The following is a 72,089-nucleotide window of genomic DNA, read 5'->3' as shown; positions in this document are numbered from 1 at the left end:
CCAGCTATCACTACCCACTGGACATGGCATAGCCTATGAGGGGTGAGGAGTTGTGATGGTCGCAGCAGAGCAGCACTTCCTTGGCCTGCCATCACTGGTTTCGTTTAAGTGTGGTGTTCCAGGTACACAGCCACATCTGATTCTCAGCCATAGCCGAAGTAATGTGCCACTTCCACTGGTAGTTCAGTACACACCCAGCAGTGGGGAACATTGCGGACAGCAGCAAACACATGAGGACATGACACTGTTCCCTGTTGTCAGCATGGGTGATAGGATAGAGCAGACAAAGGGACCATTAGGGGCAAATCTCATCCTTCCTGGAGGACACAGGCCACATGCCCATCTTGAGATAGAATAGTGGCTGGGAGAGGAGCTGTCCCTGGCCTGTGGTAGCAGACAGTTTCTCTAATGGTAGCAGGCCAGGGGGTCTCCACCGGCACCACAGTATAGAGAGAAAAAGGCAAGAGGCTAAGGACAAACTTCTCCATTAACAGTGAACCCTCTGCCGTCATTGGGAGTGACAGTTGCAAGGCCATGGGCCAAATGCAAATTTAGGGTTCTACCTGCAACCCATTGCATAAGCCCTGTCTCCACGGCTCCACCAGGGCCACCCACAGTTCTTGTGTTACCTGTATAGTCCAGGGCCACGACCAGGTGGCCTGTTGACCTGCTTCCAGAGGTTCTGGGACTAGCAAGAGCAAAGCTCCCTGGTAGGCCCAGGGCACAAGCTGTTTAGCAGCAGTGCTCGGGCACACTTTGATGGCTCGCGGCAAGCCTGCTACAACCCTGTCAAGGGGAGACAACCCCGTTCACCAGGGCTGCTCATTCAGAAGGCGCATAGCCTATGGGAGGTTAGTGTACCAATGGTGCTATCCCCGGCCCAAGGCACACAGTTTGTCCTTCAACAAGACGTTTAACTGCTCTACCATTCCAGCTGCCTGTGAGTGATAGGGAACATATAACTGCCATTGCACATCATTGGTGCGGGCCCAGGTCTACACCTACTGTCCAGTAAAATGAGTGCCTCTGTCACTATAGAGATTAATAAAGGCCAGCCATAAGTCGCTGCAAGGTCACAGTATTGCGCTGATCAGCAGTTGCCACTGGCCATGCAAACTCTAGACCAGTAGCTGTGTCCACACCTGTGAACACGTAGTGGTGTCCCTGGTCTGTGGGCAAAGGCCCTATGTAGTTCACTTACCATTCCTGGAGAGGCTTAGCCCTGCGGGGCACCACTCCCGGAGTACTCTTTACCCACCATGTCTCAGTGCTGCTCAGCACACCAGGGGCATTGTGACACTGCAACTTGTGCTTGTGCCCAGGTCAGTGATAGCCCCCATCATTCCGCTATCTGTTCCATGGTACAGGCCCCTATATGCCCCAGTTTTCAGTGGAGCCTGGGGCCAATGTCCACCGGAACTGGTGGTACATGGACAGAGTGGAATTGTGCCAGCGCTGCATCATTGCTTGGGGCCTGTAACAGCCGGGAACATGGTATATAGTGGCCCCCTGCTCAAGACCCCGCTTCCACAGGTCTTCCCACAACCCCCGGCCTGATAGGAGATGGTGGCCTATCAACCACTCCTGGGTAGCCCATCGGGGCCTCACAGAGTTAGACCTTGATACACAGCCCAACTGTCAGTCCCGACATGCATTGCTGCAGTTTCATTTATGAGGACCAACCATGTAGCGCAAAGCTCTGCCCCATTGGCTGGATTGGCCAGCACCAGTCTTATACTAGAAGGTTTCTGTGGATGGCTGTAACGCCACAGCAGCCCACGTCAGGTGCTGCCCATGGCATGAGCTGTCTGTGTACCATGTGTCCTCAGGGATGGGAGCCTGACCCTCTACATAGGGACTCGGTATGTTCCCCGTCTCAGCAGATTCCACCAGGATCTCTGCTTGAAACTGCACTGGTCTCAATAGGGAGTGCAGTTGACCTGACATGGGGCTCACAGAGAACTGTGACTGCTGCTCCAGGTACGCCCCCTACTTGGTCTATGTAGCTGTCTGTGCAATTTCCATACGGGGAGACTTCACTCAAGACCGTTGCCACCCCTCCACGGGGTATGTCGACTGCATGGTTACAGGGTTAGGGCCAGTGATGGCCTCACTGGCCAGAAGGGCTGCATATATGGCAGCCAGTTGCTTCTCTGTCAGAGAATACTGCGCTTCTGTGCCTTTCCATAACTGGAACCAGAAGCCTGTCGGCACCTTCCAGGAACCGTGCTTCTGCAAGCCCCATCCAAACCCTGCATCATCCACTTGCACTGTAAGCAGGAATGGGAGGGCTGGATCTAGAGTTTTGGTTTCTGCTACAGCTTGCTTTGTAGCCTTAGAGGGCTCTTCTGTCTTGGGGGTCCAATTCCACTGGGCACCCTATTGCACCAGATGGAGCAGGGGTTGCATCAAGGAGGCTAAATGAGCAATGAACACTCTCCAAAACCCCAGCAGTCCCAAATAGTTTTGGAGCTGCTTCACAGTTTCGGGTTGGGAAAATGCCTGTATCTTATTAATCGCCGCCTCTGGCATTACTTTTGTCTTACCCGAGCAGACAACTCCCAAGAATTTGACAGAGAACCCAGGTCCCTGGATCTTGTCCTCATTGACTGCCCACCCCCAGTTGGTGAGAGTTTCTCTCGTCACTGCTTCTAGTTCTGTAAGAGAATCAGAGGTTAGCATTATGTCATCAATATAATGATACAAGTGCACTGTGAGTGGTTATTTTGAACCAGGAGAACATGGCACAAGGTAGGGCTGTGCAGGTAGCCCTGGGTAAGGTCGAAGAATGTCCACTGTTGCCATTCCCAGGTAAAGGCAAACTATTCTTGACTTTCTGGGGCTATAGCAATAGAGAAAAAGGCGTTTGTCAGGTCTACCACATAATGGTATTGTACAAGTTCATGTGACGACTGGTCCATGATGTCCTTGATGTTTAGTATGGTGGCCTGCAGAGGTGGCATAACCTTATTCAGGTCCCGATAGTCAACCATCATGCTCCAGGAGCTGTCAGGCTTCTTCACTGGCCACACGAGGGAGTTGTACAAGCTACAAGTAGGATGAATAACACCAGCTTCATCCAGCTTCAGAATGGTGCATCCTATTTCCTCATGGCCGCCTGGCAGGCAATACTGTTTTTTGTTCACTACCCGTGTAGCACCAACAGGGCATGGTGTGGATGTCCCTGGATAATAGTTTTCACCACCCAGATATGAAGGCAACATTCCCCAGCAGTGGTATTTACAGTCACGCCTCACAAAACAGCAATTGCCAAAATGTACTCCTGTATGGGGCATATGTACACGTGGTACGTCTGAGGAGGCAATCTTCCAGTATCCAGTGTTACGGGGACCTGCCACACATAAACGATTCTACCTCCTTCTATGGTTGCAGTGAGCCCGAGCAACTCGTCTGGATTCCCATAAAGCAGGGCGCTGTCAGCAACTGTGTCCACTAATACCCTCTGCACATTGCAGGGGGACCAATGTATAGTCGGTTCCACACGTGGCCTCAGGTCAACCGGCTTCCCCTCCAACTGGGTTTCCCAGCCGAATCCCTAATCAGGGAGATAATCGGCCAGCTGCACCTCACGGGTTGTGGCTTTCCCGGGAATAAGAGTGAATTGCTGGTCAGGGTGCAGCTGAATCTACAGTGTCAGCAGCCCTTCATTAGGTTGCCGCTCAATCTTTTCTGCAGCGGCCCCTGCTGCGAGGAGATCAAACCACATTTGCCTTCAGCTCACTTTCACAGCTAATGGGCTGGGTGCTGCGCCACCCCACTTTTCAGCCACGGCTCCATCCGAGCATTGGCCAGTTTGGGAATGCAGTGGGGGTTGCAGCCCGCACTGGGGTAGAACGCTCTTTGCAGTTCACTTCCACATCCCCCAACCTAGCTGTGGCAGATGTTACCTCATGGATCCGCCTATCCACGTAAGGGGCCAGCAGTGCTGCCATGGTGCCAAAAGTACTGGCCAGGCCAGAGATCAAGATCAAGTTCTTCATATGGGTTGTAAATTTCTTCTCATCAGGGCTAGTGTACTGAGCATGAAACATCATCTGTCGTATGCCCATTTCCTGAATTATCTGGACCAGATCTAAGTACGTGGTTCTTCTGCTCACTGTCTCTGGCAGCTCCCCACGGTAGGCTCACATTGTGCAGCGGACATGAGCCAGTTAATGAGGGAGTGATTACCTGCACCCTGTGCCGTATGACCCACATTTTTAAGGCTCTGAGGGATGGTATCACTGTTATGGGGACCAGCTGAGCCATCTCTTCCAGAGATCATTCAGTCCCTTTGGCCCCATCATCCCACAGCTGCAGCAGCCACCCCGGAACTGTCTCCCCGGCTCTCTGCCGTACCTGTTTCCTCAGGTCCTGGAGTTCATTGGGGGTGTACTGGATCAAATTAGTATGCTTTTGAGGCTGGGGCAGGGCGCTGCAAGATCACTCCCCTCCCAGCCAATGGCTGTTCCACTTCAACCTGCTGCCGTATCACCGGCCGCACCTGCTGTGGTATCACCGGTGGGCTCCCAGACCAGGACGATGGCAGCAACCCATCAGGGTCCTGCAGCATGCATTCTGCTGCTGCCAGCCACCTTTCCAGCGCTTCTTCCTGATGTTGCAATTGTTGCACCCACTGAGCCTGGTCCTGAACCTCCCGGCTGGCCTGCCTCAGCACTGCCGGAAACATCCAGGCCACCCGACCAGCTGCCTCCCGGTGAGTGGTCAGGACATTCGGCTCCAGCATCTCCAGAGCTTTCCGGACGTGGCTTCACTCCATCCCAGTCCTCGGGGTGTTCACATAGCAAGATACACAGCCGCAGGATACACTGGGAGGCGGGGCAGGGTGGGGCGCATATGTCCTCTACCCGGGTAACCTCTACCTGGGGACCATCCAGAGTGCTGGTGGCTGTATTCGCCTCATCCTACTGGTTATGCTATGTGTCAGTGCCGAGTTGATCAAGAAGGGAAAGTTTCGGTGGTGAGACACCCAGTTGAAAGAATGCAGGAGGAGCTGACATGAGAATGAAATGGCAGGCACCAGCTTTATTGCCAGGAGCACGCATTTCTGCGCTAGGGGACCACATGGGCTTTATATATGTCAGAGAACAATGGTGGTATTCTGCCACACATGCATGATACAATAAGCTGAATCATACATATATTAGGTGCAGGCACCCTACTATATTAATGTAACATTCTAAATCCAGAGTCTTATCCCTTGCCGCCAGCCTGGATCACAGCCAGACCTGGGGCCCACAGGGTCCTTCATTATGTAATTGAGTTGCTGTCTCTCCAACCCTGGATTTCTCGTTAGGTGAGTAGAATAAACTCTGATATGTTTAAGCCACTGCAATAGTTTCCTGTATTTCTGAAAAAGAAGGGCCTGCCTAGAAATGGAGTTGTAAGATGCAGACCATCATATTTAAAATTATCTTAATGGAGGAAGTAGGAAAGAATATCAAATGATTCCAGGCAAGAAAATTAGAGATCTTTACAAGGTTATGAAATGTGAGATCAAAGAGATACCTACTTATCTCAGAACAGTACATATAGGATCTAAGGAGAAATTCTACTCTATCCCTGCTGGGATTTGGGACATCCAGGTTAGACTAGAAGTCTCTACAATGTTTTTATAGCTTAAAATTTACCTTTTTTTTTTTTATCTCAGATGTTTCCTTTTCTTTATTAAATTTTTTATTTTGAGATAATTACGTATTCACATACAGTTGTAAGAAATAATACATAGAGGTCATGTGTACCCTTCAGTTTTCTCCAGTGGCAACATCTTGCAAAGCTGTGGTATGAGAATCTGACAAGGATAATCACATTCATACTGTCCATCCATCTTATTCAGGTTTCCTAGTTTTACATATGCAAATTTGTGTGTACATGTGTGTATCTCATGCAGTCTTTTCCACATGTGTATTCATGTATCCACCACAAGAGTGAAGACACAGTTTCATTACCACAAAGATCCCCCATGTTTCCCTTTTAAAATCACAACCTCTCTCTCCTGTGCCATTAACCTCATCTCATGGTTACCACTAATTTTTTCTTCGTAATTTCGTCACTTCAAGAATGTTATACAGTATGTTACCTTCTGGGATTGGCTTTTTTCAGTCAGCATAAATTTCTGGAAATTCTTCAAGGTTGTTTTTATCAATAGTTCATTCCTATTCATTGCTGAGATCCTAATATTGAACCAACCTTGCATGCATGGAATAAATTCTGCTTGGTCATGAGGTCTAGGCATACCTCGTTAAATTGCAACTTGCTTTATAGCACTTGGCACATATTGTGTTTTTTACAAATTGAAGGTAAAACTCTCTACCAGCCAAAAGATTATGACTCACCGAAGATTCAGATGATGGTTAACAATTTTTAGCCAATACATTACATTGTAACTAAGGTATGTACATTTTTTTTAGATGCTATTGCATACTTATTAGACTACAGTTTGGTATAAACATAACTTTTATATGCACTGGAAAACCAAAATATTTGTGTGACTCACTTTATTGTGATGTTCACTTTATTGCGGTGGTCTGGAACGAAACCCACAATATCTCTAAGGTGGAGTTTGTATAATTTTTAAAAATCATGGTTAGATTTAATCTGATAACATTTTAAAAAATATTTTTGCATCTACATGAGAGATATTGGACTACAGTTTTACAATTTTGCACCCTCTGCTTTGGTATCAGAGTAGTATTGGCTTCATAAAACAAATTAGAAAATTTTCCCTCTTTTATTTTTCTGGTAGATTGTAAAATTGGTATTAATCCTTCCTCAAATGTTTGGTAGAATACTTCAGTGAAACCTAGATAATTCTTTTTTGGAAAGAAATTATGAATTCAGTTTCTTTAATGGTTATGCAACTATTCAGATAATCTTTTTTTTCTAGAGTTTTGGAATGTGGGTTTTGAGTAATGGGTCCATTTCTTCTAAAATACAGAATTTATGAGTGTAGTAAAATAGTCCACAGTACTCCCTTAGTACCCTTTTAATGGCTGCAGGATCTGTGGTGATGATCGGTTTCATTCCTGACGCTGACGATTTGTATCTTTTCTTAATTACAATAGGTTAATTATTTTATTTTACTTTTTGAAAAACTAACTTTTTGTTTCATTGATTTATGTATTTTTTTTTGTATGAGACATTGATTTCTGCATTAATCTCATTATTTTCATCCATCTGCTTCTTTGGGTTTATTTTGCCCCATTTAAGTTTCTTGAGGTATGAATTTAGGCTACTGGTTTGAAACATTTCTTTATGTATAATATGAGCATTTAGTGCTATAAATATCCCTCTCATCATGGCTTTAGTTGCTTCCCATAAGTTTGATATGTTGTATTTTCATTTTCATTCGGTGCTACGTATTTTTTAATTATTTCCTTTGAAACGACTTCCTGTTTGACTCGTGATCTAGTACTGTGTTGCTAAATTTCAGTCTTTTGAGGTTCTCTGGTTGTCTCTGTTATTTATGTTGTTTGATTCCATTGTGGTTAAGGACTATACTCTTTATGATTGCACTTCTTCTAAATTTATTGAGGCATGTTTTATGGCCTGGGATATGGACTGTCTTGGTGAGTGTGTATATATATCATGGGTGCCTGAAAAATAAACATATGTTCTGCTGTTTTTAGGTGGAGTGATCTTTATATATTAGATCCTGGTGTTTGACTATCGTGTTCAGGTCTACTAAATCCTTGTTGATTTTTGTTCAAGTAAAATAGATGGGGCAGTAACAATAATCGTCAATAATAACAATGAATTTTCTCAACTTCTCTTTCAGCTCGGACAGTTTTTGCTTCATGCATTTTGTTATTTGCTTTGTACACATTTAAGATTGTCGTATCCTCCTGGTGGATTGATTCCTGTATTATTTTGTAATGTCTCCTTTTTTCTTTAGTAAATTTCTTTGCCCTGAAGTCTACCTGATATTAATATAGAAACTCCTACTTTTAAAAATTAACCATTGCATGGTATATCTTCTTCTACCCATTTACTTTCAATCTACTTATGCCACTTAATTTGATACACAGAATGTTGTTGGGTTCTGTTTTTTTATCCATCCTCACAATTCTGTCTTTTGATCGGTGTAATTAGAACTTTTAAATTAATTACTGATGTTACTTTCTTATTTACATTTCTATCCTCTAGGTCTTATTTTTCTGTTTCTTCTTTTCTGTGCATTATTTGATGTTTAAGAGTTCATTTGGATTGATTCTTAGTGCTTTTTTATTGTATCTCTTTGTATATTTTCTTAACATTTGCTCTAGTTATTACAGTATACATATGTGCTTTATCATAGTCTATCAATATGTTACCATTTAGAAGTATGAAAATATTACTTTCATTTAGGGCCCTTTACCTTTCACACTTTTAAATATCATTGTTTAGAGCAGGTGTCCTCAACCCCTGTCTATGGCCTGTTAGGAACTAGGTGACACAGCAGAAGGTGAGTGGCAGGAGAGCAAGCGAAGCTTAATCTGTATTCACAGGTCCCCAGTGCTACCATCACCATGTCAGCTCCACCTCAGCTCATCAGGCATTACATTCTCATAGGAGTGCTGGTCTCTCATGACTAAAAGGTTGGGGACCACTGTTTTAGAGTATCAGATGGTATAATTTTGCTTCAGTCATCTCATGCGTTTTTAAAAACTTGTGGGTAGCATAAGTATATTGTATGTACTCATAGTTGTTCTCTTTTAATTTCTTCTTCCCCATGCCCCAATATTTCTTTCTTTCTTTTTTTTTTTTACCATTTTCTTCCATTTGAAGAATTTTTTTAGCCATCGTTGGTCTGCTAGCAACAAATTCTTAGTTCTCTTTCATTTGAGAACACGTTCATTGCACCCTCATTCCTGAAGGGGTAGTTTTGCTAGATAAACAATCTGAAGCTGACAGTTTTTTTTCTTTTAGCACTTGAAGCAAAATGTTCTACTTTCTGTAATCTCCATGATTTCATTTGAGATATCTGCTGTAATTTGAATTGTTTCTTCCCCCCATGGGTAAATAATGAGTCATTTCTCTCTGGCTGCTTTTAAGATTTTTCTTTGTCTTTAGTCTTCATAATTTTAGTTAAGATGTCTTAGTGTGGATTAATTAGCATTTAGTTTATTTGGTATTCCCTTGGCTTCTTGAAATGCACCTGTATGTCTTTTGCCAAATATGAGAAGTTTTCAGCCATTATTTCTTCAAATATTTTTCAGTCCCACTGCCTATCTGGGACTCTGATGATACAACGGTTAGCTCTTTTGTTCTAGATCCAGAGATTCCCTTCTCCTATACCCATGCCACTATTTACTCTGTGTTGTTTGCTAAGTTCTGTTGATCTGTCCTCAAATTCTCAGGTTACATTTTCTGTCATAGCAACTCTATCACCAAGCTTATCCAATAAGTTTTTAAATCTTTTCTACTTTTTAGTTCTATAATTTACACTTGATTTTTTTTTTGGTATAACTTCTGCTTTTTAAAAAAAAGATTTTGTACTTTTTCATTTGTTTCGAGATAACTTATAATTGCTTTAAGCATTTAATGATGGCTGCTTTAGTATCTCTGTCAGATAATTCCAATGTCATTGTCATCTCAGTGTTGGTGTCAGTCGATTCTTTTCTAGATTAAGTTGTTTTTTCCTGGTTCTTGGTATGATAATTAATCTTCTATTGTATCTTGAACATTAACTGTTAAGAAACTCTGGGTCCTATGTAAATCTTTCATTTTAGCAAGAAATCACTCTGTTTTTAGGTTTAGCACCCAGATCTAGTCCTACTTCTGTGGGCTATTTGTTCTAATGACCATTTAATTTTCAGAGCTCTTGCAATGCTAGTTGGGTCTGCTTAGCTTATTTCGTAATGCTGTTGCTCATACTTTCCCCTGCTCTTGCTGGGGAGTGCATTAGGAATATCCCCCAAATAGGCTTTTTGTTTGTTTGTTTGTTTGTTTCTAGGTAGGGAAATAGATGCTCTAGCCTAAAAGGGAGGAAAAACTTCACAAGTTGAACCACTGATATGTCAGGATCCACCTTCCCAGTACCTGCTGACCACCTGATATCTGTCAGTAGGGGACAGAAATCTTCCTGGGCTGGGCATTTTAGGGGGTGATGCCATTTCTGGTACCACTGGGCTGCCAGGTGTCTTGCATCTAGGTGGAGAGTCTTGGGTCTGTGGGGATAAAAAGCACTTCCCAGGACAGGTATTTCTGTGTCAGGATCCTCCTGGCTGGTGCCACCTACCTGCCAGCTGTCTCTAAGTGAGAAGAGTGTCAATCCTGTAAGAAAAGAGAGCAATTCTCTTCACCACTTACTGTTAGCAGGAGTCCTAATCAGTCCCACCTGCTGCTGCTGCTGGGCTCACCTGAAGTTGTCAGCAGGACTTAAGCTATCTCCAGGGAGGAATGCACCTATCTGGGCTATCATTTGCTAGTTTGGGAACCAAGAAACACCACACCACTTTCTTTTTTGGGGTAGTGGGGGATGTAAGAAGCACTGCCCTGTGTTTCTCTTCTAGTGTCAAAGTCTACTCTCTCTCCAGGATGTAGAGCTTAATTCTCGACAATAGGAGTGTGGGCTAGACTAATCAATTAGTTATAACAAGTAGGGTCTGTAAAGTGAAAAATGATTAAGCTTATGGTGGAGAAGCTGGGCAGACATCACCTTTATGAAGTGATCAAGGTTACCATCACCAGGAATAAGCCCTGTTGGCATCATGTACCCCTGGATGAGATACAATTAGGACATTTCACTTCTGTGGTATTCTTCCAAAATGTCCATAAATCAAATCCAGTAATAGAAAACATCAGACAATCTCACATTGAGGGGCATTCAATAAAATACCTGACCAGATCTCTTCAAGTGTCATGGTCGTGAAAGACAAAGAAAGACTGAGAAACTGTCAGATTGGAAGAGTCTAAAGAGATATGGCTAAATGCAATGTGGGGTCCTAGGTTGGATTCTCGATCAGAAAAGAAATAGTGGAAAATCTGAATGCAGTGTACAGTTCCTAATAGTGTGGTCACAATGTTAATATTAACTTTAGTAAGTGTACTATGATTATGGCAGATGCTACTATTAGGAGAGAAAAGTGAAGTTACCAGTCTGGCTCCCAACAACATAGATATTTGCTCAATCCTATAATGCATACAAAATAGTTTCAGAATTGCTTCACCATACTGCTACTGCTACGAGAAACAAACCTACTAAAAGCTTAGGATTTGTTTGTAATTCTAACACATATAAAAATAAAATGCCCAAGACCGATGATATATAGTCAAATATTGTTATTTTCCCTTTTTAAATTAAATTTATTGAGGTGACCTTGGTTAACAAAATTATATAGGTTTCAAGAATACAATTTAGTAACACATGTAGGTATATTGCATTGTGTGTTCACCGCCCAGAGTTAAATTTTCTTGCATCACCATGTATTTGACTCCCTTTATTCAAATGGTGTTTCTTTTATTTCTTTGTAATATATATGTTTAAAATCATGGGGGATTTTTTTCTACAACTTTGTCTGAGATTACTCAAAGATAGTTTCTATTGACTGCTTTTTTTCCTAAGGATGAGTCACACTGTTTTTTTACATATAGTGTAATTTTTTAATTTAAAAGTTGGTATGTTAGACAACATATTATAAGGACTCTGGATTCTGATTTTTACTCCTAAGAGTTGTTGTTGTTGCTGCTGTTTTCATTTATTTGTTATGTAAACTTGTCTGGACTAATTCTGGTGCATTTTTATCCCTTACAATGTGAGGCACTGATGTCTGTGCTCACATTTTTAAAAAAATTCCTGGCTCCTCCAATTCACCTCTGCTTCAGCATATCTTAGTTTTCAGCCAAAGATTGGTCAGAGGTTCTGTCCAAACACCTTGAGCCAGTAAGGTTCCTACTCTTTGCTGATAGATCTATGTGTAGTTTGGGAAATATATTCAAAGTTCAGCCAGTTTTCAAATGCCCTTAAACTTTATTTCTGTTGGGCCCTCTCATGTCTCCTCTATATGTGTGGACTGTCTCAGGGTCATCCAGACATGTATGAATAACTTGAATCCTCTCAGTCTCCCCTACACCTGTGTGCAGCCTTCCAGTAACCTGGGGTGTATGGAGAGCTTATTAAGGTTCTCTGTGTCTCTCATTTTCAAGATCTCCTTGTTAAATTTCTGGCTCGTCTGCTTGTGTCTTGCTTTCCCCAGCCAGGACTGCAACCCCAGGGTAGCTGAGTCACTGGTGTTTCCCATTAGTTTGCTACCTATATTGGTACTTTTCCTGACAACATTTTTGGGTATAGGTTTTTTGCACTGTGCTCCAAATAAAGTCTCTAGCAGTGAATATTTTTGGTTTTCAGGGCTTGTCCCACCCTTGTAGAACTATCAAACTGACCCAGCCGGGGTTAGGGAATGGGAACAATCCTAGTAATAAGGCCACAAACAACCATTGTTCAGTAGTTTTTCATGAATATACATTTCTAAGTTTGTTGTAAATTTTGTCAATTTTGGGGGTCCTGAAATGGTTATTTTTTGACAAATTTGTCCCACTTTATTGTTCTTTTTTGGGGGGCAGGGGAAGGGAAGGTTTTACTGAGCTTCTAGTTCCCCCATGTGGGAAGCCCCATCTTCATAAGAATATTAATTCTTAACAATATAAAAGATATTCTTTGGGGGAAAACAGTGTTTTAATTTAAATTATCATCCTAGCAGTGAGCTCTGGAAAGATGCTCAGGATGGCACTGTGTTGGCTCTATGCCTTTTCTGCTTAACTGAGTGGTCTTTTACTGCAAATGCCAGTTTATCTTACATGGACCTGCTGGAATCAGCCAGTCTGTTCTCTCATCAACAAAGTAAATGAATCCTTTCCCCCTCAACATTTTGTTGCTTTTGTAAAGTGTTATTAGTAATACTTGTCCAGCATTTTACTAGTCACAAAGAGATTCCACAGTATTTCTCTCATTTCCCCCTTTTTACACTTAACACCATAACACTAGAAGGCACATTATTAGCATTGCCCCTGTTTTAGATTTCAGAGAAATTATTAAGAGCGGAGGCTTTGGAACCAGTGTTTTCCAGTGTCCAATGAATGATGTGACAAACTCATGAATGGCTAAGAGATCTATTCAATGTGCAAAAATAGCCTAATGGATTTTAATGTAATGATATTAGAATTTACTGATAGGGATTCAGATTCCACATTACAACTAATCTTTAAGAAACTACCAGTTGTTGAATTTTGGTGTGGCATCGAAGCAGAATATCCCTAGTTATCTAAAAGGACCATTAAAACATACCCCCCGTTCCAACTATGTATTGAGATGAGGCTGGATTTTCTTCATATACTTCAACCAAAAATGTGTATCACCACAGACTGAATGAAGAAACAGATATGAGAATCTACTTGTCTACTATTAAGTCAGACATTAAAGAGATTTGCAAAAATGTTAAACGATGTCACTGTTTTCCCCATTTTTTGTTTTTAAAAATACTTTTTAATGTTATTTATCTTAACATGTAATAGGCTTATTATTGTTACTTAAAGTAAAATAAGTATTTAAATTTTTTCTGTTTTAATTTGTAATACGGTAAGTATTTAACAGAAATTCCTGAGTGTCTTCAATCATTTTTAAGAGTCTAAAGGAGTCCTGAAACCAAAACATTTAGGAACATGCTCTGGAAGAGTACACTATACATCTGTAACTTATCATTGTCTACCTTTAAAATATTCTACATTGTGGGCAATGTACAGTGTACTTCCAATTACCACCTTCCCACACTCTGTGCTCTTGTTGTCACGTATCTTACTTCTTTATATGCTAAACCCCCACCACCATTATGTTGTTATTTTTCCTTTAAACAGTTGAGCTCATAGAAGTGTACTGCTCAGAGCTGCCTTTAGGAAAAAACTTGCTGTTCAGCTTTGAGAAGTGCAGTTACTTGAGATCCTCCAGTTACAGTGCCTTCAGGATTGGCTTCGGCTTTAGAACTGAGGTCATGATTTCTCAGACAGTCCCCAGCTAGTTTAGAATAAGCATGGCAGGCTTGCTAGGCTGTGACCATTTCAGCAAGTGCAGGGGTCCTCTAATGGGCCTCTAATGGGCTTTTTTTTTGCTGTAGAGTTCCCTATTAGGCTGGCTAAAATTTCAACAGATCTCCCTTCCAAATCCTGCTTCCTCCCTCATTTCTTTCTCAGCTGTTCAGTTTACACTGATTTGAGGGCTTCCTCTTCCAAATCGTGACCTCTCTTTATCTTTCACAGACATCACCCGTTGAAGGACACTTTGGTTGTTTCCATATCTTGGCCACTGTGAATAATGCTGCTATGGACATCGGGGTGCATATGTCTTTGCGGATAAATGTTTTCAGGTTTTTTGGGTAAAAACCTAGAGGAAGGATTGCTGGATCATATGATAATTTTATTCTTAGTTTTTTGAGGAACTTCCATACTGTTTTCCATAGCGGCTATAACACTTTACATTCCCACCAGCAGTTTCTGAAGGTTCCTTTTTCCCCACCTCTCCAGCACTTGTTATTCCTTGTCTTGTTGATGATAGCCATTCTAACAGGTGTGAGGTGGTATCTTGTGGTTTTAATTTGCAGTTCCCTATTAGCTAGTGAAGTTGTGCATCTTTTCATATGTCTGTTGGCCACTTGTATGTCTTGGAAGAAGTATCTGTTTAGTTCCTCTGCCTATTTTTTAAATGAGTTATTTGATTTTTTGTTGTTATTGACTTGTATGAGTTCTTTATATATTTTCGATATTAGTCTCTTATGGGAGGTGTTGCTTCCAAATATCTCCTTCCCTTCAGTAGCTTGCCTCTTTATTTCGTTGATTGTTTCTTTTGCTGTGCAGAAACTATTTAGTTTGATAATGTCCCATTTATTTTTGCTTTTACTTTCTTTGCCTTGAGGTCAGATTTATAAAATCCAAGGTCCATGTGTTTAGCACCTATGTTTTTCTATGCAGTTTATTGTTTTCGGTCTTAAATTTAGGTCTTTGATCTGTTTTGAGTTAATTTTGGTGTTTGGTGACACGTAGCAGCCTAGTTTCATTCTTTTGCATGTGGCTTTCCAATTTTCCCAGCTCCATTTATTGGGGGAGCTTTTTCTTTTTCTCTCCATTTTATGCTTTTGGTTCCTTTGCCAAAAATTATTTGCCCATATATACTGGGGTTAATTTTTCAATCCCTCAATTCTGTTCCATTGGTCTGTGTGTCTATTATTCTACTAATACCATGCAATTTTGATTATTATCACTTTATAGTATAATTTGAAGTCAGGCACTATGATATCTCCAGCCTTTTTTTTTCTTCTCAGAATTGCTTTGGCTATTTGGGGTCTTTTGTGATTGTATACAAATCTGATGATTTTTAATTCTATTTCTTTGAAAAATGCTGTTGAGATTTTGATATGGGGATTGTATTAAATCTGTGTATTGCTTTGGATATTATGGCCATTTTAACTATATTGATTCTACCAATCCATGAACATGGAATATCTTTACATTTTTTTAGTGTCTTTTTCAATTTCTTTTAATAATGTCTTATAGTTTTCAATGTCTAGGTACTTCATAAGCTTTGTTAAGTTTATTTCTAAGTATTTATTGTTTTGTTGCAATTACAAAAAGAATTGTTTTGTTTTTCATTTCTTCCTCTGAAATTTCATTATTAATGTATAAGAACGTAATGGATTTTCATGCATTAATTTTGTATCCTGCAACTTTACTGTATTTATTTATGGTTTGCAATAGTTAATAGTTTTTTGGTGGAGTCTTTAGGGTTGTCTATATAATAATATCATCTGCAAAAAAGTGACAATTTGACTTCATTCTCAATTTGGATGCCTTTTATCTCTTTCTCTTGCCTGATTGCTCTAGCTGGGACTTCCAATACTATATAAATAAGAATGGTGAGAGCAGACAACCTTGTCTTGTTCCTGATCTTAGAGGGAAAGCTTTTAGTTTTTTACCATTAAGTGTGATATTAGCTGAGCATTTGTCATATATGGCCTTTATTATGTTGAAGTACTTCCCTTCTATATCTATTTTATTAAAATTAAGTGTTTTAATCATAAATAGATGCAGTATCCTGTCAAATACTTTTTCTACGTCTGTCTATTGATATGATCACATGATTTATATCCTTTAGTTTGTTTATTTGGTGTATCATATTGATCGATTTTCATATTTGTACCATCCTTGTGCCTGTGGAATGAACCCCATTTGATCATGATGTATAATTTTTTTAATGTATTATTGTATTTGATTTGCTAGTTTTGTTTAGGATTTTTGCATCTGTATTCATCAGAGATGTTGCTCTGTAGTTTTCTTTTTTTGTGTCTTATCCTTACCAGGTTTTGGTATCAGGTAATGCTGGCCTCATAAAATGACTTTTCTTCAATATTTTTGGAAGAGTTTGAGAAAAGTAGATATTAAATCATCTTTGAATATTTGGTGGAATTCACTAGTGAAGCGTTCTTGTCTTGGACTTTTAGTTTTTTGGAGGTTTTTGATGATTGCTTCAATTTCCTTACTGTTGATCAGTCTATTTAGATTTTCCAGTTCTTCATGATTCAGTCTGGGAAGGCTGTATATTTCTAAGAACTTATCCATTTCTTATAGGTTATCGAATGTGGTGGCATATAGTCTTTCATAGTATCCTTCTACAATACTTTGTATTTCTGTGGCATCTGTCGTAACTTCTCTTTAATTTCTGATTTATTTGTGTCTTTTCTCTTTCTTCCTTAGGGAGTCTAGCCAGAGTTTTGTCAATTTTATTGATCTTTTCAAAGAACCAGTTCTTTGTTGCATTAATTTTTTTCTATTGTATTTTTGTTCTTATTTAACTCTGCTCTAATTTTTATTATTCTCTTCCTTCTGCTGACTTTGGGCTTTATTTTTTTCTGGTTCTTTGAATTGCAATGTTAGGTCATATATTTGGGATTTTTCTTGTTTCTTGAGATAGGCCCATAATGATATAAACATTCTTCTTATTACCACTTTGCTGTATACTCAAAATTTTGATATGTTGTATTTTCATTCTCTTTTGCTTCTGTATATCTCTCGATCTCTCCTTCTATTTCTTCTTTGACCCAGTCTTTCTTTAGTAGCATGTTGTTTAATCTCCACATATTTGTGGCATTTCTTGCTTTCTTTTAACAGTTGATCTCCAGTTCCAATGCATAGTGGTCAGATGATATGCTTAGTAGGATTTCAACCTCCTTAAATTTTTTGAGGCTAGTTTTGTGTCCCAGCATATGGTCTATCCTTGAGAATGTTCTATGTGCACTAGAAAAGAATGTATAAACTGGTGTTTGGATGAAAAGTTTTATAAAGGATGATTATGTCCAATTGGTCTAACATGGCATTTAAGATTGATATTTCCTTATTGATTTTCTGTTTGGACGATCTAGCCATACTTGTCAATGGGGTATTAGGTCTCCTACTATAATTATATTTTTGTCAGTTTCTCCCTTTAGTTCTGTTAGAAGTTGCTTTGTATATTCTGGTGCTCCCTGATTGAGAGTATACATATTGATAAGTGTTATGTTTTCTTGATGTATTGTCCCCTTTATCATTATGAAGTGTCCTTCTTTGTCTCTTGTTACCTTTCTTATCTTGACGTCTCTATTTCATCAGACATAAGTACAGCTACATCCACTTTTCTCTGGATGCCATTTGCTTGGAGTATTGTTTTCCACCCTTTCACTTTGAGTCTATTTGTCCTTGCAGCTGAGATGTGTCTCTTGAAGGCAGCATATGGTTGGGTTTTATTTTTTGATCCAATCTGCTGCTCCGTGCCTTTTTATTGGTGAACTCAGGCCATTTACATTTAGGGTGGTTATTGAAATATGAGGTTTTCCTATAGCTATTTTATCTTTTGTTTTCTGGTAGTTTGGTGTCTCATTGTTTCTTTTCCCTGTGTTTCTGTCTGTTTTAGTTTGGTGGTATTTTAGGATTTTTTCCCTCTATTTCCTTTTTTAATGTTATGTGTCTCAGTTCTGGATTTCTGTGCATGTGTGTGTGTGTGTGTGTGTGTGTGTGTGTGTGTGTTTACCATTAGGTTTATGTACAATAAAGTTTTCTTCTGAATCATCCTATCACCACTCCCCCTTGCAAATTCATACCTTTATACCCTCTCTTTATTTCTTGTTGTCATACATTATCCCTATTTGAGCTGTGAGTTCATTTCACAGTTAGATCTTCTTATCTTTTTAAAATGTTTATACCTCCTCACCATTATGTAATATTTAAGTTTATAATACCCTATTCTGAATAAGAGTTGCAGTTCCTGTTTCTGTCTGTTAGTCATCTTACTCATAGTTTTGTATCTTTTTGTCTTCTCGTGTCAGTTACAGTAACCTCCTTCAGTATTTCCTGTAATGCAGGCCTTGTAGTAGAAAATTCCCTTATCTTCTGTATGTCTGAAAAGGTCTTTATTTCTCCTTTATATTGAAAGGAGAATTTGTTGGACATATTATTCTTGGCTGGTAATTTCTCTCTTTCAATAGTTTGAATTTTTGATTCCACTCCCTTCTAGCTGGTAGTTTCTGCTTAAAAATCCAATGATAATCTAATTGGTTTTCCTTTGTAGGTTACTGTTTTCTCTTCCCTGTCTGCCTTGAGAATTCTTGGTCATTAATTTTTGCCAGTTTTAAAATAATGTGCCTTGGAGAAGGCCTTTTTGGATTGAGATAATTAGGTGTTCTGTTTGCTACTTGGATTCGGGGTTCCAGTTCTTTCATAGGGTTGGGGAGTTGTTGTCAACTATTTGTTTGAATAGGCTCTCTGTTCCCATCTCCCTCTCTTCTTTCTGGTATACCCATTATCCTTTTTTAAAGTACTTTTTTATTTATCAAATATAGTTGGCATGCAATATTATATTAGTTTCAGGTGTACAACAGTGATTATACATTAATATAACTTACAAAGAGATCACTTTGATAAATCTAGTATCCATCTGACATCGTACACAGCTATTACAATATTATTGACTATATTCCTTATGCTATACTTTACACCCCCATGACTGTTTTGTAACTGCCAATTTGTACTTCTTAATCCCCTCCCCTCCCATCTGGAAACCCTCAAAATATTCTCTGTATCTATAAGTTTGTTTTCGTTTTCTTTATTTTGTTCTTTAGATTCCACACGTAAGTGAAATCATATGTTATTTGTTTTTCTCTGTCTGACTTATTCCACTCAGCACAATACCCTCTAGGTCCATTCCTGTGGTTGCAGATGACAAGATTTCATTCTTCATTTATTTTTATGGCTGAGTAATATTCCGTTGTATATATGTACCACCTCTTCTTTATCCATTCATCCACTGATGGACACCTAGGCTAGGTTGCCGCCTTGTATTGTAAATACAAGTATTGTAAATAATGCTGCAATAAACATATGGATGCACATCACATGTCTTTTCAAAGTAGTATGTTGAGTTTCCTAGGATAAATACCCAGAAGTGGGATTACTGGATCCTCTTTGTCTCTTCTTATAACCTTTGTTGTAAACTCTATTTTGTCTGGTATAAGTATTGCTACCCTAGATTTTGTTTTTCATTTCAATTTTTATGGCATATCTTATTCCGCCTCTTTATTTTTAATATATATACATATTTATATGTATATTTTTTCTTCCTAAATATATAAATATATATATTTTCTTCCTAAAGAAGTCTTTTTAACATTTCCTGTAATACTGCCTTTTAGCTTTGTTTTCTCTGAGAAGCTCTTTATTTGTCCTTTGAATCTAAATGATAGCTTTGGTGGATAATCTTGGTTGTTGGTCCTTGCTTTTCATCACTTTGAATATTTCTTGCCAATGTCTTCTGGCTTGAAAAGTTTCTGTTGAGAAATCAGTTGACAGTCTTATGGGAGGTCCCTTGTATGTAGCTAATTGCTTTTCTCTTGTTGCTTTTAAGGTTCTCTCTTAGTCTTTTACCTTTAGATTTTAATATGATATATGTTGGTGTGGGCCTCTTTGGGTTCATCTTGTTTGGGACTCTCTGTGCTTCCTGGGCTTGCATGTCTATTTCTTTCACCAGGTTAGGGAATTTTCAGTCATCATTTCTTGAAATAGGTTTTCAATTTCTTGCTCTCTTCTCTTGGTATCCTTGTGATGCAAAAATTGTTTCACTTGATGTTCCAAAGGTCCCTTAAACTACCCTCTGTTTTTTGGATTCTTGTTTCTTGTTGTTGTTCTCATTGGGTGTCCTCTGCTACCCCATCCTCTAAATTGCTGATTTGATCCTCTGCTTCATCCAATCTTTTGATTCCTTCTAATGTATGCTTCATCTCAGATATTGTATTCTCCATTTCTGACTGGTTCCCTTTTATATTTTCCATCTCCATTTTTATGTTTTCTATCTCTCTGTTAGAGTTCTCAGTGATTTCATTTACTCCTCCCTTAAGTTCATTAAGCATCTGTATAACCAGTGTTTTGAACTCTGCATATGGTAGATGGCTTGTCTCCATTTTGTTGAGTTCTTTTTCTGTAGCTTTGTTCTGTTCTTTCATGTGGGACATGTTTCTCTGTTTCCCTATTTTGGCTGCCTCTCTGTGTTTGTTTGTATGTATTAGGTAGGTCCTATGTCTTCCAGTCTTAGGAGACTGGCTTTATGTAGTAGGTGTCCTGTGGGGCCCAGTTGCATAGTCTTCCCTGGTCACCTGAGCAAGGTGCCCACAGTGTGTCCCTTGTGTGAGTTGTATGTGCCCTCCTAATGTGGTTGATCCTTGGTTGCTGTTTGTACTTCGATGAGAGGGATTGACCCTTGGGCTGATTAATTGTGAGAACTGGCCAGTGAGGAGCCTACCCTACAGAGCAGGATTCACTTTAACAAGGCTCTGGTGCCTGTTCAGTCTGCCCTTTGGGTGTGTCCTCCTCAGATACAGCCGTGGGTGGTGCTCGGGCTCTGGCTTCGGTCAAAGTTGGTCACTGGGCCTCTTGGGTGAGGCCCAGCCTATACATTTTCAGGACCACCTGGCAAGAGTAACCAAGCAATCTGTAGATGGCTGCCACCTGTTCTGGGCTTAGAGGTGCCTCAAGAGGCCATGCCAGGAACAGAGGACAGCTTCCAGTAGTGCCAGGCTTGGAGCTGGTCACCACAATATACAGGGCATAGAGGCCAGATGCTTCTTTGCGTTTTGTGAACCTTTGACAGGTTTTAGGAAAGTCTGTAGCATGAGCCAAGAGAGGCCATTTGTATGGAAAAAACTACTAGAGGCAGCTTGGGTGGCCCACAAGTTGAGAGAAGCAGGGTCGAAGAGAATCACCTTGGCAGTGACCTGTGTTAGCCTGGTTGATGGAGACTCAGTTATGGCAGCTGCCTGTGTCAGCATACCTGGAATGGGAAGGGCTCAACAAAGTAACAATGGCTTCTGCCAGCACTCCTGTATGGGGAAAAAGCCACTCCTCCAGCTCTTGCCCTAAGCTGGACAACTCAGTTCCTCCCCGTATATCCCTGGTGCTCCTTGAGCAGCTGCCCCAGCTGTACTCCAAGTGCGTCTGTCACTGAGTAAGTCTGTGTTCAGGCCTTTTAAGAGGAACGTCTTTGACTCCCACAGCCCTCTGTCTCACTCAGCCACAATCTCCACTAGTTTTCACAGCCAGAAGTTGTAGGAGCTTCTCTCCCCAGAACTAGAAGTGGGTTGGGGAGCTCAGTGTGGAGCCAGGACCTCTCATCTCCAGGGAGACCTCAGCAGCTAAGATATCCTTCTTGATTCTCAACTACCACAGGCGGTTGTGGGACTGGGTTGTTTCTCATCTCTGCCCCTTCTAACAGTCTTGAAGTGATCTCTTATGTATATCCCCACTTGTAGGACTTCTGTTTTGCCAGACCTCAAACAACTCCCAATGATGGTTGTTCTGTAATTTCATTGTAATTTTGATGTGGCCTTGAGAGGAGGCGAGCACAGGATCTACCTTCTACACCATCTTCAGAAGAATCTTCCTACCCATTGTTCTAATATTGCTCTTTTTGATGATGTCAGATAATTCTTGTACAGTTCTTTAATTTTTTTTCTCTCAAGGCTCTCTTCTTCCATCTGTGTCAGTTGCAGATTTCTGTCTTCGATATTACTAATTCTTTCCTCCATCTGGTCATCTCTATTTCCTAAGCTCGCTATTTCACTCTTCATCTCTTTTATTAAGTTCTTCAGCTCCAGAAGTTCTATTTGGTTCTTTTTCAAAGTTTCAATCTCTTTGGTAAAGTATTCCTATTGTTCATTAATTTTGTTTCTGAGTCTATTAAACTGCCTATCTGAATTTTCTTCCATCTCATTGAGTTTTTTCAGAACTGCAATCTTGAATTTTCTGTCATTTAAGTCATATATTTATGTATGTCTAATTCTCTGGAGATTTCTCATGTTCTTTCAGAGCTGCTTTGTCATCTTGGTTGTTCATGGTATTTGATAGATTATTTCTCTGTCTAGGCATTTATGGGAATGAACTCTGCTTTTCTTTTTTTTTCGCCTCTTTAATCCCCGCCCCTGCCCCCACTTCCACCCCTGACTACGGATGTTGCCGTCTCCCCTTAAGAACTGGATCTTTGAAGGTGGGGTGTCTCCTCCCATGTGCTCGTGATGCGCCCCCCGGGCCTGGCATCCCCAGCGTACTTGGGGGGGCCTGGCGCACCTGGGGTATGGTCCGTGGCTCCACCTGGGGTGCGAACCCAGAACCTTTTGCATGTAAAGCAGATGTGCTAACCACTACACTATGGAGCCACCCCGAAGTCTACTTTTTAAAAAGAATTCATTATTTTGATCCCTCTTTAGTAGGTTGAGGTTTTTCTTTTGTTTTCCAGTAGGTGGCACACAAACCTCCTGCATTGTCCAGGAGGATCTCTGCTGTGTGGCAAAAAGATGCCCTTTATTCCCTGGAGAGGTGTGTGTCTCTTCTGTTACCAGGTCACCTCAGTCCCAGGGCTCCACCCCTATGGGAGAATGTGGTGGGCAGTGGGGTTCTGACACCCTGAAGAGCCCCTGACATTTGGGTGCTGCCCCAGCAGCCAGATGCAGTGTTCTGCTGCCTGAGGGGCCCCAGTACCTCTACCAGGATCATCTTGGCTGTGTGTGGGTGCCATGGGCTGGGAGAGGCCAGTGTACCTGTGGCTGTTTTCTTTCCAGTTATGGTGACCACCAGGCCTCAGCTACCTCTCCTCTGTATCTCTACCCTTGTCACTGGGACCAGCCACAGTGTGCCACTCATGATGTCTCCTTATTTCCCGGGGCTGCAGACTCCCTACTCTGTAGACCAACTCACCGCTAGCTCTGGGTGGGTGCGAGGAAGCTGTCAGGCTCATGACTCGACTTTCTAGAACACAGTTGTTGCACCTCTGTATGTGTCTCTTCCCTGGTCTCTGTCCTGATCACTGGGTCCTGCTGTAGTATGTTCTGATCACTGAGACAGGAATGATCAGATACAGAGTGTTCATGCCACAACCGGATTCCTCCCCTCTCCCAGTCCTACGGGGAGCTCTGGACTGTGTCTGCAGCACCCACCTTTACTCCTCTCCTTTTCCTCCTCCCTTGCTCACCTGATTTGCCCACCTTCAGATGCTTTGATCCACAGATCTCTCAGAAGTGTTTGTGTAGGCTGGGAATCTTCTGTTGGATTATAGCTGTTCAATTTGTTGTACTTTCAAGGGAAGAAATCAAGGAGACCCCTCATGCCACCATGCCTGACGTCATTACCCTTCTTTCTTAAACAAAAGGTAACAAACTATATATGCTTTTGGCACTTTGCTCTTTTCACTTAACATTTCTCTCATAGTGTCTCCTTGGTATCTTCTTCCTCAGTCTTTTTCTCAGCTGCATATTACTCCATTGTGTGTATGCTCCAATTTATATGATTTACTATGCTTAAATATTCAAACAATTTTCAGTATTTTTCAAATATAAATATTGTGCATGTGTATAGTGACAAAATTTTAACTGATTCTTCAGGATTCTTAGAAATGTGCTGGCTATGTCAATAGGTACCTGTATAGTTTAAATATTGCCAGATTCCCCTCTAGAAGGCTTTGCTATTCTGCATTTCCACCAACAATTTATGAAAATGCCTGTTTCCTCATTGCCCCACCAATACAGAGTACTGTCAAGCTTTTGAATTTGTGCCAAGCTGATGAGTGAGAAACGGTATCTTGGTGAAGTTGTAATTTGCGTTTCTCTTATGAGTGAAGCTGAACATCTTTTCATTTGTTTATATGTCTTTTGGCTACTTTTCTATAAGACATCCATCTGTTCTTTTCCCCTTGAGGTTTAAAAGTTCCTATTAAGTGGAGATGTTCACCCTTTATCTATGTAATATTTTGATTTATGTTCTATACTTTTTTCCTAGTCATTTGTATTTTGATAGTACTTATTTTGCTATGTAAAATTTTTATTGCTTTGTAAATTTAACTTTATTAGTCTTATTACTAATAAGCAAAACATCTGCTCCTGGGGAAAATTACCTTGTAGTGAACATTCAGTGCCTAAGGCAAGGGGTCATGGCCAATCCTGAGCTGGGTATTTGTCAGGCTTTGGAGATTAGAGAGCACAAGAGGTAATGGCTTAAGGGGAAGCACCTTTCCTGGAATATAAGGTGGATGCTCTAGACCCTTTAGATGAGGGAGAGTTGTGGCTGAAGGCCCTAAGTCCTTGGGCTGGATTACTGGCATGTATTTACAACTAACGGGATGGGGCTTCAGGCTACAAGGACGAGTGTTAACAGATGCCCTTCAGTCTGCTGTTGGGAAAGGCTGAGTGTGTGCCTTGGGGATCACATATGACTGCTGGAGGACTTAAGAAGGGGTGAGGATGGCCATTATAATATTGCTGTCCCTTCTACAGGACAAGAGTCTACAACAAATACAGAGTGACTCTCCCAGGTCTCCCATGAGGTTGAATACCTTGGGGTTCTTGACAGAATGAGGTACACAACCAGGTGTGCAGCTTTGTAAAGAAGCAGTTTATTAAAATAAAAGGGCATTAAATATAGAGGACCGCTGTTTAGAAAAGTAAACCATAAACCAACTATTTTATGAACACTAAAAGAAAACATTTTTTTCCCTCCATTCTATTTCAGGAAAGCAGAACATTTCCTAGTGATTTCTACCATCTTTACACTCATGGAGAAAGGAAAGGTCAGAACACCCTTTTATGGCAGAAGTTGTTGTTGGCCAGATATGAACTAAACAAAATATTGAAGGTGCAGCCTGGCTTCTCCTTACTCTTTATATTAAAATGTGAGAATAGAGAGATAACTTGAAGATTTGGAAAATTCTCATTTTGCAAAAAATGAGAAATCATGTTGTGGAAAGAACACCATGGCATGACTAAACAATCACTTGATAAAGAGATTAGTTTGGAAACAATTAACCATCTCAGCAGAAACTGGCATGTTGGATTAAAGGCAATGTGGATAGGACAAAAAGAAGGCATTCTCCAGAATAGAACTGTCCAGATGCACACATGTGTTATCCATCAAGAAGAGGAAAGAATGACCACAAAGGTAAAACAGAGATAAGCAGTCTGCTAGACGCATAGTGGGCCCAGAGAGTAAAAGTGTGGGGGTCCAGTAAGTCTCTCATGGTTACAGTGGGTCCCACACCACTGCTGCCACCCTAGTGGGAAGAGAGGGCAGAGAATTCAACTAAAGATTATTCCTGAGTCTTAAACCTACTTTTGGAATGGGAATGTGAATTCTAGACCTGTCCCACCACTGTGTTTTGGAAGCAGATAACATGTCTGGTTTCCAGGTTCACAGCTGAAGATGAATTTTGCTTAAGGGTGAAGCACACCTCTAGTGTCACTCACATTTGATTTAGGTGAGATTCTGGACATATAGTTGATGCTGGAATGGGTTACAACTTTTGGGGCTGTACTGATGGGTGAATGTATTCTGTACGTGAGAAGAATAGGAATTTAGGCTGAGAGCTGAGTGTTATGGGCTGAATTGTTCTCCCAGATTCATATACTGAAGTCATAACCTACAGTGTGACTTAGTTGATGAGAGGGTGGTTAAAAGGTAAATGCTATAAGGTCCCTAACCCAACATGGCTGGTGTCCTTATATAAGTGAGAGACACCAGGAAAGCATACACACAGAAAAAAAAGGCCATGTGAGGACACAGTAAGAATGAAGTCACATGTACAATCCAAGAAGAGAGGCTTCCAAAGACACCAAACTGCTTACACATTGATGTTCAACTTCTAGTCTCAAAAACTGCAAGAAAATAAGTTTCTGTTCTTTAAGGCACCATGTCTGGTACCATGGTACCATGGCAGCCCTAGCAAATTAAAACACATTGCTAGTGCAGGAGGTAAACCATAAATCAGCTATCTTATCACTGAAAGAATATAGTTTTTTCTTCACTGCATTTGAGGAAAGTGGAACATTTCCTATTGACTTCTGCCATCTTCACACTCATGGGAAAAGGAAAGGTCAGGACAACAGCCCTTGTGGCAGGGGATGATGGCCAGACTTGGTCCTCTTATGTCTGTGGAGATGAGACTTCTGGCTAAAGCCACGACCGCACTCCTTGCACACGTATGGCTTCTCTCCCGAATGGGTCCGCTGGTGTCTGATGAGGGCTGACTTGAAGCCAAAGCCACGCCCACATTCATCACACACACATGGCTTCTCTTCTGGGTGTGTCCTCTGGTCAGATGTGAGTTGGGACTTCTGGCTAAGTCCTTGTTCACACACTCTGTATACCTCTGCCTCCTTCCCTGAGTGTGTCCTCTGGTGTCTGGTAAGGAGTGACTTGAAACCAAAGGTGCGTCCACACTCAGAGCACAGGTAAGGTTTCTCCCCTGTGTGTGTCCTCTGGTGTCTGATAAGAGTGACCTTCTGACCAAAGCCCCGCCCACACTCGGGGCACACATAAGGCTTCTCCCCAGTGTGTGTTCTCTGGTGACTGAGGAGCAGGGACTACTGCCTGAAGTCACACGCACACTCCAGGCACAAGAAGGGCCTCTCACCTGAATGTGAGCTCCGGTGTTGAAGAGGGTGACCTTCTGTCGAAAACCATGCCCACAGTCAGCACAGATATAAGGCTTCTCTCCAGAGTGTGTGACCTGGTGACTGAGGAGAGCAATCTTCTGGCGAAAGCCTCGCCCACACTCCTGACATACAAAGGGTCTCTCCCCAGAGTGTATCCTTTTGTGGTTAGTGAGTGAGGATGTATATCTGAAATGTCGTCCACATTCCCTGCACACATATGGCTTCTCCCCCGAGTGCTTCCTTTGGTGTATGGTGAGAGAGGATTTCCGGCCAAAGCCTCGCCCACACTCCCTACAACTATAAGGCTTCTCCCCTGTGTGCATCCTCTGGTGCTTGAGGAGGTCTGACCTCTGGCAGAAGCCTCTGCCACATTCTGGACACACGTGATGCTTCTGGACGCTAAAGAGGCTTGGGTTTGTGCTAAGTCCTAGTCTATATTTTCCATATGTGACTGCTCCAGATTCTGAGATGTTTTTCTTCATCAACACTGTCTCTCTCCTTAGAGGCCATCCCCTGGTTTATTCCTCCACCTCTGCTGCCTACCACTGTGTCTACTGGCTGACCTTGAAATGGGCTAAAAAATACACTTGAAGTCCCATTCTGCTGTGGCCTCTTGAACATGGCGTTAGAGCCTTTTCTCTCTCCATCTTCTGCTTTTTCACTTGAGCAGCTTGGAGCTTCTAGTGGGAAGTAGTTTCCTGCAGAAGAGCTTGGGAAGATCTGAGGGGGGTGACCGCACAACACATATTGTCTGAGGAACTGAGGACTGGAAAAGGCCACCGGCCAGGAAAGACATGGCTGGAATTCTGTCCTTGGTTCTGCTGGAGAGAAAGTCTTGGTCAAAATCACCGCAGGTACCTTGTGGACTGTTAAACTTACCCAGCAGTCATTCCTCAGATATTTACAGAAAGACTTACCGACCTACCTTCCATCCCACGGTGACACATTAATGTGTATCCTGTTGCAACACAGAACTCACAATATGAGCCAGCTCTAAATACCAGCCTGACTAAATAGTTTCAAGAAAGCATCACAGACAGTACCAGCCATATAATTTGCTGCCATTAGAGTTAACCATGTTCCCCAATACAATTATCTCAGAAGCCACAGACAGTAACACTGATGTAAACATTTTCCACAAATATATGCTTTTACGGAAAGTTAAACTATACAACTTATTACAAATTTCTTTAGTGACTTTTCCTATAAGAGAGGGATGGGGCCATTACACAGTCATTCCACCTAGAAGCCCCATGGAGGAGGCAGTATAAAGGAGAGATCAGAGATCCATGTGGGAAATGAACTGGAAGGTGGTGCCACCATCCTTAACAAGTACTTCCTAAAGGATATGTGCTGGGTTCTCTGTCAAAAAGTGGGGACCGGCAGTGAAACAAGACACAGTCCAGGTCTGCAACCCCTTAAAGGATCCTAGCTCCTTGTGTCTCCAATCAAGCCAAGACTTGCTTTTCTCAGTTTTCTACAAGCTGTTGTAAAAGGAAAAATTTCTGCCTACATAACAGCTCTTGCCTAGGAGATATCAATTTTGTACACCTTATTCCATTACGCTGGTTCTATTTACTTGAAGCTGATGAAAAATACATGAACTTTAAATAAAGTATACCATGCCTTCCCAGACCTGATTCTTTCTTCGCCAAAGTGAGATGTGTTTTATGAACCATCTATAACATGGGTCAGGAAACTACATTCCACTAGGTGTTTTGTAAATAGAGGTCCATTGGATCACAGCCATATTCTTCATGTAGTGTCTACAGCAGCTTTCACATAATGGCAAAGTTGAGTAGTTGCAACAAAGAACATAAAAGTTGCAAAGCCTAAAATATTTACTATGTGGCCTCTTAGAGAAAATGTTTCCCAAACCCTGATCTACAGTATTGACTCATTCAATCTGGTCTAAAACGCCAGCTTTCAATAGTAACAAGAATAGCCACTATGAAATCTCTTCCTAACACTTAAAAATCCCTACATTTCTTTCTCAGCAAACTGTGTGTGTGCACACACATGCACACACATCTAGATCTATAAGCTCCTGTGAAATGGCCTTGATAATCAAGTGCTGACCCCACTGGACATCCAGATGTAAAAGTGAACATCTTTTCAGTCTTATCATACAGTTCTGTCCATCAGAGGTCCCACCATGGTCTCTCATCAGGAGATGTGCCCTAGTACAGTTTACAGGTCTCTCATCAGGAGATGTGCCCTAGTCAGTGAGTCTATTAAACTAGGTTGTCCATATTTTCACAACCTGTGGAAAGTGTATACATTTCTGGCCAGCAGTTTCAAATAACTAGTTAGTTATAATTCTAAAGTTCTGATGGCTGAGCTTTCAGTATTGCACAATTGTCTACTTGTCTATGATTTGATGGGAAGAAAAAAGCAGTCACTTCCTTCTCTTTGGCTTGCTTGTCCACCCACTTGGTCATAAAGCCTAAGGCCAGTGGTAAATTACATCATTACAGGAGTACCTTTCAGCGGTAAATGAGGAACTTTCCCTCCTCCCAGCTTTACTGAACTATAATAGACAATGAGTTGCTCATATTTACATTGTACAATTCAATGAGCTTTTTTTTTTTCAGTTAGAGTTGGCATACAATGATGTTTCGATTGTACAGCATAGTGATTAGAGGTCAAGTGATTACCCCACTAAATCTAGTACTCCTTTTCCCCTTACATAGTACATTGTTGACTATTTTCCTTATGCTGCTCTTATATCTCCATGACTATTTTGTGACTATCCACTTGTATTTCTTAATCCCTTTGCCCTTTTTCACCATCCTCCCAAGCCCCCTCCTATCTAGTAGCCCTCAAAATAGTCTCTATCTATGAGTTTGTTTCTGTTTTTTTGTTGTTTATTTTGTTCTTTAGTTTCCACGTATATGTGAAATTATGTGGCATTTGTCTTTCTCTGACTTCATTCACAATATGCTCTAGGTCCATCAAGGCAATATCTTTTTCTATCCCTTTCCTTTTAGTCTGTGTGTCTTTTAATCTGTAGTGAGTCTCCTGTAGGCAGCATATGTAGGGGTGTTGTTTTCTTATCCATTCAATTTCCTTTTCTTTTGGTTGGAGCACTTAATTCTCTTCCATCTGAGGTTATTTGATAGACATGTAGTTATTACCATTCTTTATTCATGTTTTTGATACATGTTTTTCTTCTTAAAGAAGTCCCTCCAACATTTTCTGTAATAGTAGCTTGGTGTTGATGAATTCCTTTAGATTATTTTTGTCTGGGAAGCTCTCTGTCTGTTCTTTGACTTTAAATGATAGCTTTGCTGGATAAAGTATTCTTGGTTGTAGATCCTGGGTTTTCATTGTGTTGAATATTTTGTGCCAAGCCCTTCTGTCCTGCATGGTTTCTTTGGAGAAATCAGCTGCCAGTCTTATGGGTGCTCCCTTGTAGGTAACTAACTGCTTTTATGCTTTTAAGATTTTCTCTTTGTATTTAATCTTTGGCCTTTTAATTATAATGTGTCTTGGTGTAGGCCTCTTTGGGTTCATCCTTTTTGGGACTCTCTGAGCTTCCTGGGGTTATATGTCTATTTCCTTCACCAAGTTAGGGAAGTTTTCCATCATTATTTCTTCAAATAGTTCTTCAACTTCTTGTTTTCCTTCAGGTACCCCTATGGCATGGGTATTTTTTTACATTTAATAGTGTACCATAGGCTCCTTAAATTATTATTATAGTCTTGGCTTCTTTTTTTCTTGACATTCTGATTGAGTGTCCTTGACTTCCCCATCCTCTATATTGGTGGTTCGATCCTCTTCTTTATTCACTCTGTTGATTCCCTCTAATATACTCTTCATCTCAGATAATGTATTCTTCATTTCTGACTGGTTCCCTTTTATAATTTCCATTTTTAAATTTCTTTGTTAAAGTTCTCACTGAGTTCATCTACTCTTTCCCTAAGTTCATTGAGCATCTTTATTTATAACCATTGTTTTGAACTCTGCATTTGTTAGATTGCTTGACTCCATTATTCCTGGATCTCTGTTCTGGATCTCTGGTTTCTGCTTGTCTTCTCAATTGGGCTGCCTTTCTGTGTCTGTTTCTATGTATTAAGCAAAGCTCCTAAGTCTCCCTGTCTTATTAACATGGCTTTGTGTAGTAGGTATCCAGTGGCATAGTCCTGAGAGTGATTCAGGAGTAGGCCAACTTTAGCCCCAGCCTGTGTTACTCTGGGGCTACCTGTTAAGATTCAGCAGGCAATCCACAGATGCTGTGCTTACAGTTGCCTCAAGAGGCCATGCCAGAAATTGAAGTCAGCTGCCACCAGTGTGGGTCTTGGAACTTGTTCTGCAAGTTGCATATGACTGAGCGAGGACACCACTAGATGTGGCTTGAGTAAAGCAGTGAGTTGGAGGAGGCGGAGTTTTAGGGAATCCTCTGGTCGAAGCAACCTGTTATCCAGTTTGATGACTTCAGCTATGGCAGTGCTGCGTCCTGCACACTGGGATGGGAAAGGCTCAACAGAGGAACAATGGACACCACTGGCACTTCTGTCCAGGAGAAAGCCTCAGCTCTGGCCCTCACTCCAACAACTCAGCATCCCCCTGTAAGTCCCTGGTGCCCCCTGAGCAGTCGTCAAGGCACTGGTGCTCAGAGCAAGCAGGTCTATCCCCGTGGTAGTCCGGTTGCACACACGGCCCCTTTAAGAGGTGTCTGCAGCCGCCAATTGCAGCTGCTGCCTGCAGCTCCCACAGCCTCTGTCCCATTCAGCTGCTGGAGATTGGGTAGCCTCACGTCCTTGCCACGTCCTACCACCTTCCGCTGCAGGGTGATTTCTTATTTCTCCCACTAGTTGTACAGCTTGTTCATCTAGACCCCAGGCAACTCTGCTTGCTGTTTGCTCTGTGTTTCAGTCACGACTTTGATGTGGTCATAAAAGCAGATAAGCGAAGCCTCTATCATCTATGCCATTTTGACTTCTCTTCTGAAGGAGACACTTTTGTGTCTTCTAAATTAAATATGGTGACTGATTTAAATATGGCTAATGTCACCCTTACAGGAACCAATTCTAACCATTCTTTAAATTAGAATGTTCATTTATCAAAATTTTTGTGCCTAGCTAGTAATGTGACAAATTTTAACTAAAAGTGAGTGAGAATTACAATGTCCACTTTGGAAAACTCTAAACTTTAACATGGTTTTAAACATCCAGAAGTTCCTGAATAAAAGGAGAAATAAAAATAAAATTTTACCAAGTTAATTCTTTTTCAGTGAATCAAAAATTTCCAGGATGTAGAAGAAAATAAGTATATAAACTTAAAATCTACAACTGCTCTTGTGCCAATTGAGTTTTGAGACCAATAAGTACATCAGTAATAGTACACAAACTCAAAGCTTTCCAACAGAAAGAGAAGAAAATCGATGCCTAATGGCTCCTTCAGGAAATCTTTCCTTCTGCAGTTCCAAGGATGCAGTATAGAAGCAAGAACTGTGGGTAAAGTAAATGGCTTCAGATAGCAGCTCACAAGAGGAATGCTGTGCATTCACTGCTTTTAAACAATTTAAAGAATTTTAAGACTTGGTCCAAAATGTAAAAGGTGACATTTGCAATGTTATCAGAATTAATCCTTGGTAATTGAACAACTGTCATAACATGCCATCTCCATGATTTTAAAACAATATAAAAGAAATTTGGCATATGTGAGTTAATTTTATGGATCAATTTAGCTGGCCACAGGTGGCCCAGACATTTAGTTAAACATTATTCTGGGTGTTTTTAAATGACTTTTAACATATAAATGGGTAGACTGAATAAAGCAGATTGTCCTCCCTTATGTGAGTGGCCCTCATCCAATCAGCTGAGTCCTGAAGAGAACAAAAGGCTGACCCTCCCCCAAATAAGAGGGAATTTCTTTAGCCTGACTGCCTTCAAGTTGGGATACGGTGGTAGTGTTGTTGTTTTGGTTTTTCCTGTTTTCACACTCAAATTGAAACATTAGTTCCTCAAGGGTGTAGAGCCTGCTGGCCTTTGGACTGGAACCACACACACTATCGATTCTCCTGGTCTTTATCTTGCTGACTACAGATTTTGGGACTTCTCAGCCTCCATTATCACATGAGTCAATTCCTTATAGTCTTATAATACAGCTCATCTTGTGTGTGTGTGTACTCATGCATCCTATTAATTCTGTTACTCTGGATAAGCTGAATACTGATTTGATACTGAGAAGTAGGGTACTGCTATAATACTTGAAATTATGAAAGTGTCTTTGGAACAAGGTGATAAGTAAGGGCTAGAAGAGTTTTGAGATGCATGCTAGAAAAAGCCTCGCTTGACAAGAAGAGACTGCTGGTAGAAATATGACATTAAAGGTGATTTGGGTGAGGACTCAGAAAGAAAGGACAGCTGGAGAGAAAGCATTCACCATATTAGAGGATACATGAATATGAATTGAACAGTATTCTATAATATGGCTTTTCTAATGTTGAGCTTTGCATATGTGGAATAAATTCCACTTGGGGATGATGTATAATATTTTTTAAACAAGGTTGGATTCAATTTGAGTATTTTTATTACATGTGTAGGTTTATGGATCCACCACCAAGTTAATTATAATAAATGTAGCATTACTCAGATTTTGTTCATTCTGTGTCAGTAGTATTTTTCAAGGAATTCATCCATTTAAATTGTTAAAACTTGTTAGTATAAACTTGTTCATAATATCCCTTTAGTGTCCTTTTCAAAATACAGATAATCATGACAATAAAAGTTTTCAAAGAAAGCAAAAAAATCGGACTTTTCAAGTCTGAAGGATATGTAGTGATAACTTCCCTTTTATTCCTCAACTGATTATTCATGTCTTCCTTCTCTTTTCCTTGGTTAATCTACCTAGCAATATATAATTTTGTTGATGTTTTCAGAGAGTCAACATTTGGCTTGCAAGTTTTTCTGTTAATCTGTGTTATATTTCATTGATTTCTGCTTTTATTTTCATTATCCCGTCCTTTTACTCACTTTGCATTTACCTTGCTCTTCTTTTTCTAGCTTCTTAAAGTAAAAGCTTAAGTCAATGATCCTATATAGACCTTTCTTCTTTATAAATAAAAGCACTTAAGGCTATAAAAACACTGCTTTAGCTGCATCTCATAAACTTTTATTTTGCTGAGAGGAATTTAAAACTACATAGTGGGTTATAAGACTTGATACTGGTAAGATGTAATTTCTCCCCCAAGTTATCTATTGATAGACTAAAATCTCAATAATAAACACTACCCAGGTTTTCTTTTTCTTTCCCTTCCTCCCTCCTTCACTCTTTCTCTCCCTCCCCCCCCTTCCTTCCTTCCTTCCTTCCTTCCTTCCTTCCTTCTTTCCTTCTTCCTTTTCTTCTTTCCTCTCCCTCTCTCCCTCCCATCCTCCCTTCTTCTCTTTCTTCCTTCCCTTTATGAGTAGCTGATGCTAAAATTTAAATGTAAATGAAGAGGACCTCAACTATCCAAAACAATCTTGAAAAAGAAAAATGGAGAAGACTCATACTACCTGATTTCAAGACTTTCTATGATCCTACAGTAGTAATACAGTGTGTTTGGTTTACAGATAGACATACTAATTGAAGGAACAGAACAGAGACTTTAAAATAGACCCACACTTAACCAGTCATTGGATTTTCAACAGAGCAATCCAATGAGGGAAAGGCAAGACTTTTCAACAGTGGTGCCAGAGCCACTGGATAGCTATATGAAAAAGAAAATTAAACCCTGATCCATGCCTCATGCCATACACAAAAGTTAATTCAAGATGGATCATAGACCTAAACGTAAAGCTAAGACTGTATGGTATTTAGAAGAAAATATGATTATCGTGACAATAAAAGTTTTAAAAGAAAGCAAAAATCAGACTTTCTCAAAACTAAACATCTATTCATCAAAAATTATTGTTAAAAAATAAACAGAAAAGTTTCGGACTGAGAAAATATTTGCAAAATGTACATATGACAGGATTAATAAAGAACTCATAGAATTCAACAATATCAAGAAAAATAATACAATAAAAAACTGGAAAGATTTGAGCAAACAGCACATAGAAAGTGCTCAACGTTGTTAACCATCAGAGAAATGGAAATTAATACCCCCATGAGATAGCACTACACATCCTTCACCAGAGATAAAATAAAACTGTCAGAGAGAATGTGAAACAATAGGAACTCTCATATGTTGTTCATGGAAAAGAAAAATGGTACAAACACTTTGGAAAAGGTCTAATCATTTCTTATAAAACTCCACATTTGATTACCTTATAACCCAGTATATTGGGTTGAATAGTATCCCATCAAAACTCATGTCTACCAGGAACATATGAATATAGCCTTATTTCCTTATTTTCAAATAGTCTTTGCAGATATAATTAAGTTAAGGTGATATCCTACTGGATTAGTATGGGCCTTAATAAAATGACTGGTATCCTTACAAGGGGAGGGAGATTTGGATACATAGAAGAAAGAGAGCTGTGTGACCACAGAGACAGAGATTGGAGTGACATAGCTCTAAGCCAAAGAATGCTAAGGAGTGCTAGCAACTACTAGAGGACAGGAGACAACCCAGCCAACGCGTTGATTTAAACTTCTGGTTTCTAAGCTGTGAGAATAAATTTCTGTTGTTTAAGCCTCTCAGTTTGTGGTAATTTGTTACAGCAACCATAGGAAACTAAGACATCCAGGGACTTATCCACAAGAAATAAAAACAAAAGTTTACCAAACAAAAAAACCTAGCATAAGGATGTTAACATCAGCTTTTTCAAAATAACTAAAAACTGGAAGCCATCAAGGTATCTATCAAGGAGAATGGATATAAACAGTCATATATTCATATGAGGGGTTGAGTAGTACTCAGCATTAAAAAGGAACAGACTACTCATATGTATGCAACGACATGGATATAGTTAAAATCTTTACACTGAGTGAAAGAAGACTTACACAAGAATATGTATTATATTATTCCATTCTTGCAAAATTGTACAGCAGGAAAACTAATTTACAGTGAAATAAAATCAGATCAGTGGTACCTCTCAGGCACAGAGGTGATAGTTTACTGGGATGGGGCACATGGAAACTATGTGATAGGATTTCAGTTAATAATCTATCTTGATAAAGTTTAGGTTGTGGAGGTACAGGCACCGTGTGAACCTGTGGACTAGTACACTTAAGATTTCACATTTCCTGTAAATAAATTCCACCTAAAAAGAAAAAATAACTTTAGGTAATTATATGCATGATACTCATTATTCTTGGACCAACCACCTTTCATCGGGCCCACCCGGCTAAGATGCTAGGATCTGGCTCATAAACTGCCATGTGTAGAGAGCTTAAGTGGACACCCTGGGCATGAGCCCGTGGGTCTCTGCCTGCCTATTACCTGCATGAGCTAAGGAGGAGACGATCTCTTACCTTTCACCACTTGTTAGATTATCTTTGCCAGTACCATTCGGTGTTCAGATTAGATCTTAACACACACTTATACCTGCCAACCACTCTGAGGGATAGAGATTGTCTAAGGAGAATGATCAGTTGCTAAGGACATGCCATGAAGACCTCACGAAATGACAGCAACAGACATACATGAATAGAGCCTCATCACCTCTTTACCTACTCACAGTGAGAATATCAGTCTCTTTTCCAAGAAGCATAGAGCCTTGATATATTGCACTTAACTCAGATATGCTCAACTATTCAGCTCTCCCTGAAATAAACTGCTTGTACTAAACTCCTCACTTTTACCAACCAAGGAGATATTGCTAGAAATCTGTGAGAATAGACAAAATAAAAAATAATGTTAACACCAAATGCTGGTAAGAATGCGGGAGAAACTCAAAAATTGCTAGTGAAAATTTAAAACAGTACAGCTATCCTGGAAATGGGCATGACAGCGTTTTATAAAACTAAACATGTATTTACAATATGACCCAGAAACTACACTCTTGGACATTTATTCCAGAAATGAAAACTTTTATGTTCACATAAAAACCTGTATACAAACGTTCATAGCAGCTTTATTTATAATACCCAGAAACTATAAACAACCCAGATGTCCTTCACTGAATGAATGGTTTAACAAACTGGTACATTCATACCATGAAATACTACTCAGCAATCATAGGAATGAAGTATTGACACATGCAACAATTTAGATGGATCTAAGGAGAGTTATACTGAATGAAAAAAGGCAATCCCAAAAGGTAACACACAATATGATTTTCTTTATATAACATTCTTGAAATGACAAAATTATAGAGACAGAGAGCAGATTAGTGGTTGCCAGAGAAAGAGAGGGAATAAAAGGGTAGCACAAGGAATCCTTGTGATGGAACTGTTCTGTATCTTTGAATATGGGAGCAGTTACATGAATGTACATGGGATAAAATCTCATAGAACTAAATAAATACACACACATACGAGAGAGTGAAGGAAAAACTGGTAAGATCTGAATAAAGTCAGTGCACTATATTAACAGAAATACAAGCCTGGTTTAACAGGAAAAAAAATCAATGTAATTCACCAAATTAAAAAAAAAAACTAAAAAAAAAAAATACACAACATATATGATCATCTCAAAAGATGCCAAAAACACATTTGACAAAATCCAACATCTATTCCCAATAAAAGTCTCATCAAACAAGGAATAGGAGAGAAGTTTGTCAAATTGATAAAGGCAACTGTAAAACTTACACTTAGGAGGAAAGCATTCCTCATAAGTTCAGGAACAAGGAAAGGATGTCCACGCTCACCATTTAAATTCATCATTGCACTGGATGTTCTCGCCTGTGCAATGAGGCAAGAAAAAGAAATTAAAGACATACTGAATGGAAAGAAGTAAACTCTACTTATTCACAAATAACATGATCATCTATGTAGAAGATCCTATAGAATCTATTACAAAAGCTACTAGGACTAAGAATTTTGCATGTTTACCAGATACGAGATCATTAAACATAAATTAATTGTATTTCTATGTACTGTCAACAATTGAAAACTGAAATTTAAAAATAGCTTAACTTAAATAGCATCCAAAAATATGAAATACAAAGGGATTAATCTGATGAGATGCACAAGACCTGTGTACCAAAAACTACAAAACAATGCTGACAAAGATTAAGAAGTCTTATAAAAATAGAAGGATATACTATGTATATGTATTGGATGATACATATTATGTATATGTAAATTGTCCACAAATTGATGTAGATTCAACTTAATCCCAATCAAAATCCCAGTATGCTTATTTTGTGCAAATAATCAAGGTAATTTTAAAGTCCAAATGGAAATGCAGAGAATCTAGAATAACTAAAGCAACTTGAAAAAAAAAATGTTGGAGGATTTATACTTTCTGGGTTCCAGACTTATTATAAAGCTACGACCATCAAGACTATGTGGTACTGGCATCAAGATATAAAAAGAGAGGAGTAGAAAAAACAGAACCCAGATATAGACCCATACACATATGGTCAACTGATTTACTGTAAATGTACATAGGCAATTCAGTAAAGAAAGAGTTGTCTTTTCAATCAACGATGCTAGAAAAGAATGGACATTTGTATGCAAAAAAAAAAAAAAAAAGAAAAGAAAAAGAAAACACCGGAAAACAAAAACAGAAAAAGAAGTGTAATTAAATCCAGACCTGGTACCAAGCAGAAAAATTTACTCATAATAGGTTATAGATCTAAATGTAAAATAAAAATTATAAAACTTTTAAAAGAAAAAATATATATGAAAATCTTTTTTACCTTATTTTAGGCAAAGATTACTTAAATATACCACCAAAAGTGAGATTCATGAGAAAAAAAATTGAAACTTTGACTTCACCAAAATTAATTGCTCTTTGAAAGACACTATTAGGAGAATGAAAAGTCAGCCACAGAGAAAATATATGTAAATCAAATATGTGATAATGGACTTCTCTACAGAATATATGAAGAACTTTCAAAGCTCAATAATAATAAAATAAGAAACAAATTTTTTAAATGGGCAAAAGATTTGAGAAGACATTTCATCAAAGAAGAGAGATAGATGGCAAATAAGCACATGAAAAGATTCTCAAAATGCATGACACAGCTATGAGAATGTCTAAAATTAAAATAATAATACCAAGTTTTGACAAAGATGTGGAACATCTGGAACCCTCATACACTGCTGGTGAGATGTGAAATGGTGCAGCCACTTTGGAAAACAGTTTGTAAAGTGATTAAAAAGTTAATTATACACCGTATCATACAACCCAACCATTCCAGTCTCAAGTATTTAGCCTAAAGAAATGAAAGTTAATGCACACAAAGACTTGTCATGAATGTTCCCACAGGCTTTATTTGTATTCATCAGAACTGGAGACTACTCAAAGTCTTGCAATAGGTGAATGGTTAAATAAATTGTGGTATCTATATAAAGAAATATTACTCAGCAATAAAAAGAAATGAACTGTTGATACATGCAACACTGTGGATGAAATTTAAAGTAAATATGTTGAGTGAAAGAATCTAGTATGTATTCTGTATGATTTGATTTATGAATTCTAGAAAATGCAAACAAATCTATAATGACAGAAAGCAGATCAGTGCTTGTCTGGATATGGGGAGAAGGGAGAGAACAGGGGGGGCAGGAGATAGGGCTTACAAGTGAGGCACAAGGAAACTTTGGGGTGATAGGTATGCTCAGTATTTTTGGATTGTGGCAACAGTTTTATGGATGTATACATGTCAAAACTTACACATTTTATATTTTATATGTAGTTTATTATACTTTGATAATATACCTTATAATTATCCCTTAACTATTATACCATAATAATACCTTATACCATAACATATTTTTCTTATGGTAATAAGTATAGCTTATATAACAGTTTTTTTGTTTTTTTGTTTTTTTTTTTAAGGCAAAAGCATTGAATTCACTGTAAAGTACAAGTCCAGATGTATGGTTGTATCTAGAGCTGAAAAATAACAAAACAAAAATAAAGTGCCAGGAATGTTGAAAATAAAACAATAAAAAAAGACAAATCACAGAAAAATTTATCCTTACCTCCCAACTTCACATAAAATTAATTCCAGTTGGATTAATGACCTATAATGTTCTCAGAATTTATATGGAATTTCTACAAATCAATAACAGAACAAAACAGCCAAATGAAAAGGAAACCCCTTAAACAGTCAAATCACAGAAGAGGAAATACCAATAGCTAATCAATACAAGAAGAGATGCTCATGCTCAAGGAAAGCAAAGCTCCCCCAACCCCTGAGATTTCACCACAGACCAAAGAGATAGGTGAAAAACGAGATCTGACAGTACCTAGATGTTGGTGAGGATGTAAAACAAGAGCGCTCATTGCTGCTACCGGGAGCTGCTACCAGGAGTGTAAAGTGGTATAACAGCTTCATAATACAATGTGGCACATCCTAATCAGGTTGAGAACACTCAGTGTTTATGAACCAGCTGCTGCACTCCTACGTAGTCATCTGGAGAAACTCTTGCAGCAGGTGTTTTCAAGGAAGTAACAAGAATATATAGATAGCAACTTATTTAACGGCCAAAAATCGGAAAAACTTAAATGTCCAAAAGAAAGAAATTGATGATTCAACTTCATTAAAACAGAAATATTCATATAATGGAATCGTGTAACAGTTTTAAAAAGTATAAACTAAACCTGCACATTGTTACAGAAGGATGTATACATTACAATACTATGTACAGAATTTATAAACATGAAAAGCAACACTCTGTATGGTTGAAGGATCATCAAATGGAAAAAAAAGGATAAAGGCAGTCCTGAGAAATGCTAATCCATAAACTGGATACTCAGGGGCGAAGTCGAGGGGCAAACACAACCAGTATGGGGCTGTGGCCTGGTTTTATGTTTTATTTCTCAGGCTGCAGGGAAGGCACACTGGTGCTTATTGCATAATTCTTCATACCCTGTTGTAATCTTAAATAATCCATCATAAAAAAATAATGTTATGGGAATTCATGGAGTAGAACTGGTGCACAAAAAAGTTACCAAGTTAAAAACAGAAACTGGACAGTATCTAGAAGGAGCAGATGATTCAGGCTCAGAAGACAAGTACTATGTTGAAGATCAGGCCTACCAAGAAAAGCCCAATAGGGAGATCCTATTCATGCTGGAGAATGGACACCAAATGAGCAGAGTGAGACCCCTGGGGGAGGAGCGGGGGTGCGGTGCCAGGGAAGCCCTCTTTGGGGTGAGCAGTTTGGAAGGGAGGCCTGGAGAACAGCTTCCCCTGGGAGATCACAGATGATTCTCCTTCCTCATCTGCTAAGCTCTTCAACTGGCCCGTCTCCTTGTCTACCTGGTGCTTTCCACTCACCTGGACAAAGGTCCAGAAGACATTCACTCTCATCTTTCCAGGGCTCATCTCCTTGTTCCAGTTGTGTGATGAGTTCTGGTTTGGAAAAGGCAATTCCTATTCACAGGGAAAGAAACCGAGGGGACCTTGGGTTAGTTGCTTAAAAGGCTATCACAGAACTCAGTCAGCTGGGGAATGCAACAATGCAGAAGGGAGCAGGGAAGCACAAAGTGGGGACAAAGGCTCTCTGAATGCTGAGAAAAAATGGCTAAAGCGAGGGGGAAATCCTGGAGCTACAGGCACTATGCTGATTCTCCTGTGTGCTTGAGTGAATACAAATATTCCCCCATTTAAAACACGTTCACTTGGGAGGAGTGACCAGGCCTTAAAAGAGGCCTGGAAATATGAAATGCAGTCAACTACACAAACACTCATAACTTCACTACTTTCAACTCTATAGAATCCAGACATTCACTGGGGGTATGGGGAAAATATTATTCTTATTTCTCAGCCAAAAGCATGATGGTTGTTACATAAATCTTAAAATGCCCACAAACAGAGGCCAAGACCTGAGAAGGACCATCCTTACCTAGCGACACCAAGTGGCTGTAGTTCTCCAGCATTACATCCCGATACAGGGTCCTCTGAGCAGGACTTAGGATCTTCCACTCCTTCTCGGTGAAGGCCACAGCTATATCCTGGAAGGCCATTAATGCCTGTAACACAAATACATCCCTGCTCACTCAGGAGCCAGCCATGCCTACTAGTCAACCTAAGCCACTAACCAGGGCCGAGGCAGCAAGAAGATTGCCGGGGGGCACCCGAGTGAGATACACAGATCCTGTTTTTAGCCTGAATCCTGGTGCCATGTGTTAATCCTCTCCTCAACATTGCTAGCAAGTCTATTTAAGAGTTCTCTATTCTGTTCTATTGATTGCTATGTCTATGACACTGTTAAAAAGTTTTGATTACTGTAGCTATATATATAATAGGTCTTGAAATCAGGTAGGCTGATTCCTCCCACTTTTTCATATGAAAGGTTATTTTAGCTATTCTAGAACACATGGCTCTCCACATAAAATTTAGAATAATCTGTCTATAACTACCAAAAATATTTCTAGAATTTTGACGAGATTTGCACTAAACATGTATATCAGTTCGGGGAGAACTGACATCTTTACTATGTTGCCTCTTCAAATTCACGAACAGAATGTTTCTCCATTTATTAAGATGTTCTTTGATTTCTTTCATCAGCATTTTGTGGTTTTCAGCAAACAAATCCTATATGTTTTATTAAGAATTTCTTTTTAGTGATTTTAATGGTATTGTAATTTTTGCTATAATTTTTATTTTTCAATTAGTTTACATACAATATTATATCAGTTTCAGGTGTACAACACAGTGATTAGACACTTATATAACTTACAGTGATCACACCAATAAATCTAGTACCCGTCTGAAACCATACATAGTTATTACAATATTACTACTATATTCCCTATGCTATACTTTATATCCCCATGACTATTTTGTAACTACCAATTTGTACCTCATAATCCCTTCCCCACTTCATGCAACCCCCTCACACGCTCTCCTATCTGGCAACCATCAAAATGTTCTCTGTATCCAAGAGTTTCTGTTTTGTTTGTTAGTATATTTTGTTTTTTTTTTTTTATATATATAAATGAGATCAATGCTATTTGTTTTTGCCTGACTTATTTCAGTTAGCATAATACTCTCTAGGTCCATCCATGTTGTTGTAGATGGCAAGATTTTTCTTTTTATGGCTAATATTCCATTGTATATGTATACCACCTCTTCTTTATCCATTCATCTATCGATGGAAACCAAGGTTGCCTCCATATCTTAGCCACTGTAAACAATGCTGCAATGAACATATGGATGCATATGTCTTTTTGAATCAGTGTTTTGGGTTTCTTCGGATAACTATCCAGAAGTGGAATTGGTGGGTCCCTCTTTGTCTCTTGTTATAGCCTTTGTTTTTCCTTTCTTTTTTTTTTTTTCAGTATTATATTAGTTTCAGGTGTACAACACAGTGAGATTAGACTTTTATATAACACATGAAGTGATCATACCAATAAATCTAATATCCATCTGAAACCGTAGTTATTACAATATTATTAACTATGCCTCTTATACTCTATATCCCCATGATTATTTTCTAACCACCAATTTGGACTTCTTAATCTCTTCCCCCTTTTAAGCCATCCTCCTAAAGCTCCTCCCATTTGGCAACCATCAAAATATTCTCTGTACCTATGAGTTTCAGTTGTCTATTTTGTTTTTTTAGATTCCACATATAAGTGAAATCTCCTCCCATTTGGCAACCATCAAAATATTCTCTGTACCTATGAGTTTCAGTTGTCTATTTTGTTTTTTTAGATTCCACATATAAGTGAAATCATATGGCATTTGTCTTTCTCTGCCTTACTCCACTCAGAACAATAACCTCTAGGTCCATCTATGTTGTTGCAGGTGGCGAAATTTCATTCTTTTTTATGGCTAATATTCACTTGTATGTATATGTGTGTGTGTGTGTGTGTGTGTGTGTGTGTGTGTGTGTGTGTGTGTGTGTGTCTGTGTATGAATGGATAAAGAGGATATTATATATATACTATATATATAATATATATATATTTTATATATATAGTGTGTGTATATATATGAATGGATAAAGATATTATATATATATAATAATATATATATACATGTGTCTTCAAGTGGGCCTCCTTGGGTTCACCTTGTTTGGGACTTTGCGCTTCCTGGGCTTGTATGTCTATGTCCTTCACCAGGTTAGGGAAGTTTTCCATCATTATTTCTTCAGACAGGTTTTTAATTCCTTGCTCTCTCACTTCTCTTTCTGGTACCCCTATGATGCAAATGTTGGTATGCTTCGTCTTGTCCCAGAAGCCTCTTAAACTATTTTTTTTTCTTTTCCTGTTCTGACTGGATATTTCCTGCTACCTTGTGCTCCAAATCACTGATTCAGTTCTCTACTTCATCTAATCTACTGTTGATTACTTCTATTCTTCATTTAAGTTATTGTATTTTTCACTTAACTAGTTTTTTATATTTTCTGTCACGATTTTTATGTTTCCTCTTTGACATTCTTACTGATATCATTGAGCATCCTTATAAATCAGTGTTTTGAACTACGCATCTGGTAGATTTCTTATTTCCATTTTGTTTAGTTTATTTATTTATTTTTTCCTGAAGCTTTGTTCTACTCTTTCATTTGGAACATGTTTCTTTGTCTCCCCATTTTGGCTGCATCTCTGTTTATTTCTATGTATTAGGTAGAGCTGCTACATCACCCCATGTTGGGAGAATGACTTTATGTAGTAGGTGTCCTGTGGGGCCCAGTGGCTCAGTCTCCCTGTTACCTGAGCCAGGTGCTTCAGGTATGTTTCTTGTGTGGGTTGTGTGTGCCCTCCTGTAGTAATTGAGGCTTGACTGCTGTTGGCATGTCAATATGAGGGACTGACTCTCAGGCTGAGGAGCTGTCGTGCAGGGCCTGACCCTATGCAGCAGGATTTGGTTTAGCAGTGCCCTGGTGCCCTTTGGGTCAGTCATTTGTGGAGGTGGTTGGATGGTGCTGTGGTCTAAAACTGGCCACCAGGTGTGCTGTGGTCTAAAACTGGCCACCAGGTGTGTTGGTTCTGAGGCATCTTGAGAGGTGCTCTAGTGCAGGCCAAGGTCAGCTGCTGCCTGTGCTCTAACAGAGGTCACTTGATACAACCTACAAAGTGATCTGCCAATGGTTACCACTTGCACTGGGCTTAGAGGTGCCTGGAAGAGATTAAGCAGTAAACTGAGGCTGGCTGCTGCTACTGCTGGGCTTAAGGCTGCTTAGCAAGAGGTATGGACTACATCAAGGCCAGATGCTGCTTGTTTGTGGTTTGTGAACCTTTGAGAGGTTTTAGGAAAGTTAGCAGCATTAGTCAACATAGGCCATTTGTATGGAAAAGCCACTGGAAATGGCTTGGGTGGGCCCACCAGTTAGGTATGGGAATCACCAGGGAATCACCAGGGTGAGATAAAACTGATGTTAGCTAGGCTGATGAAGATTCAAATACAGTACATGCCTGAGTGGTGGGAGGGCTCAACAAAGGAACAATGGCTACTGCCAGCACTTCTTTCTGGGAGAAAATTGCCCCTTCAGCCCTCTCCCTGAAGCTAGACAATTCAGCTCCTCCCCACATGTCCCTAACAACTTTCTAGCTGCTGCCCCAGTGGTGGAGCTCAGAGCAAGTAAGTCCATCAGCAAGTAAGTCCATGCATAAGACCTTTAGGAGGAATGCGTGGGACTCCAGGAGCCCTCCATCTCATGCAGCCATACTCTCTGCTGGTTTTCACAGCCATGAGTTATGGGGATTTCTTTCCCTGGCACTGGAACCTTGGGCTGGGAAGCCTGCTGTGAGGATGGAACCCCTGGCTATTCACAGGGGACTTCTGCAGCCAAGATATCCCTCTTGATTTTTAACCACCACACGTGTGTGTGTGTGACTGGCCCCTTTGTGTCTCTGACCCTCCTACTGGTCTCAACATGGCTTCTTTTGTATGTCCTTAGTTATCGGAACTCTGTTGAGCTAGACTTTAGGTATTACGAAAACAAACAAACAAACAAACAAACAAAAAACCAGAAAAAACAAGTTTTGCAGGGTGTGAAGAGACTGGAATCTTTGTTCATTGCTAATGAGAAAAATAAAATGGCATGGTTTCTATGGAAGAGTTCAACAGTTCCTCTAAAAGTTAAGCAAAGAACTAAAAGCAAGGACTCAAACAGATATGTTATACCAATGTCCATAACAGTATTATTCACAATAGCAAAAAGGTGGAAACAAAAATGTCTATCAAAAAATAAAGAAAACACAGTAAGTGTGTGTGTATACACATACAAGTGTATATTATTCAGTCTTAAAAAGGAAATTCTGATACATGCTGGATCATAGATTACTCTTTAAAATATCACACTAAGTGAAATAAGCCATTTACAAAGAACAAATAGTTTGATTCCACTTATAGCAAGTACCTAGAATCAGCAAATTCATAGAGACATAAAGTTAAATATAAGTTACTAGAAGAAGGGGACAATGAGGAATGGGGAGTTACTATTAATGAATAGAGTTTCAGTTTAGGAAGATGAAAAAGTTCTGGAAATGGAGAATGATAATGGAGAATGTACAACACTGTGAATACACTTAAAATACCACTGAACTGTACAGTAAGTCCTCACTTATAAATGTCCACAGGGTCTATGACTTTAAGCAAAATGATGTATAATGAAACCAATTTTATTATAGCTAATTGATATGAACTAGAGCTAAGTTCTATAACATTATAACTAAATTACAGAACCATCACTGGGAGTTGCCTGAGGTCTGGAGGAACAGAAGTCCTACAACTGGGAACATACAAAAGAAGTCACCTCGAGACTGGTAGAAGGGGCAGAAGCAGAAAACGAGCTGGTCCCACACCCATGTGTGGCATTTGAGCACTGGGAGGGATATCTTGGCTGCTGAGGTCCCCCTGGAAAAGTGAGGGGTCCCAGTTCCACACTAGGCTCCCCAGCCCAGGGTTCCAGTGCCAGGAAGAGAAATTCCCACAACCTGTGGCTATGAAAACCAGTGGTGATTGTGGCTGAGTGAAATAGTGGGCTGCAGAGTTGCAAATGTTCCTCAAATCATTCCCCGTTTGCCCTGAGAATACCTACTGGCGGCGCTTGCGGCTGCAGTGTTTATCCTGAGGTAATTCACAAATTACAGTCCTAACCTTACCCCCAAAGTTTGCCACAAAATATCTCGCTTTTATTATTATTTCCCCATCACTCTAGTATAGCGATAGTCTTTGGAAACAAATGACATCATTCTATTTATAGCATTCTGTTTTCAGTAGTGGTATTTTCATCTGCAAAATATAGTAATTCTTGATCACTGAGAATGTCAAATCCTAGAAAACGCAGCATTCTTACACCTGATGTTAAAACATTGTTCTCAAACAGTTGTTAGTCAAAGATTCATTTGATGAATCTGATTTATGCATAAATTTCTGTTACATTAGGATTAGAGACAAGTTCTGTTTAGAAATAACTCCAAGAACAGTTTTTATATTTTGTTTCCACATTGAGAAGCAGTCAGATTTGCTTCAGCTTCAAAAAGTATGTTTATGTAAATTTAAATAAAAGCTGATAGCAAGCTACACGTTTTTTTTCTAAACAGGAAATGGGTTAAAGGGCTTACATGAGGACAGAGTCACTCGCTCTGAGTTCTAGCACTGGAGCAAGTACTTGAGTGCTGGGGACATACAGGAACTGGATTTTTGGCTTCGGTGCAAAGGCTAGAGGGCCGGCTTTCTCCCAGAGGTGCTGGCAGAGTCTGAACCTTCCCCACTCCTGGCATGTAGAGACTAGCAGCCACCATACCTGAGCTCCATCAACCTGGCTAATACTAGTCACCCTGCCTCACCCAACTTGCAAAAAACAGCAACAAGCCACCTCCAGTGTTTTTGTTTGTTTGTTTGTTTTTCCCATACAAATGGCCTGTCTTGGCTCATGCTGCAGATTTCCCAAAATCTCTCAAAAGTTCACAAAATCTAAACAAACAGTATCTGGCTTCAGCATGCCCCTGACCTCCTGCTGAGCAGCCCCAAGCCTGGCACTTATGGCAGCCAGCCTTGGTTACTGGCTTGGCCTCTTGCGGTACCTCTAAGCCCAGCACGCATGGCAGCCATCTGTGGATTATCTGGAGATTTCTGCCAGGTAGCCTCAGGCCGTGCACAGGCTGAACTTGGCCTGCAGCTGAGCACCTCCCAGAAGGCCTTGGCCTGGCACACCTAGTGGCCGGCTTAGTCCTAAGCCAGAGCTGGAGCACCACCCAGGACTGCATCTGAGGAGGACACACCCAAAGAGAAGACTAGGTAGGTACCAGAGCCCTGCTAAAGTGAATCCTGCTCTCTAGGGTCAGCCCCTCACTGGCCAATCCACACAACCAATCAGCCCATGGGTCAGTCTCTCCCACAGAAGTGCAAACAGCAACTAAGGATCAACCACACCAGGAGGGCATATACAACTCACACAAGAGACACACATTGGGTACCTCACTCAGGTGACGAGAGACTGTGCCACTGGGCCCCACGGGACACCTATTACATAAGGCTACTCTACAAACCAGGAAGCCAAGCAACTCTACCTAATACATAGAAACAAACACAGGGAGGCAACCAAAATGGGGAGACAAAAAAAAGTCTCAAGTGAAAGAAGAGAACAAAGCTACAGAGAAAGAACTCAGTTCGAAATACTGGTTATAAAGATGCTCAGTGAACTTAGGGGAAGTGTAGAGGAACTCAGTATGAACTTTAACATAAAGATAGAAAACATAAAAATAGAGATCAAAACCATAAAAAAGAACCAGTCAGAAATGAACACAATAACTGAAATGAAAAATACATTAGGGGGAATCAACAATAGATTAGATGATACAGAAGATCGAACCAGTGATTTAGAAGATAAGGTAGCAGAAAACACTGAATCAGAACAGCAACAAGAAAAAACAATAAAAAAAATGAGGATAGTTTAAGGGGCCTCTGGAACAGCATCAAGCATACCAACATTTGCATCATATGGGTACCAGGAGGAGAAGAGAGAGAGCAAGGAATTAAAAACCTATTGCAAGAAACAATGATAGAAAACTTCCCTAACCTGGTGAAGGAAATAGACATAGAAGCCCAGGAAGTGCAGAGTCCCAAACAAGGCGAACCCAAGGAGGCCCACTCGCGGACACATCATAATTAAAATGCCAAAAATTAAAGACAAAGAGAGACTCTTAAGAACAGCAAGAGAAAAGCAGTTAGTTATCTACAAGGGAGCACCACAGAGTCAGCTGTTTTCTCAACAGAAACTTTGGAGGCCAGAAGGGATTGGCATGAAATATTCAAAGTGATGAAAAGGAAGGACCTACAACTAAGATTATTTTACCCAGCAAAGCTATCATTTAGAATCAAAGGACAGATAAAGAGCTTCCCAGAGAAGAAAAAGCTAAAGTTCTCCACCACCAAGCCAGTTTCACAGGAAATGTTGGAGGGTCTTCTTTAAAAAGAAAAAAATCTATATCAATAATATGAATAATAAATAGCAATAACTACATATCAACAATTACTTTAAATGAAAAAGGATTAAATGCTCCAATCCAAAGATAGGGTGGCTGAATGGATAAGAAACCAAGACCCTTACATATGTTGCCTACAAGAGACTCGCTTCAGCTGAAAAGACACACACAGACTAAAAGAGATGGAATAAGATATTTAATGAAAAATGACTTTAAAATAGAGTCTACAAAAAGAGACACAGAAGGATCCAGTAATCCCACTTCAGAGTATTTATCCTAAGAAACCCAAAACAGTACTTGAAAAAAAAAAGACGTGCATCTATACGTCTATTGCAGCATTATTTAACCAAGATATGGAGGTCACATGGGTGTCCATCAGTGGATGAATGGATAAAGAAGAGGAGGTACTGATATACAATGGACTATTACTCAGCCACAAAAAAAAAATGAATGAAATATTGCCATCTGCATGGATGGACTTAGAGGGTATTGTGCTAAGTGAAGTAAGTCAGGCAGAGAAAGAAAAATGCTATTTGATTTCACTTACATGTGGAATCTAAGGAACAAAATAAACAAAACAGAAACAAATTCATAGATACAGAGAACATTTTGAGGGTTGCCAGATGGAAGCGGGGTTGGGAGGGAAGGGTGGGTGGTAGAGGGGGTTTAAGAAGTATAAATTGGTAGTTAACAAAATAGTGGGATATAAAGTTGGGGTCCCCAACCCCTGGGCCACAGACCAGTACTGGTCCATGGCCTGTTAGAAACTGGGCCACACAGCAGTAGATGAGTGGCAAGCAAGCAAGTGGAGCTTCATCTGTATTTATAGCCACTCCCTAGGACTCATATCGCTGCCTCAGCTCCACCTCAGATCATCAGGCATTAGATTCTCAGAGGAGCACTGGTCCCTGGTGCCAAATGGCTGAGGGCTGCTGATAAAGTATAGCATAAGGAATACAGTCAATAATATTGTAATAACTATGTCTCATATGGGTACTAGATTTATCAGAATGACCACTTCATAATTTATATAAATGTCTAATCATTATGTTGTACCCCTGAAATATGATATTGTATGCCAACTATAATTGAAAAATCAAAAAATTATAAAAAAGAGTTCTTACAGTGTCTCATTATTATAACAAAATGACACTGAAGGAAATCATGTTATTCAAGGACCTGATATGCATTTTAAAAATGGTCAAAATAGTAAATTTTGTTATATGTGTTAATAAAAAAGATTATAGTTTTTTGTAGACGTCCCTAATCATGTAGAGTTGTCCTCTGTTCCTACTGTCCTAATTTTTTCCCCCACAAATGGTTGCTGAATTCTGTCAAATGCATTTACTGCAACTGATATAATGATGTTTTTTTTTTTCTTTAGGCTGTTAATATGGTGGATTACATTAATTGAGTTTCAAATATGGAACCAGTCTTGCACCCCTGGAGTAAATGGTACTTGGCAATGGTGTATAGTTATTTTTATATATTGTTCAATTCAATTTGCTATTAATTAAATTTTTTTTTGGTCTACATTCGTGAGAGATGTTGATCTCTAGTTTTAGATTTTTCTATTGTCCTTGTCTGGTTTTGTTTTCAGTATAATACCTGCTCCATAAAGTGAACTAGAAAATGTGCCCCAACTCTCTCTTTTATGGAAGAAATCATGTAGTACTGGTGTTGCCTTCTTTAAGCATTTGGCAGAATTCCTTAGTAAAATCACCTGGGCCTATAGATTTCTTCTGTGGGAGTTTAAAAATTACAAATTGGACTTCTTTAATAGTTATAGGGCTGTTCAAAGTATCCATTCTATATTGGGCGAGTTAAGGTAGTTGGTGTTTTTCAAGAAATAGGTGCATTTTATCTGAGTTTTCAAATTTATGGGTAGATATTCTTTTGATGGATACAGAGTATGTAGGAACATTCCTTGTTTCATTCCTGATACTGGTAATTTGTGTTTACTCTTAGTCTTGCTAGTGGTTCGTTGGTTTTATTGTTTTCAAAGAAGCTCTTTATTTCACTTTCTCTATTTTTACTTTTAATTTCATTGATTTCTGCCTTTATCACTATTATTTCCTTCCATTTGTTTCTTCTGAGTTTATTTTGCTCTTGTTTTTCTAGATTCTTGAGGCAGAATCTTAGATTACACATATGTTGATTAGATTCTGTTGGTTGTTGGCGTTGATGAGTTCTTACTGATTTTAGGTCTATTCTATCATTGAGAGAAGGGTGTTCAAGTCTCCAATTGTTGATGTGTCTATTTCTTTAAATTTTCTGTTCTCATATTTTGAAGCTGTCATTTGATGCTATACATATTGAAGATCACCATGTCTTCCAGGTGAACTGACCCATTTATCATCCTGTCTGGTAACTCTCTTTGCTTTGAAGTCTGCCTAACCTGATATTAATATAGCCACTCTTGCTTTAATTTGATTAATGTTTGCATGATGCATCTTTTTGTTTTTTAGCCTTTTAATCTGCCTACTCTGACTGTATCCAAAGTTTCATTTAGATGATATATAGGGTTTTTAAAAATTCACTATGCCAGTCTTTTAGTTGGTGTATTTAGACTATTCTAATATCAGTTATTCTTTTTCTCAGTTTTCTTATTATTGACTTCCTGTGGGTTACTTGAACTTTTTTTTTTTTAGAATTCTATTTTGATTTATCTGTAGTGTTTTTTAATGAATGTCTTTGTATAACTTTTTAAGTGGATGTTCTAGGTGCTACATTATGTATACATAACTTATCAGTCTAGTGGTGTTGTCATTTTACCAATTTGAATGAAGTATAGAAATCTTGCCTCTCAATACATCTTGCCCTTCTTGTTGAAAATAGAATTTTCTTAAGTACTTCCTCTAGAATTATATCAGACCATGTAATAATTTTTGCTTCAACCATCAAAATTAGTTTAGAAAATTCATGTGTAGGAAGAGTGCCTATTGTAATTACCCATACTTTTCCTTACTTTGTTTTCATCCTGTTCATGTCACAAGTCCCCAAGACCACCCTCAGGTTTGATATTCACTAGGAGGAATCATAAGACTCATCATATACTTGTATGCATGGCTATAATTACAACAAAAGGATTCAAGGCAAAACCAATAAAAGGAAATGGTATGAGAAGCAAAGTCTGGAGGAAACCAAGAATAAGCTTATAATAATCCTCTCCCAGTGGAGTCACATATGACCCACTTAATTCCTCCAGCAATGACTTGTGACAACATGTGTTAAATGTTTTCTAACATTGAGGCTCATAAGAGGCTCAGTACCCCACTTTTTGAATTGGGGGCTGGTTACACAGGCACTTTTTGTCTAGCACATACCAAAATTCAAGATCCTAGAAGGAAAGCAGGCGGACAAAATAAACCACAGTCTACGTAGTTTTAGGCACAGTGAGCCATTAATATCAGTTCTGGTAATGGTGCCAACCTTCTGAAATGCAAGATTCTGGTGACGGCCAAAGGATAATCTAGCAAGTAGGACTCTAAGGATAGCAGTCTTAAGTTTGCAATGTTAACTCTTTACTGCATAGATGTTCCAAGATTCCTTCTTTTATTGTTTCCTTTTTGTTTATAAAATTGCCTTTACTCATTCTCCTGGAAAGAAATTCTCAGTTTTTCTTCATCTGAGAATGTCCTGATTTCCCCTTCATTCTTGAAAGATATTTTCATTTGGTAAAAGATTCAGGGTTAACAATTTTTTTCTTTCAGCCCCTGAAAAACATCGCACTCCTTCCATCTAACCTCTGTAGTTTCTGATGAGAAATCCACCACCATTTTAATAGTTTTCCCCTTTAAGAAATGTGTTTGATTTTTTTGGGGGGGGGCGGGGGGAGCTGCTCTCAAGATGTTTTCTTCATTTTCAGTCTTTAGTGTAACATTTCTGTTCCCTTCTTTCCTTTTCCGTATATTTTTTAGTATTTTCTTAGTGGTTACTTTGCAGATTACGATTAACATTAAATTTGTAAAAATCTACCAATTTAGTTACAAACACTCTGCTCCTATACTTTTCTATCCCTCTCCCCTTATTTTGTAATTGTCACAGATTACATCCTTATACATGTATGCCTATTAACACAGATTTATAATTTTTTGTTTGTCTTAAACCATATAGAAAAAGCAAAAGTTATGAACCATACAAAAATACAATAATACTTGCTTTAATATTTTCCTACAAATTTACCTTTACTTTCTACAGTTTTCTTTCTTATAGTTTAGAGTTACTGTCTAGAGTCTTTTCATTTTGGCCTCAAGCATTTTTTGTAGAGCAGATCTACTGTTCATGAGCTCTGTCAAGTTTTATTTATCTGGAAGCATCTTAATTTCTCCTTCATTCTTGAAGGATAATTTGCCAGATATGAAATTTTGTTGTCATTTTTCTTCTGAGACTTAAATATGTCATTCCACGGACTGGTGGCCTCTATGATTTCTGATGAGAAATCAGCTAATTAATCTTATTGAGGATTCCTTGTAGGTAACAAATAACTTCTCATGTGCTGCTTTCAAAATTCTGTCTTTAGGTTTTGACAATTTCACAATAATATGTCTTGGTGTAAATCTTTTTAAATTCATTCTACTTGGAGTTTATTGAGTGTCTTGGATATATAGATTTATGTCTTTTATCAAATTTGGGGAGTTTCTGGATATTGTTTTCAGAAATTTTCTTCCTCTCCTTTCCCTCTGCAATTCCCATTATGTGTATGTAAGTACACTTGGTGGTGTCTCACAGGTCTCTTAAACTCTTCATTTTTGTTATTATTTTTTCATTTTGTTCTTCAGAATGGATAATCTCAACTGAAGTATTTTTAAATTCACTGGCTCTTTATTTTGCCTGCTTAAATATGCTGTTGAACTCCTATAACACATTTCACTTCAGTTACTGTACTCTGCAGCTCCAGGATTTCTATATGGTTCCTTTTTATAATTTCTCTTTATTGTTTGTTAGTCTCTACTGCTTCAAACATTGTCGACCTAGCTCTTTTAATTCCATGTCCATGGTTTCCTTTAGCTCTTTGTGCATATTTAAGATAGTTGATTTAAAGTCTTTGCGCTTGGGCTTCCTCATAGACAGTTGGTAGGTAGGCAGTTTAAAATGCCACCGTACACTCCTGTCACAAAGTAGGAGCTTCTTTCTTCACCAAATCTTCCAGTTTTGACTAGATTCCAAAGTTCTACAAAAATTAATTTTGACAGTTTTTGGCAGCTCATTAACTGCTTGTGGAAGAGTACAGAGCCATGAATTTCCCTTACTCTGCCATTTTTGATGTTGCAGAATTATTTTTTTTTAATTGTATGATCCCGCTAATATGAAATATCCAGAGAGACACAAAGCAGGATAGTGGCTGTCAGTATCTGGGGAGGGGAGCAAATGGGGAGTGATTGTTTAATTAAAAAATGCTTGAACTAGACAGAGGCGATAATTGTACAACATTGTGAACATACAAAATGCAACTGAATTGTACGTTGTAAAATGGTTAATTTTATATTATGTAAATCTCACATCGACAAAAAGTTTTTAAGTCACTTTCAAGATGTGTTTTTAAGGGCACTTTCCATATCCTAGTAGATGACCAAAAATAACACTTTCAACAGATTAGAAACAGACTATTCTCAGGGCTCTCGCCATCCTCCATACATTCACTAAGTATCATCAGAATCTCCCCCATGTTCCTTATACTTCCTGGTGTCAATACTCTGATGTAGAGTCAGGCTCCATGTGGGCTTAGTACATGGAAACTTCCTGTATTTCACTCTATCTATGACCTTTTCCCTTTATCAATTCTCTGACATGAAACAAATCAAGAGTTTCACATTCATCGTATTTATAGGATTCTCTGTACCCTTATGAATTTTCACTTGTAGATACTCTGATGCTTGTTAAGTTGTGAATTTCGACTATAGACTTTTCCAAATTCATGACATTTGTGGGGTTCTATGGGCTGAATCATGTACTCCCAAAATTCATGTCAAAGCCTTAACCCACACTGTGTCTGTATCTGGAGATATGGCCTCCAAAGAAGTAAGCTTAAAGGAGGTCATAAAGGTGGGGCCCTAATACAATAGTCTGGTACCTTATAAGAAGAGGAAGAGACCAGGGCTCACTCACTCTGTCTCTGCCATGTCTCCTTTGAACATACAGTGAGAAGACAATCATCTGCAAGCCAGGAAAAGAGCCCTCACCAGGAAATCAACTGGCACCTTGAGCTTAGATTTCCAGTCTCTAGAACTATGAAAAATAAATTTCTGTTGTTTAAGCTACTAGTCTGGTATTTTGTTATGACAGTCCTAGCAGACTAATACAGATATCTAAAACTGTAGAAGTGGCTTTGGAACTGTGTGGTGGGTAGAGGCCAGAAGAGTGTGGAGGTGCATGCTAGAAAAACTTGAGATTGACATGAAAGGACTACTGGTACGAATACAGTATTCTAATTTTTCCTCCAGGCAAAAGCCCTTAGTAGAAATGCCTAAGTGTCATATCGTATGTATAGGTCAGAATAGTTTATATAATTCAGATATGATACATAACACAATATCTGGAAATGCAATTTAAATAACCCTAAAATATCTTATTTTTATGCCTCAATTAACAAACAACAAAACAGATCTATTTGTTCTTTTATTCTTTGAAAATAAGTTAAGATTGTGGTCTCTTTATGAAACAAGTGTGTTGTGAGTGCCTCACAGTCATCCAGGTATAGAAATTTCATCTTAAAAAAACAGCCACTCAGAATCTCATGCCCTGGCATCAATTTTTCATGAGGAAATGAATCAAAGGGAAAAAAAACATGTATGTGAGAGACATTGGTCATAGGATGAAGTTCAGGATGTGTGGGGATCCCACAGGAAATGGTGGAATAGGAAAAGTAAACTGGTTTGGTGTTCCATTTTGGCTTCTCTATTAACATCATAAACGATAAAGTGAAACATACAAAAGAAAAGCTTTCCCTGTTACCTTAGGAAATATTCTGAATTACATGCACTGTTTTCTCTCAAAGGTATAAAAGGTTTGAGGAACACACAGCTCTCAACGATGGCTGATAACATCAAAACCAATCATTTTTAATTAATACAGAAACAGGCAAATATCCACCACATGAATACAGTATTAAGATCAAGTTCAGATCTCCTTACAAAACAAATCTACATTTGACATACTTATAGGATAGGCAATACAAAACTGAATTAGCACAATTGACACTATTTTGCATAATTAACATAGTCAGCACAAAAGTGGTCCATCCAGTATCTGTTTAGGTGGTCAGTAAATGTTAACTCCATTCGATTATGAAAATTCCCATACTGCCTAGTCTTAGGGATTAGAAAATCATTCCTTTAGGACATATATTCACTCAATTACTATTACTTCCAAATCCTTGATTTCAATATGGCAAATTCCTTTTCAAAATACTTCAAAGCTCAGCTTGCTCCAAGTTCAAGTCCACACTCCTCCGCCTGGCTTTCAGGAGTCAGGCTGAACTGTCTCCAACCAGGCTCAAAGCGGGTGAAGGCAAAGCCTTCATGGGCCAGGCAAGTAATGAGTGAATGAAGCAGGTGCCTTGGACTTGGGGTGAAGAGGAGCAAGGAATATGACTAGACTGTGGAGACACTAGTTGGCTCCAGCTACTTGTCATCCGCCAACAGTGTGGATTAAGGACAGTGGGGAATAATCTATTCTCAGAGAAGTTGGCAATCCAGACCTTTAGATGTAATCTTCCAATTTTTAAGTGTGGAAAACTCATTGAAATAAAAGCATGGGGCCGGCCCAATTAATCCAGCCATGAGTCACAAGCAATAGCAAGTAACACCCTCACCTCTACAAAGAGAAAACTGATGTGACCAAAGGCCACTGGCTGCTCCAAATTTCCCATATGGTGAAGGACAGCCTGCCAGTCACTCAGTCTCTGAGATGCACTAAGTTTCCTGTCCCATTCCCACAGGAATGCCTTCCCTTAGCTCTTCAACTTGCTAAATCCACCAGGGGCAGCTTGGTCAACTCCTTCCTCAAAAGCCTTCCTTCAATTTGTTAGGCCCTGGGAATTGCTGGGCACATATGCAGGAATGTGCTAAATTTATATTTTGACTATGCTGATCACAATTTACTACTTGGTAAATGCTTAAGTCATGAGTGAAGCAGAGGTGTCTGAGAAAAGGCTCCAGGTAAGATGGGCCACACCTCCAAGATAAGGGCTAGATATGGCTTAGTACCAGCAAGAAAAACATGATGGGTCCATCCTGCAAGAACTAGAAAGAAATTTCAGGACTTACCTGGTCCCTGGTTGTCAGGAGCCCTGGGGTCATATTCCTGGTCTGCTGAGTGCTCTTTCTAGAGAACAGTCAAGTTGCAGAGGCAGAGCTGGGGAAAGAGAAGTGAGGGTGTGCTTGGGAAGAGTACCCTTCCATCCAGCCTCCTAGTTCAGGAGGAGTAAGGGGAGCTATGAAAGGCAGGTTGCAGAGAGCACAGAGAAGCTTATTTTTAACCAGTGTCCTATAAAGAAGAACCTCAGAGCTGGGCCAGCCGCAGGCTCGGCCTCAATGTCGGGTTGGGAAATGAAGCCCCCAGCAGTGGGGTGAGATTGTCACTGTGTGGACACTATTAAAAGGAAAAGGACCTCAGAGTGGCCAGAGGTGAGCACTCACACTGAGAAATAAAGTGACCTATCATAGTGAAAACAGAAGCTCCCTATCTACATCTGCCCTGAGGCCAAAGGATAAGACCCGGGAAATTCAAAATGGAAAGCACTACACAGAATGTAGATTTTGAGGGGGACCTGAAGCACGTTGGAAGCCTTATATAACTTGGTTTCATGATCCCTTCTACTTATATATCCAAAATTTGATTCCCAAGATGTGAAATGTGACTTGAAATTTAAGAATGGGCAATCAGCCAATGAACCAGGTACTCAACAAATCAATTTTATTAAAAAAAAACAAAACCAAAAAACTTCAAGAGGGGAACTTTTCCTTAATTCAAAGCTACTTAAGAAATAAACCATTCTTCGAATGTCATCTATAGGCCTTGTTTGCACAGATGAACATTTGGGGGACTATAAAGGAGAATTCAATATGAACTGGGTATTAAATGATATTAGAGAATTATTGTGAATATTGTTAGATGTGATCATGATATTCTGAATGTAGAGAAAAACAAGTCATTATTAAGTAATTGAAGTACTGAGAGTCGAACTGACATATTTGTAATTTTCTTAAAATTTTTCAACAAGTTAAAAGCATAAAGAAGAGGGGAGAGAGAGAGAAAGAGGAAGGAGAAGGGGAAGGAGGAGGGGGAGGAGGAGGTGGAAGAGAGGGAAAGAAAGAGAGCACACATACGTACACTCTTGTGGAATAAAAGGAGACAAAGAGATATCCATTAAATGCAATGTGTGGACCTTGTTTAGATATTTTTGAGGCAATCAGAGAAATCTGAACACTGACTAGAAATTAGATAGCATTAAAGAATAATACTAATTTTATTAGGCTTAGGTTAAGAATGGGCTATGGCGACACTCTCTGCAAATAATTTTGACTATGCTTAAATAAAAAATGCAAAGTCTACAATTAACATCATATTTAATGGTGAGATTAAATCAGCTTGCTCCAAGTTAGGAGGTAGATGCTGTCCTCCTAAGATCAAAAACAGGCAAGGCTGTCCCCTTTCACCACTCCTATTCCATATCATACTAGAATTGCTAGCTACTGTAAGAAAACAAAGGAAATAAAAGGCATATGGATAGGGAAAGAAGAGATAAAACTGTCTTTGTCTGCATATGACTTGATTGCCTATGTAGAAAATCCCAAAGAATCAACAAGAAATTTCTGGAACTAACAAGTCATTATATCGAGGCTGCAGGATACAAGGTTCATATACAAAAATAAATTGCTTTCTTACATACCAGCCATGAACAAACAGAATTTGAAATTAAAACCATTACAATAGTCATATGAGCTCCCAGGAAAGTGAAATACTTAGGTATAAACCTTTTAAAAATTTGAATCAGATCTATATGAGGAAAAGTATAAAACTCTGCTGAAAGAAACCAAAGATCTAAGTAAATGGAGAGATAGTCCATTTGATGGATATGGAGACTCAGTATTAAGATATCAGTTCTTCCCAACTTGATCTATACACTCAACGCAATCTCCATCAAAATCTCAGCAAGTTACTTTGAAGATATCCTCAAATGGTTCTAAAGTTTATATGGAAAGGCCAACACAATACTAAAGACAAACAGTCGAAGACTGACACAACTGGATTCCACAACTGACTATAAGGCCACGGTAATTAAGAGTGTGGTATTGGCAAAAAAAACCCAAACAAACAGAGAGCACAGCAACAGACCCACACAAATAGAGTCAACTGATCTTTGACAAAGGAGCAAAGGAAATTCAACGGAGAAAGGATTATCTTTTCAATGAATGGTAATACTGAAACAACTGGACATCCACATGCAAAACAAAAAAAAATCTGGACATAGATCTTACACCTTTCACAAAAATTATCAAATGGATCATAGAACCAAAGGCAAAATGTGAAACTATAAAATTCCTAGAAGGTAACATGAGAGAAGATATAGGTAACCTTGGGCTTGGCAATGTCTTCTCAGATGTAACACCAAAAACACAATCCATGAAAGAAAAAAATTGGTTAAGCTAGATTCTGTTAAGCTAAAAACTGTTCTGCAAAAGATACTGGTAAGAAAATAAGTCAAGCCATAGACTGGGAAAAAATACATAGGTATAAATACATAGGAAAAAAGTAAGTGAAAAAGAGAAACAGAATCATAATCATAGGTAAGAAAACTTACTATGCCTCTCAGTAAGTAAAAAAATAAGTTGACAGTAAATCAGTAAGAAAACAGATTTGAAAACACTATCAGGCAGTATTGATCCAATCTACATTTATACAACTTTAAAGCCAAATGCAGAAGGTGCACACAGAATGTTTACCAAGGTAAATGAAATTCTGAGGTATGTAAAACCAATCATCAATTTCAAAGGACTAAAATTTAAAAAGAGTATGTTCTTTGCCCAAGATGGAACTGAAGTAAAAATAAATAACAGTAAGATATCTACAAAGACCTCCATATTTAGAAATTAAGCAACACTAGTCTAAAAGGGATACGGATGAAAGCAAATATTCCAAAGGACATAAAGAAGTGTTTCGAACTTAATGATTATAATAAAATGATTCTAATAAAATCAACATATCAAAACATATCACAGTGAATAATGCAAATATCTTTTAGGATATGGGTTTTCAAGTTTTGGGGGTAAATATCCAGTAGAGGGATTGCTGGATCATATGGTAGATTGATTCTTGGTTTTCTGAGGAACCTCTATACTGTTTCCTATAGTGGCTGTACCCATTTGCAGTCCCACCAGCAGTGTATGAGGGTTCCTTTTCCTTCATATCCTCTCCGACATTTGTTATTACTTGTTTTGTTGATTATAGCTATTCTAACAGGCGTGAGATGGTATCTCATTGTAGTTTTGATTTGCATTTCCCTAATAGCTAGCGATATTGAGCATCTTTTCAAATATCTGTTGGCCATTTGTATGTTCTCTAGCATTATTCACAGTGGCCAGGACATGGAAGCAACTGAAGTGTCCTACGATAGATAATTGGATAAAGAAGCTGTGGTACATGTATACAATGGAATATTACTCAGCCATAAGAAGAGACGAAATACTGCCATTTGTGACAACATGGATGGACCTCGAGATAATCATGCTAAGCGAAATAAGCCAGACAGAAAAAGTTGAAAATCGCATGATATCACTTATATGTGGGATATAAACCTAAAAGCAACAAATAAACAGGACAAACAAACAGAGACTCACGGACATGGACTGCAGACTAGTGATTATCAGAGGGTGGGGAGTGGGGAGGAGCGCGGAGGTAGATGCAGTAAAGGAGGTCAAATGAAGGGGGATTAGGGGGAGGGGGAAGTGGGTAAAGGGGATCAAATATATGGTAGCTGAAGGAAACTGGACTTTGGGTGATAAACACACAATAGAATATACAAATGTCAAATTATAATGTACACTTGAAAATTATATAATTGTATTAACCAATGCTACCCCAATAAACTTAATTAAAAAACATATCACGACTAACCAAATTTGCGATACGGATCTGTTATGGGCTGTACTATGTTTCCTATCAAATTCATATGCTAAAGTCCTAACCCCCAGTACCTTAGACTGTGACTTCATTTGGAGACAGGTTCTTTAAAGAAGTAATTAAGTTAAAATGACATTATTAGAGTGGGCCTTAATCCAATATAACTGATATCCTTATAAAAAATTTGAATACAGACAGTTCCAGAGAGACCACGTAAACACAGGGAGAAGGCCATCTACAAGCCAAAGAAAAACCTCAGAAGAAGACAAAACTGCCAACACCTTGATCTTTTACAGCCTCCAGAATTGTAAGAAAATAAACTGCTATTTAAGCCACCAGTCTACGGTGCTTTGTTATGGCAGTTCTAGCAAACCAATACCACAGTTCTAGTTTTTCTTTAAGGGAAAATTATAGCTTTCAATGCACCAAAAAAAGAAAAGTTTTAGTTTACAAAATTAATTTATAAAATCACCTAGCACCTTAAGAAGCTAGAAAATAAAGAGGAAAAAAAACTATAAAGAAATTAAGCAAAGGTTGATTATTTGCAAATATTAAAATTGCTAAGTCCCAGGCTTGAAATTGTAAAAAAGAATCAGAGGAAAATCTTCATGACATTGGAATGGGCAATAACACCAAAAACACGAGCAACAAAAGCAAAAATAGACAAATGAGGCTACATTAAAAACTTCTGTGCAGCAAAAGAAACAATCAATCAACAGAGTGTAAAAGCAACCTACAGAATGAGAGAAAATAGATGCAAACCATATACCAGACAAGGGGTTAATATCCAGAACATATAAAGAATTCCTACAACTCATTAACAAAAAAAAAAAAAAAAATCCCTGATTAAAAATAGGCAAAGGACTTGAATAACTATTTCTCCAAAGAGATACAAATAGTCGATAGCACATGAAGATGCTAAACATCACAAATTATCAGGGAAATGCAAATCAAAATACAATGAGATACCACTTCCACCTGTTAGAATGGCCATTATTGAAAAAGCAAAAAATGTCAAGTTTTGGCAAGGATGTGGAGACACTGAAACTCTAATGTACTATTGCCAGGATTGTAAAATGGTGCAGCCACTATGGAAAACAGTAGGAAGGTTCCTCGAAAAATTAACAATAGAATTATCATATGAACTATCAGATGATCCATCAATTCCACTTCTGGATGTATCTCCAAAGGAATTGAAAACACTATCTTGAAGATATATTTGCAGAACCATATCAGCCAAGATGTGAAAGCAATCTAATTATCTATTGACAGATGAACAGATAAAGAAAAAGTGGTAAATACAAAAAAAAGGAATATTATTCAGCCTTTAGAAAGAAAATGCTGTCTTTTGCTACAATATGGATGAACCTTGAGGACATTATGCTAAGTGAAATATGCCAATCACAAAAAGAAACATGGCATTATTCCACTTATATGAGGTATCTAAGTTAATAGAAAAGGAAGTAGAATGGTGGTTACCAGGGGCTGGAAGGAAGAGGAAAAAGGAAGTTCTTGATCAATAGGTAAAGTTTCACTCATGCAAGATGAAAATGTTCTAGAGATGTGTTGTACAACAATGTGGATACAGTTAACAATACTGTACTGTACATATAAAAATTGTTAAGAGGGTAAATATGTTATATTTCCCACAAAAAATAGTAAAAGAGGATCAAATCTATAATAAAAATTGCTAAATCCATAGAAAGAGTGATTAAATAAAAGTCAAATGATCAGTATCAGGATTGAAATAGGAAACATTACAAATTATGCAGGCATTAAAAGGGATGCCTATTAAAAAAAATAAAACCATTGGCTCAAAGTTCTAAAAAGTTAGATGAAATGGACAAATTCCTTGTTATCAAAACTAAAATAGAAATTTGGAATATCTCTACGTCTGCTAAAGATATAAAAATCATAATTTAAAACTTTATCAGAAAAGTCCAGGATCACTGATTAATTCATAAAACATTTAAGTAGGAAGAGAAGGGAATACTTCCCAATTCACTTTATGAAGCCAGCATAACCCAAATATCAAAATCTGAAAAAGATATTACAAGAAGTAAAATCACAGACCAATATCCTCATGAAAAAATCCTTTAAAAACATCAGCAAGTCGAAACGAGCAATATATTATAAGGATAACATATCATGAACATGTGAAATTTATCTAAAAAATGCAATGTTAGTTTAACAATTGGAAAACAATCAATGTAATTATTTTCATTAACAGAATAAAGGAAAAATATCACCTCAACAGTTGCAGAAAAAAACATATGACAAAATTCAAAGGTTATGCATGATTAAAAAATCTCAGCAAACTAATAGAAATGTCCTCAACTTAATCCATAAGCATCTGCAGAAAAACACCTAGAGCTAATGCCATACTTAATGATAAAACAGTAAATGAATTCCCTGAAATCAGGAACAAGGAAAGGATATCTGATCTCATCAGCTTTAAGCAACATCTGATTCACCAAGACACTATATATGCTGTGAAATAACTCCCAACTTACAAGGATTGACATTATACATAATTTGTTCTTCGATCTGAGTGGAATTAAATCAGTAAAAATAAGTTATCTAGAAAAATCCCAAATATCTGGAAATGTAATTGAGACTGGGTGAAGAAATACTGGATTTATCGAATGTAGACAACTCTCTTGATGATTTTCATTATAAAGGGGAGCAGAGAGATGAGATAACTGAAGGAAGAAATCATGACTCTCTTCTGGTCAAAACCCTGCAGTGGGTCTCACTGACCACAGAACGAGATCCACACCTATTATCTTGGCACTCATGGCCCTCCCCAGTAACAGTCCAACCCCCTTGCCCACTCGAGTTCCCATCACTCCCCCAACAAACATCTCTTTCCAGGCAGAAAGGATAACCTCTCCTATCTTCGCAGCTGGGTGCCAAGCAATTACCCAGGAGGAGTCAAGAGCCAGACGAGGTCCCTGAAAGAACCATCTCAACACCAGCAAGGCAGCTTGACGGTTGGATGCACCATGAGAGCCTTAGAGTCCTCATGTATACATCCTCTAGGACTGAAAGGGACAGTGGGAGTAATTCTGCCAGAGAATACTCAGAAATCTTTGCCCTGGTGAAATATCTGAGCTAGTTGGTTAACAAAGGTGAATGTGTGAAGCATAAAAGCACGAGGGAATAAAACTGCATGGACTGGAATAGAGTCCCATGTGGCTATAAACAAGAGTCCAGCTGAAGGGTGAAGGATGATTCTGGAAAGCCTGGTTGGGGTGGGGGGCAGTTCAGAATAGATACACTCTTCCTGAGCACTATGTGCCAAGCACCCTCACCACTTCCAAAGTAGGATCACGTTTCCACCTCACAACCCTAACACTGCTATTAGCCTTGTTTTACAGATGAGAAAAGAGGAGGGACACAGATTGAAGGCAAATGCCCAAGGATAGAGTCATACCAACAGAGCCTCGGAGTCCGACTTCAAAATCCGCAATAGAGGACCCTTTTAAAACAGAAAGATGAACTAGAACAGGGGAAAGACAATAAGCTGAGCAAACATAAAGGTGAGGAGAAAGGAAAAGAGGAGGAAGAATTGACAAGACTTAACAATTCATAACATTAGTGGACAATCTGGAAAACACAAGGAGGCCAGAAGAACTCTGAGATCGTGCAGACTGTGCCAAGAGGCAGAATCCTGCCATTAAAAAAGATCAGCAGGGCCAGACCGGGTGAGTAGAAAAGCGAATGGGGATAGAGAAGGCAGATTTCCACTATGGTCCTGCACACACCCCTTAGTTGGGTTGTTGAGAGCTAGATTTGAACTGTAGCAAAGCATTTAGAGAATTTGAGAATTTGACCAGAGGAGGGTCATGATTTCTTTCTTCAGTTATTATCTCATCTCTCTGCTCCCCTTTATAATGAAAATCATCAAGAGAGTTGTCTGCATTCGATAAATCCAGTATTTCTTTACTCAGTCTCAATTTCATTTCCAGATATTTGAGATTTTTCTAGATAACTTATTGTTACTGATTTCTTATTTAATTCCACTCAGATCAAAGCACAAATTATGTATGTCAATCCTTATAAATTGGGAACTGTAGCAAGGCATTTAGATGACATTAAGGAATTTTAGTTAATTTTGTTGGGTGTAACATGTGATTTAAAAGTTGTTTTCTTTAAAGTCCTTATTCAAAAGAGATGCAAACAAGTATTTATAGGTAAGATGTTATCTGGGATTTGCTGCAAAATACTTCAGCAGCGAGAACTAAAAGAGCAGAATGTTGACAACTGCTGAAACTAAGTGAGGGGCACCTAGGAGCTCTTACAGTATTCTCACTACTTTTGGCTGTATTTGTAAAATTTTCATAATTTTAAACTTAATGACTTATCTCCCTTCACACCCCAAAATAAGGAAAAAAGAAAAAATCTTAAGGAAGTGAGGAAAAAACTGCAAAGACTAGGTGGTCTGATTCCTGCCTTCTATTGGTGTCATTAATGTCATCAACAGAAGTTAATGTCATTAGAGAATGAGACCAAGGATCAGGAGAGAGTGAACAAATGTTTTATTTTTATTAGCATTAAGTATATGACATGAACTTGAAAAATAGAGCACCTCCTTTTGAATTTCCATTCAAACTTTGAAAGCTAAAGAACAACTAGCTCCAAGACAAAAGGTACTACATCATTTCCCTCTCTATAAAATGAGAATTTTACTACTTAATGTACAAGATAGCTGAGGAAATAAACTATGGCAGTGAACAGAAAGCATACAGCCAGCAACATAGGACTACAGCTCTCAAAACACTTCTCCTCACCTTTGTTTTGCCAGCACTCCAAGGACCTGAGAATACTGTTGGGTGAATGTCTGAGAGGGAGTTCCCTGTAGATGTTGGGAAGCCTCTGAATGAGGTCGGAAGGCTGTGACTCTTCAAGAACAGGCCTGGCTTCAGGGTAAACCACCTGCAGCTCTGAGCCCAGAGAGCATATTACACCCAAGATATCAAGGCCAAGAAAAGCAATGTACCCTCTCCATTATGAGCAAAGACACCACAGGAATATAGGGAAGTGCTGCCCACCTGAGATAGGGCTGCCAGGCCCTTAGGAGTTCTCCCTTCCCTAACAGGCAGCCCCTCTGGATCCGGGGGGTGCACGGGATGCTCCAAGGAAGACCTGGGCATAAAAAGCAGCTCTGGTCTCAGGATTCTCTTCCAGCCCAGCTGGTAGGGTGGAAACCCCCAATCCCGTAGCTGGGGTCCTCTTCACCAAAGTATTAGAACCAGGAAGGGAAAGACGGCCAGAGGGGCAGAGTCAGGGTTTTAGATCAAGCCAGCATGACATCATCTTTCATGTGCCTATGCGTTTAGTAAAAACACAAATTAACGTTACTGAGCACTTAGCATGCGCCAAACAAGTTTTACCTCTTTCCACACTGAAGACAACTTCATGAGAAAGGGTTAGACCTGTATTTGAACTCTGACTTCAGGCCCGGCATAGGCCCCTGGGGAGAGACAGTGCTCAAAGAGCAGCACACTCGGGATTGCTGATTTGGGCGAAAATGACAGGTTCTCATTGCTAAATGGTGAATCTGAGTGATGAATCCATGGAACCTCATGGCTACTTCTGGGTATGATTGTAATGTTTTCGTAATGAAAAGTTAAAAATAAGAATTTAAGTGTGGATGTCTTACACGCCCCCCCCCAATCCCCAGTAATTCAGGGGGTCAACTAGCAGCCCCATGGGGCTGGGGAAAGTTCTCTGCCCCGTGAGCTCCACTTCACTTCACCCCATGCTCAAGAAAGTCCCGACGCCGGAGGGAGCTGTCTGGCCACAAGGATGTCCCAAGCAATCCAGGATGGCAGACTCCGTCAGCCTTTCGAACTTGCCAGGGGCTCGAAGTTCGCTGACCCGGGTCGCTCGGCCCCAGTCATCCTCCACCTCCTTCACCCAAATAAGTCTAGGTGTCTGCCGCAGAACAATGCTTCCCCCAAAACCCGAATCCTCGGGGCCAAGGAGCGCCTCCAACCACCACGGTGGGCATTATCCAGCCGCGCGCCCCCATGAACCCTCAGGACGTAAGCCGGAGCCGCACGCCCACAGCTGTGGGGATGTCTGCTCTGAGCCAGGGGTGCCGGTGTCCCCCAAATCACCCTAACTATTCCCGGCCTCTCCAGGCCAGGACGTTGGGCACCCAGCCCCCGACCGCGCCCGGAAAATCAAACTCAAGGAACCCGCGGTCAAAGCGAGACTTCTCCCGCCCTCTCTATCCCGGTTTTCCCGACCCTCCTTTCCTGGGCGCCGGCTGCCAACGCAGACTCGCTCACCACAAGTGCGGAAGGACCGTTACCACACGCCAACCTACCCCCGGGGGCGTGGTAGAGCGCTACCCACAGTGCCTCTGGGAGGAACTACAATGCCCACAATGCCCCGGAGCGCAGACTACTCTACCAACAGCGTTCCCATTCCCACTATGAGGCGGAGCTGGCGCGGAGCGGGGGTGTCACACTACCCACAACGCCCCGGGGCGGGACTACAATGCCCGCGATGCCCCGTGGCGCGGTCCCGCGCTACTCGAAATGCTCCGAGGGCACGAGATTAAGTTAGGCACATTACCCTGTAGTCCGGGATTACGCTACACACAGTGTTCCTGGAGTGGGGTCTGCAATAACCACAATGTCCCCGAGAGCCGGCGCACACTACCCAGACTGCAGCGAGATGGACTATACTCCCATAACGCTCCAGGGCGCATGTCGCCTTCCCAGAGAGCCCTACTGGACTTGGTCGTTCAGTGAGGGCGTCTGTAAATCAACCCCTCGATTCCATTGGAGCCCGCGCTCACGTGTCAGAATTAGTCACTTGGGCTCTGGGAGAAATTGTGGAAAATCAAGCAAGTAAAATCAAACTGCCCTGGGGTTACATGGTGGTTCAGGTGAGCACTAAAATCGTTCTTATTGAACTTAATATAGAGTCCTTGTAATTTTTATTTTTTTTTAAATGAAGAGATGTTAGTTACCTGGATGTGTATTTGTCCTCTATCCTGCAAATTCATCCTCGTGTTTTTACATTTAAATAACAGCATGTAATGAATGAACTTCTAAAAAATGCAACAGGTACTGGAATTTTTCTTTGTTAAAGAGAAGATTCTGAAGCTTTTTTTTAATATAAGAAAAAATTAGGAAAAACTAAACGTGAAGACATTTAAAGCTACAAAATGACATTAATATAACAATCATCGATTAGATGAAACAGAATAGAAAGTTCAGAAACTGATATATCAAAATCGTTATAAAAAGACACACTTCTAGGAATTTGACAGAAGTTTTCAAGTTACTTCCTATTTGCTTCTGCCTAAAATGAAGTAACAGGAACCAGATTTAGCCTCTTTTCTAAAAATAATTTAAAAAGGAAAAGATATGTGAAAGAACAGGTTTGAAGCCATTGGACAGAAGCCAGTGAAGAGCAGTGAACCCAGAGTGATGGGTAAGGAACCAGGTGAGCCTTTGAACTGCCCCATGGAGAGAAATTTCAGGTCCCAGGACAAAAAAGGGAACCCAAGAGAAGGGTCCTCCTTAAGTATCAGTTGAATACCAACCAACAAGTGCATGTGCAACCCCCAGGACAAAAACACTAAAAAGGATTAGAGGGAAACACTGTGAGCTCACACAGGGCCAGGGTTAGTGCTCGTTCCCACCAGAGTGGCAATCTTCATATTTCACAGTGTGGAGTAAAGTACACCAGGTCCTCAAATAATGTTTCATTTAACATCGTTTCATTTTAATGCTGTTGAGAAAAAAATTGATTATCAGTCACAGGCAACTGTGTGGTTTGCACGTTCTCCCCATGTCTGTGTGGGTTTTTTCCAAGTATTCCAGTTTCCTCCCACATACCAAAGATGTGCATGTTTGGTTCATTGGTGTGTCTAATTTGTCACAGTTTGAGTGTGTGTAAGCACACCCTGCAATGGAAGGGCATCCTGTCCAGGGTTGTTTCCTGCCTTGCACTCTGAGCTGCCAGGATAGGCTCCAGCTGCCCTCGGCCCTGAACTGGAATAAGTGGGGTGGAAAATAATTTTCTTACTTGTGTTTATTAATCATTCTTAAATATATGTATTGCTCACATTTATTACAATGTTTAATATTAGAAGTGTTTTAGGTCTTTATTTAGAAACTTGATGTTTTTGTGACCAGAAATATGTCGTAGGAACTTAACTCTTGTTTATATTAATTAGTCTATAGTAAAATTGGTTTCATTATGTGTCATTTTGCTTAAAGTTGCAGTTTCCAAGAATATATCCACGACGTTAAGTGAAGACTTACTATACTCAAAAGGGGTTTGCCTTAATAGTGGAACAAAATTAGGACCAAAGCTTGATTGAGATAATTTTTATATTAAAATTGGGAAAGAAATATGTCAAATTTGTTTCAGAAATCTTAAAAGTTACTTTCATTTTTACACGAATTGCATGTGCAGAATTATACATATTCTTATATAAATAAAATTTTAAACCTAAATTGAAGGTCTCCCATAAAATTAGCTGTGAATTTAATATAACACAATTAAAAACAGCATTTGCATATTTTCAGTACCACAAAGTAATTCTATTACTTATCTGGATGACTATATTGGTGATATTAATCAAGAAAATGGTGATAAATAATAAAGCTCAATTTGCTTTATTACTAGCATTTTAAAATAAAACTATAATAATCAATGTGACAATGATAAAAGTCAGCTAAACAGAACCAAAGGGAAAGTCAAAGTAAGTAGGAGGGAGAAAGTGGGGGAGAAAGAAAAGTAAGGAAAGTGAGAAAGATGATTTCAAATCAGTTTGGAATGCTCGAGAAAATAGTTATTTGGGGGACATTATGCTAGTTCACAAAATAAATATAAAAAGAGAAATCAGAGATGTAGTATGATGAAATATAAATGATTTTGAAAATATTTTGTAGTATGGAAGGCCTTTGCATGTATCATACCACAGCAGAGAGCATCAAGAAAATGACTCAAGACAACAGTGCAAGGACAGGTGTGCTCATGCTCATCAGAAGATAGCTCTCTCTCAACTCTCTGGGCTGAAATCCAACTGAAGTGACTGAGTGCTATCAAGTGAGAAAAGGGACATCTTTGTAAACTCTTTATTGGTGGTTTAACCTTTGAAACGGCAGAAGAAAGTTTGAAAAATGACTACTAGCTATGGTGGCACTAACTTCTTAAATTCCTCCAGGAATGCAGTACTATTTGTACTTTTTTCCTAGGTAATAACAGTTCTAGTGGTTCCACTTGGCTTTTTCCACCATGGTAGCCCTTATTCCATAGGTCAGAAAATTGATGTAGGAATGCCTTCAGTAACTGAGTATATCTATTGCAATTATACATTCTAGGAGTGCATAAATGACCTCAGGATGGGTTTGGGGACCACTAGGCTCATTGTGAGATAGACTTGATCTAAAACTTCATCATGTGACCTCCATAATCCACTACTCTGACTGGTGGACTACAGTGACATTTTGAGTCGCCTATAATTGACATCAGTTTGGAACCAGTGTCCAGTAATCCCCAAAAGTTCTGATTATTCCCTTTTTCCTAATGTACTGTCACCCTGGTAAAGGCCATAAGTCCATTTGGGAAAGGCTGAGAGAGTTTATTACTTCTGGACGTGACAAGAAATGCTAAAGGGAGTCCTTCAGTTTGAAATGAAAAGATACTAGACAGTAATTTGAATCTGTATGAAGAAATACAAACATTAGGTAAAAGTAAATACATGTGCAATTATAAAAGCTAGTATAATTGTAATTTTGGTTTGTAACTCCATTTTTTATTTTCTACATGATTTAAGAGACATGCATAAAAAGCAATTATTCTGTGTTGCTGGGCATACAATTTATTAAAACAGATGTGGCAACTAACAAAAGAGGTAAAACTGTATAGGAACAGTTTTTGTATGCTATAAAAGTTAAGTTGTTATCAATTCAAATTAGATTTTTATGACTTTACATGTTAAATGTAATCCCCGTGGTAACCACAAAGAAAATATCTAAGGAATACACACAAAAGGAAATTATAAGGTAATAAAAACATTTCGCTACAAAAATTAACAGAGAAAGCTGTAATAAGGAAGAGTCAAGTCTATAAGGCATGTAGAAAACAAATAGCAAAATGGAAGAATTAAATCACTATCAGTAATTACTTTATATTTAAATGGTTAAACTCTTCAATTAAAAGAGAGATTGGCAGAATGGATTTAACCCATTTCCTGTTTGCCCCAAGAATACTTGCTGGTGATGCTTGTGGCTACAGCATTTACCCCAAGATAACTCATGGATTACAGTCCTAACCTTACCTCCAAATTTTGCCATGAAATATCTTGCATTTATTATTTTTGCATTGCTGTAGTATATCGATAGTCTTTGGAAACAAATGATATCATTCTATGTATAGAATTTTGTTTTCAGTAGTGGTATTTTCATTTACAAAATACAGTAATTCCTGATCACAGAAAATGTTAAATCCTAGAAAACGTAGGATTCCTACACATTATGTTAACATCATTCTCAAACAGTTATTAGCCTAAGATGCATTTGATA

The 72,089-nt window shown here is 39.2% G+C and overlaps 1 protein-coding gene across 1 annotated transcript; it reads right to left on the bottom strand.

The window, feature by feature from the left end:
* Positions 1-24,921: 24,921 nt before the first annotated feature.
* On the bottom strand, positions 24,922-67,352 carry LOC105311214 (zinc finger protein 169). The gene is given in 7 exon segments (XM_023526984.1): positions 24,922-26,980; positions 26,983-27,476; positions 27,478-27,799; positions 41,306-41,401; positions 41,874-42,000; positions 57,675-57,762; positions 66,585-67,352. Coding segments are annotated over 6 exon segments (1,635 nt in total). The 5' UTR covers positions 57,708-57,762; positions 66,585-67,352; the 3' UTR covers positions 24,922-26,417.
* Between the last annotated feature and the right edge of the window lie 4,737 nt (positions 67,353-72,089).

The sequence above is a fragment of the Pteropus vampyrus genome, unplaced genomic scaffold (genome assembly GCF_000151845.1).
Source record: "Pteropus vampyrus isolate Shadow unplaced genomic scaffold, Pvam_2.0 Scaffold1000002048, whole genome shotgun sequence".
Lineage (NCBI taxonomy): Eukaryota > Metazoa > Chordata > Mammalia > Chiroptera > Pteropodidae > Pteropus > Pteropus vampyrus.
Note: the sequence above shows the minus strand (reverse complement) of the source record. Positions and strands in the feature narration are given on the sequence as shown.